Source organism: Eucyclogobius newberryi, unplaced genomic scaffold, assembly GCF_026437365.1.
Source record: "Eucyclogobius newberryi isolate DKJ021-1_F unplaced genomic scaffold, fEucNew1.0.hap1 SCAF_10, whole genome shotgun sequence".
Lineage (NCBI taxonomy): Eukaryota > Metazoa > Chordata > Actinopteri > Gobiiformes > Gobiidae > Eucyclogobius > Eucyclogobius newberryi.
In genome coordinates this window covers 25,438,968-25,509,017 of record NW_027315724.1, presented here as the reverse complement: position 1 = coordinate 25,509,017, position 70,050 = coordinate 25,438,968, and the positions used below count along the sequence as shown (strand labels likewise).

Genomic DNA, 70,050 nt, shown 5'->3' with positions numbered 1-70,050 from the left:
CTCTCTGAGACTGAATGGAAGTGAACAGTGGCTTTGTTTTCATGATGACATAACAATGAAAATCGCACTCCAGAGATAATTGTGGCATTTACTGGAATTAACATCACTAACGTCAACTCATGGGTCCAAAAATACTACAAATTTAAACAGAACATAAAGCTAATGCAACAAACCACCAGTCTTAGTCATATATTAACTATATGAAGAATATGATATTGTTGTGATCATGTATTTTTTTTTGGAACAGAATTGAATTGCATTTTGTAGCTTGTTTTTATGAGGGGAAAAAGATCCCTAAATTGTATATTCAAAGAAAATAATAAAACAAAATATTCCTTTTAAAGCTGGGTATTCGATTTTATTGCATATATATACAACTCACATGCATGGATTTATAGAAATAGATTCAGATACATACTTCCTCAGCTCAGAGTATAGTTCAGTGAACATATAGACATGCCGTACAGTGGTAAATGCTAAGTTAGACCTGTACCATATACATGTTCTTTAATGTTGCTCATGGCCTAACACCAGACACGGAGACCTTTGTCATTTGATCTGTGACGGCAGTGCCACTGAAGGAGATAAAACATGTGCCAAATATAATCAAATAAACAGACCACATTCTCTATTTTTTTTGTTTATGTCATGATTTTGATTGGAATGCTACTGTGAAGCCATTGTTGTCCCTTTTTGCAAATCATTATATAAAATACTTTTAATATGCATTTTTCCAAACAGATTTTTTAGATTGTGTTTTGAGAGTTTAGCTTCATTTACATCTCTAAAAATATTAAATAATAACACCCTACCACATCACATCAATGATGCATGAAACTGTTAGTAATTCAGTATTTCAAGCTGGTCGGTTTATTATAGCATCAGTGAGTCTGGGGTCGGCTGCATCTCGACCAGGGACTCGACACCCACTAAAGTGATGTGTGTATCGTCACTGAGCCAGCCTTCTTCAGGTAACATCAGGGAGTGACTCACATCCAAATGTGCACTGCATTTGTATTATGGTACAATACTGGTCTCCATGGCAACCGAGTCAATGCGGACACAGAATGATGTCAGCTGAAACGTTTAATGAAATACATCCATCAAAAATATAATAAATAAATACACTTTATAATAAATAAATACACAATGATATTATATATTGAACAGTTCATGTCAAATATAGTCTCTTTGATCATTTCAGGACAGCAAGTGTTTTTTTTTTTACTTCAATAATCAATAGTGGACCTATTTTCATTTTTTGTCTTGAAATTAAAAATGTGCAGCTAAGCATAATGTTTTGCAATCGAAAGCGTCCCAACATTTTTCAAATTGGTGTAGTTTCAAAATCGACAGAGCATAAAGCCTGTTGAAAGAAATAATGCAGTATATAATGAATGCTTATGAGCATGAGCACCTGTAAAGGCATATGTTAATATGTCTGATGCAAAATGTGCTTCCTGATTTGTGTATGAAACATCTGGACATCAAGATAATGTCTGGCGAGGTGAACAAGGTGCATTCAGGGGCAATGCATGAATTTGGTCAGGCCGAATGGCTGCTGCTGACAGAGTAATGGATCTGTAAAATGTTGCATGTGGACTATTTGTGATGTATGGGATTCATTTGAAATTCTCTATGTTAAATGAGCCACTCTCTGCTTATAGGAGAATATTATCAGAATGTCAGCGGATGGAGATTTGTATTTGTGGTTAACATAGCAGTCAAATGGCTTCCCTCCTGGTGTTTTGTTTCAGTGTTTTATTTTAATGTGAAACCCACATCATGCACAATAAAAGTGTCATGTGTTTAAGCATTCATAGGCCCAATGCTACACCACAATCACATGGAAAGTTACCATGCGTTTATTTAATTCATTTAGATTAGCACATTACAAAAGAAGACATAATGAGTGCTATTATATTATGGATCAGCTGAGATAAAGTGTAGCAGGTAATGGTGGTAGTCAAGTATCGCCACAGTTGTGTTTTTACACTGAAATACTACCCGGGGTTGAGTAAAATCTGTTTTTATATTAAAAACACAGGTTGATTTGTATTCAATTGATTTTATTGCCAAGTTGATTTTGAATATAGAAATAAACAAAAACATTTCACATTGGCTAATCAACAAAGCCTAATCAACATGATTTTATCAAGACACTGTACTTAAATGAAATTATTATTATTTTAAAAAATACTCAATTGAAAAATGTACACACAAATGAGCTACAAAACAAATTTGACATGCATTAAATACATTCATTTCACCAGAGCAAAAAGGTTAATACTGAAAAATGCAGTGACATTGCAGTGACTTTAAGCATTTGAAGCGAGGCTTTGTAATCCACAAAGTCACGACATCTTTAGTTTTGTCATTTAAACAAACAAAACTCTACGTTCCATTGTAAATCTGTGTTTTTCCATCCTTCACTGCCACCACTGTCTTTTGGCCCTTTCTAAACTTTCTAATCTTTGAACCACAACCATACGACAATAATCCCATCTCTCATCACACTAATCTTTATTACATCATACACATCATAATCAATTGTACAACGGGATCTAATCCAAACCCAAATCAGAGCCTTTAGTTTGCTTGTCTGTCTGTGACAGGTAATGTGTCTTCTGTCAACTTCTCACTGTGTTCTCAACACTATTACATTTCCTGATAAAGAATTTTAAATAATGATAGTATTCTAGACCATGTCTTTCTGATTTTCTTAACCTGAATATCTCTTTTCCCAATATTTTGGATTTTGATACTTTTACATTTTCTGTATGTGTCTCCGGTGATCGAGTTTTTTCCTTCTGTTTTTGAGCTTTTGCTTTTAGATCAGAACAAATACGTAGTTTGAGTTCTGTCTTTTACAGTATATTTTGTATCACTATAATAAAAAGCTTACAGAAAAGAAAAAAACACTCCCTACAAGCATTTAGTCAAGTGTCCTTTTCAGCCTGAAAACCAGCTGAGTGAGAGTGGATCATGACAGAGGGGGGCAGTGTAATGGAGAAGAGCAGGCTGAGGTGAGGAGAGCTGAGTGAGGTAACACTGAACTGGAGAACTGAGAGACTTCTAGTGGAGTGGAACAAAAATACAACATGGATTTCTCCTGAGAATAGTAAAATAGTGAAGCAGCTGCTTGTAGTAAAGATGCAAAGTTTTAATTAATATACATACTTTTAAATATATTGGTTATTTGTTAGAAAGAAAAAAAAGAACTAGGAACTTAAATAAAATTTTATAAAATTGCAAAACTGTAAAAATTGTGAAAAACAAAACCAAAAAACCTTACGTTGGCTTGCCAACCTAGTAAATAGAATGATTTATATTATAAAGAATTATAAAACCTGTATTAAGTGTAACTGGAATACTGCTCAGCAGACTTTGTACATATCCAGACATAATAAACTGTCTTATTACAAAGATTAGCAAAAAAGAAAAAAGCAAACATCCTCTGTGTGACACAGAGAGTCTGAATGGCTTCCTCATAGTGTCAGAGGAGTGTGATCCTGACCAGAGCATACTCCAAAGAGGGCAGAGGGGAAGGAAAAAGAGGAGATATGCCTTGTTTTGTGAATGGACAGTTTTTTGGACAAGCTTTTCATGGTGAGACAATGGCCGTGGTCCACCCTGCTGCGCCTACTCTCCTGCTCCTCTCTCTTCTCTTCTCCTGGTCCGGTATCTAACTGTGAGCACAAACATGCGGCACATCCGCTCAAAGACACACAGCAGCCAGCAGAGCGCTTCCTGCTCTTCTCCTCACCAGCCTCAGTCCCAGAATATTCAGCAACTGCCCCTGAGAATGATTATCTGACTGCGGAACTTTGGCGTTTTTTTAATTGAAAATAACATTTGTTGGACAGACTTGAGATACAGAATGAGCTGAAGTCAGCACTGTGAGATTTACCATGACCAAAAGCCACCATAAATTTAATTTACACATGAAGCAGGATTGCCCGCTGTACAAACCTTTAAAAAGAGTTTGTATGACATATAACAAAAATAATTATTAAAAAATAAAAAGCACTTGGAGAGTATAAACCTCCACAAAGGCAATGGTTGTATTTCTTAATGACCTTGTGTCCCGAATTCAAACTACAAAATGTCAAGTTCTGAATCCAAAATCAAATTCGGAAATTTTCTAATACCTATTGTACTATGTACAATGTACGTGTAAACGTTTAATTGAAATACACTTTCTTTGAAAACATTTGCATGGTTATAAACATCATGCAACATCCTTAGTTGTGGATTAAAAAGTCACGCCAAACACTGCCTGCCAACAACAAACAAACCTCTTGTAGGACAGAAATACAAAAAGAAAGTCATTACATATTGCATACTAATTATGAACACAATCACACATAAAATACACAGGTTTGACCCAGGACAAAGAGCCCTGTAGAGGTGTGTGCAAGGGATTACCGGTACTGTATGTGCTGTGTTTAGTTCTACTTAGCATCATGGTCTGGGTTCAGTCCTGAGGTACGCAAAGCTAACATGTCTAAATGAAAGGCAGAGAGACACAGTACCGTGCAAAAGTCTGCTGGTAAGAATGACGAGTCAATGTACTAAAATCAATCTTTTTCATACAGGGAATTCATTTTATGAATTTCTTATAATTCTATAATTTAAGTCTAAATGCTATCCAAATGATATGCTAAGGGGAAAACACACAAAAACACTTAAAATATTTGATCTTTATTAAGTCACTTTTACATTGGATTTTGCACAGTACTGTATTAAAGTACTAACCTTTTGAATTATTCTTACATAGAAAAGCAAAGCACTTTATTCTTTTGTTTTAAGGCTTTCCAGATATCTTAAAAATATCACAGTGTAAATATGGCTTTATAATCTTCACATTCACCACTGAGGTTGGTAAAGGCAATATAGTGGTCAGACATTTCCAAGCTAAATTAAAAGAAATATATAAAATAATAATAATAATAATAATACAAACTTAAAGGTCACAATGCTCTTTGGAAGAAACATTAAAACACAAAATCACCCCACAATAATTAAGTGCTTTTGTTCAAGGGGACGGCTGGTCAACCAACACAGAAATATGTCATTGTTTGGTACAAGCAGATTGGAAACATTTGTATTTATGGAACATGATGTTAGAGAGTGGTTAGAGGGTTAGAATGACAGGCATAAAATGGGGGCATGAGGCCGAAAAGCTGCACGAATTGTTCTGAAGAAAGTGATACTTCACAGGGATTATTGAAACACAACAGCTGGGACATCCCGTTTGCAGTTGGCTTTTTGGACTTGGACACAAGTGTGTTCGTATCACTGACAGATTAGCAGCCCATTGTTAAGTAGGACAAATCATCCATAAAATTATGACCACCAGCCTAATATGCCCCATTATATGCTGTGATTAACTTTCTAACCAGCAATTTTGATAGACAAATTGTACTCAGGACAACAAGTTTAGAAGATGCTCTGACCCAAATATTTACCATAATCAGAATCTGCACTTACTTGGATCCTTACCCACTTTTTTATCTTCCCACCCACCTAATGATCTGCGTCGCTCATTTACCGGTCAGTGGTCATACTTTAATGCCTAATTGGTGTACTATTGGTGTCCACAACTGCAAAGCCAGTGGCAAGCTGTGGGAGTGCCGGGTCAAATGGTCAGTCAGGCATAGTTCAACACAGGATCTGACACACAAGCACTGATTAACCAATAAACTGCTTCTGTTTTTTAGGCACTGAATTTCCTGGATACAGTTAATGGTGGATATTAACAATGACAGGGGCAACACCCATGCATGGTCTGCAGCCGATGAAGAATCTGCTGTCATCATGCACAGGGATTATATGTCATCAGTTGGCTGTGGGCGATAATGCCACAGTTATTGGATCACTGCTCCGATTTCCACATCACTAACATCTAAACGGGCTGTGGTTGTACAACCAAAAGCCAAAGGAACTTTTACATTAAGGAAGGTTAAACAAAAGTGAGGGGTTGATAAAACTACACAAACATTGTGATAAAAAAAAAAAATTATAATAACAAAAAATAAAATAAATACAAATCTGAGCGTTACAAAAGAAAAGATTATAATACTGCTAATGTGGTTTGGTATTTTACATCAAACTGCCAAAATGAAAGGCTCTACACTCTAGGACTAGGACTAGTACCCACATTTGTACAATGTCATATTAATTAACACATTTTAAGTCCAGATATTTGGAAAATTCGAGACACAAATTCTAATGTGCTTATGTTTTTGCATAGTCTAGACAATGTATTCATGTGTACACATGTTAATGGTCTGTTTGCAACACATTTTTGATCTTTGGATTATACAATCATACAAAAATAAATAGGACAACTTTTTTTTGGTTTTCAACCTGTTGCTTTGGCTCAATTGCTGGAATAGTGGTCTTTGCTGCACACTGTACATAAACATGAAAAATGTTCTTTGGTCATTGAAAGGCACAGTGCTTATTAAGTAAAACTTTAGTTACACTAGATACACAAAAAGGCACCAATGGTGGGGTGTGCATTTGCAGTCTGAGGTGTAGAAGATACTGAGGTGAACAGTGTCACAATACTGCTGTGTATGAAGACTTACTAATGTTGAAGTCCTTTGAGTGAGATCTTAACTGGGGGAGTAGCGGTCGATGGTGCGATTGTCAGAGATGGCCTGAGAGGGAGGGGGCAGTGGTTGTCCCAGGATGTCCATCTTGTCCGGGTGGAGCCCTAGGTGTTCTGAGGCCAGTTTGGACAAGGGGTACAGGCACTCTAAGGCCTTTGCATCAGCCACTAACTGCTGCTGTGCTTGTAAAAGAAGCTCACTGGCTTTCTCCTGCTTCAGCCCCAGGTGCTCGGCTGTGTATTTAGTCAAGGGGTAAATGCCCTCCGGAAAGTCCAGCTTCAGTTTACCATCCACAGTGAGCCCCCCTGCTGACCCCCCACTACTGTGCATCTTCATGTGGCTGATAAGGTTACGCTGTTGGGCGAACTTTCCTCCACAGACCTGGCATTCATAGGGCTTTTCCCCAGAGTGGATCCTCATGTGCTCCGTCAGCCTGTACTGCCTGGTGAACCTCATGCCACAGGAGTCGCAAGCAAAGGGCTTCAGACCCAGGTGGCTGCGCATGTGACGGGTCATGGTGCCACGCTGCGTGAATTTCTTGCCACAAATACTGCATGGGTACGGCCTGGTCAGCCAGTGGGTCTTCTCATGTTGTCTCAAAGTGGCAGGGTCTTTATAGGACTTCTCACATGAGGAGCAACGATAGGGTCGGATCATATCTCCAATGCCCCCTGCTCCTAAACCTTGACTGGACTTAGTCTCCAGGTGGGATAAACTGCTGCTGCTGCCATAGCCATTGCTATTGCCGTTATTGTTTTTGGTGCAGCTGTTATTGCCGTTTCCCATCTCTCCACCAGAGTTGCCGTATAGCTCTTCCTCTGTGTGTGTCTCCACGTGTGCATTGAGCTGCTCTGAGCTGGGAAAGCCTTTATCACAGGGAATGCAAACATACAGATTGTCCCCAAAGCTCTCAGGCTCATACGACATGTGGAACCTGCCTATAGGTCCTGTCGGAGAGGGGCGGCCTTCACTGCTGCCTGTCTCCTCTGTCCCTGAGCCACTCTTGTCCTCCGCTCCTTCACTCTCTTCTCCCACTTTATGATGGTTGTGATGCTGCTCTCCATTTTCACCTGCTTCATCATCATCCTCGTCATCTTCATCTTCCCCTGGATATGAAACAGGCTCATGTTTGACCCAACGGTAGATGTTGCCCATCTCTCTGCCAGTTTCAGCCCCCTCTGTCGGGGTGCCAGGGTTAGATCGACATGGGAAGCGTTCATTGCTTTGTGAAGTGGAGCGGTGCAAGTGGGGCAGGTGGGGGCCCAGAGACTGGTTGAGATGGGGGAAAGGAGGGGGAGAGAGAGCTCCTGTCTGCTCACTGGACTCTAGTTTATCCGATGGGAAGGCTCCATTGATGCCATGCATGGGGCTGGTGTGGCCGCTCAGAGTGCCCTCTCTCTCTTCCTCATGTTGATTACTGGCCAGATGGGATTGAATGGGCGTGTGCTGGGAGTGAGAATTAGGGCTTTTCTTGGTGAGATCAAGGCCGAACATTGGGGAGCATATTGTGTCTGGGTGGGCTGGGCGCAGGCCCAGCTGAGAAGGCAGCCCGGTTGGATGTGAAGGAAACACCTGAGATGCCTGTGTGGAAGTAGGGGCGTACAGTTCTCCTGTGTGGATGCCCAGGCGATGGGGAACGAGCTCCTCTAGTGGTGGTGGCCGAGGGGCAAGGCTGTTTACTATTCCTCCTGGAGTACATGTCTGGATGACAGGAGTTGAAACTCTATACCGACCACTCCCTAAACCCATACTATTATGCCCCATCTTGGGATAAGGCAGAAAGGCTGGACTTGGACGTGGCAGGTACTTGCCATTCCTTTTTAGCTTCTTTTTACAAAGGGCAACTAAGTCAAGCAGCTGCAGATAGCTAGCTGCAGCTAGCACAGCGCCTAGACTTGGTTCAGAGGGAGAAGTGGGGTCCCCCTCACTAAGGCGGCCGGTGTATATGTAGTCCAAAATGACCCTGAAGACCCCTGGACTCACCATCTCATGGTCGAGGTTGATAAGATTGTCATGCACCACTAATGATTTCAAGTAGTGGCTGCTGGCAGCCAAAATGTTCTTGTGAGCTCGGAAGAGCGCGTTCTGCACCACAATGATGACATCGCACAGAAACCCCTTGGTGCGCTGGCTGTTGAGTTGCAGGAGAAGATCCCTCGCATGACTTGGAACTTCCATGGCATCCAGCATCGTCTTCAATCCAGCACCTGTAACAATAGAAATGTGTCAGTGTCACACAGGCCAACACCACAGCGCACAAGAATGTAGTGAAGGCTGTCGTTCTTGAGTGTGCTTGGGAGGAACAAACCAGATTATGATTATGTACATTTTGGTACTAATAATACTAATAAATATTATCAATTTAATCCTGTCATTGATGCATATATTCCTCCTAGAATATAGAATTTGTATTGTGGAAACCGCTCTGTAATGTGAACCTTTATGAAGGGCGAGGGGATTCACTGGTTTTCTCATTATCAGAAAGTTTATCGCATCAATTTCCTCTGTATGAAGAAAGTAGAGGAAAAAAACACAGATTTGTTTATGGTTGGTAAAATATTATGGTGTGTACATTGCTTAAAAAAAAGAAAACATGTTCTCACTGTTGATGTTTCCAGAGTGTGAGGTACAACAGGTAGCCTAACTGTGTGCAGAGGACATTTCCAAAAAAGTAGCCCACAATATTAATCAGAATGTGTGTGTGTGTGTGTGTGTGTGTGTGCGCGCGCGTGTGCGCGTGCGCGTGTGCGTGTGCGTGCGCGTGCGTGTGCGTGTGCGTGTGCGTGTGTGTGTTACTAGTTGGTTATTACTTGTATGTAACTTTTGCACATGCATCAAAACCAGTTTATTCAGAACTAAAATAGACCACATCATACGGCACGGTGTTCACACATACATTACCATCTGAAGACTTTTATTTATGAGATTTAACACATTCAAGATTTTGGTCTCAATTAAAGGGAAACAAGCAACTAAACAAATATCATGTCAGCTGTCTGGTCATGCCTTCCTGAAACCAGACTATCCACTTCTTGTTTACGTGATTCAAATATGTACTCAAAGTTACAGAGTAGATTGGTACACACTGGAAAGTCCTTACCCTTTAAACACGGATAGTGACTAAGAAAAATACCAAGAATTGCATCTTGTTTCTTGCCTCATACTTGCAAATCAAATAATAATGTATTTTATTTAAATTTTTGGCATTGACTCAGGCCATGTCCTGAACATATTGTCAAGAAGAAGAAATATGGCCAGTGATTTATAACATACAACGTGTATGAAGTTGGATAAACAGGCAGCTATGTGGTAGGTTGAGATGAGTTCACGCTTCATCTTGTCTCCACGCATCATGTTAAGTGTTTTAAATTCAGTTATGTGTCTGCATTTGATTACTCCTCTAACATATGTTGCAGTAAATATTAGTGTTAGTCAGACCAAATATGTTTAGGAGGGAGTGTGATATGAAGAGGTCATGAACTCTGGATAAGTCACTGAAAGTCATCGCCGTTTGATGTTGTTTAGTCTGATTAACAGTAACAGTTCATTGCTTGAAAACAGTGATACCGCCTCACTGAAAACATCTATTATTTTTAGTCAGTCACTGCAATTTTAGGAAACTACACAAATTAAAATTAAAGTCAGACTCAGGAATCAGAATTACTTTTATAATCACCAAGGGGAAATTATTTTTGTTACAGACATGCAACTGACCAGTAGAAGAAAATTTAAATTCTAAAAATAAGATAAGATCACATTAGAATAAAATGGATAAAATACAATATATCACAATAAAATAGTATACCATTTTTATTTTTAAAAAGACCATTGAATTCTGCCATTTTTGTTACATTGGCAGATTTTAATCAGTGACCTTGATATAAGATACTACAAAATGTCACCCGGTGTCAATTTGGCTGATTTTGTATCTGCAGGGCATCCTGTTAGGCATCTGCAGGGCATCCTGTTAGTTTAGTCACACAAATTAATTTTTATTATCCTATTTTTGGATCATATTTGGACATGTGGCACTCGTTTTTCTATATTAAGACAATACATCAATTATGTATAAAATAAGTGTCCAATCAAAAGAACTGTGAAGCTTTTTTTTTTTTTTTTAGCTAAGCACACTGTGCATGCTGTGTAATGTTTAGATCTTTCAATTTAGAAGAATGTGTTCATTCGTTGTGTGCTTTATGAATTAGAAAAACACAGTGTTTATTAATACAAAGTATCATATGTGTCCGCGTAAGAATCAATCGACGGGGCTCAACTATTGTCCTTCGTTCATTAGACCATAGGCCTATTTGCATGTTCTCCATTTTTGACTTTCTGAGAAATACAAATATAAAGGGTGTTTTTTTTTTCATGTGACGTGTTTGATATTTCGTATATCGTTTTAATACAACGTTTACTTGATTTGAGCGTGATGTACGTTGATCTGTGAGTAAATATTAGTGCGTATAAATGTGCTAAAATAGATATGTATTTCCCCCCCTCAAAATACCAGGCGTAGATTTTTTTTAAATAGAAATTTACTTTGCGTCTGTCTGTTTTTCCAACCAGTTCATCAAATGCCCAACGTCATGCCTCATCGCAAGAGAAGCGCAAAGCATTGCGAAGTGAGTGTGTCGACCATGACAATACGCCTGGTTTTAATCTATTTTATTCTTCCCATATTGTAGCAGTAAAACGTTCACGAGGGGTTCCATCTTTTCCTAAAACTCCCCTTATCTCTGTCGGAGGGTGAGGTCCTAAATCACATCCAGAAATAATGCGTTAAAACAAGGTGTATCTCACAGATGGTTCCAATACTGTTCTGCCAGCAGCACCAGCGTCTATTTTGATTACGTTTTGAGATGGCCCTTAGGCATTAAGAAAACACATTTAAAAACAAAAGAGTCTATTTAATTTGTAATAGTCGTTGGTCATTTCTCCGATTTATAAAGTTATTTCCCTACAAATGACATTTTCCATATGCCTATTTAACATTAAATATTCTGTGAGTGTGTGTTTTTTTTTTAAGACAGCCTGTTACAGCGTAATTAAAATAAAACTATCACCATGCAATTATTAATTTGTTTGTAGTCAGGAAACATCATTTTATGAATGCCCATTATTTGTTAATATATGTATTTTATTTGTATGAATTAAGTTGACTAAACACGAGATAAATAACGCACAAAATAGTTGAACTATAACTAATAAATAATAAGAGCCCGTTCTTGTAATAGTAAGTGAGAATCCCCAGCACATGTGTGTAGCCCGAGTGCAGCGGACAAGCCCCGCGCGCTGCCCGTGTCCCAGTGCCCGCGTGCCTGCCGTGCGTAAAGCGCGAGAGCCTCTTACCTGCATGCCCGATGTCTTCTGCCATACGCTCCAAGTCTCCCTTAATGATCATCTCAGCACTCTCTAGAATCTCATATCTGACGTTTGAGCTTTAACTGCCAGCCTCCAAAAACCATGCCAGTTTTCCGAGCGCGTCTGCCAGCGCTTTTTTTTTTTTTTACTTTATTAATTGATATGAATTTCTTGTCGCTCTAACGGGCCGTCCTCCCACCCACCTCTCTCCGTGTCACTGCCCCTCCTCTCCACTCTCTTTCTCATCCACTCCTATACAAATACGTACTTTGACCAGCATCAGTTTCCTCCAACTTCTTTTTTTTTTTTTTTTTTAGTTTTTTTCTTCCTCAAGTAATTTCTTTTCTATTTTTGAGGCGAAGCAAAAACGCGCACCGGGATGATAATGGTGCGCCTTAAGTGTTTTAAAGACCCGTGTGATGTCAGTCTATAATAAAACTAAAAGGTAAAATTGAGGGCAGGAACTTCATGTGACCCCAACTCGAACTTCTCGACACATCGTCTTAAAGAGACAGGCACATATTGGACGCATACGTTCACGCGCTTGCATATTCATGATCACTCTTCAGACATTTCAGACGAGTTTGAATAAAGATGGGCACATGTAGGCTCTTATAAAATACCCACAATAAATGCATGTATTTATTTATTTAATTATATCGTTATTATCAACCTTTTATTATCCAAATGTCATGTATTTATTTCTAATTTCAAATTCAACTTCAATTTACCACTCACCGTTGCTACGTTTATGCATCTGAGTCTTTCACGTTCAAACAGCTGATGCACCTGACTTACTGTCCAATGTCAAATAATATCTCGTGAATGCACTTTCTCATTAACCATCACCGGCATGGCTACTCTTAATTGCACATATTGATCAAAAAGCACATGCAACACACGGGTTATAACGCATTTATAGCCGATCGCGCAGAAGACCCGTCTCCTCGTCCCCCGGTCACGTTTGACTTCATCGATTTGGCAACGCGCGGTGTGCGATAACCGCTACTTTCAACGCTACTTCCGTCAGCTTGCAGTAGTTTCTGAAGTGTTCACTCACTCGTTTACCTCGGATTCATGTCTGGTGATCTGGCCGTATCACCGCGGTGCCTCTCGACATTCCCTCTGCAAACGTCCCGCGCGGGTCTCTCTGCGTGGATCCTATTATTCAAACATCGATCTCTCGGTCCCTCGGATGATTCCTCCCGGTAATCTCGGTCTTCCCCTCCAGGATCCCCCCCTTGTCTTCAGCCCGCGTTCATAATCTGGGGGTTTTGCTCACGTGTTGGCGACAATCTGACACTTCGGATTGTTGAGGTCCTGCACGCGGGGAATTTGCGCGCACAGCGACACCCACCGGCGCTCGCGGGCGGGACCCCCCCTGTCCCGAGCCGCTGCCGCGAGTACTGCAGTGGTGTGTCTATTTATTTGGCCGTGCGGTCATTTACAGCATGGCCATCTGCAGGTTATGTTTGAATTACACCGTTAATATCCCCGTTATTCAATTGAAAAAGTAAAAAAGAAAAAGTGCCACATATATATTTTAAAGGAGACATAGTATGCGTTTTGTCTGGCAGTCACTATTGAACTATAACATATGTTTCATCATTGTCGCAGTAACAGTAATATTGATTGAAAAAAAGATTAGTATAGTAATGGGTCCTTTTCAAAACTAAGAAATAAGACCTGCCTCTTCACAGTGACATGTCACAACACGCAGAAAGTCTCTTACATGTTTGTATTTTGTAGGGGGTAGGTGAGAACAGGACCTTTTTGAGCACTCGAGCCTCAGTTACAGGAGAATACAGGATTAGTCAAACATGAATAAATCTAAATTTACCCCTGAGGAAACACAGCTTCAATTTGTTCCCTTTAAGTATCATATTTGTATGTATCAACTAATCAGATACTTTCCCCTTTTGTGACAGCTATGGATGCAGCCCATTATTTTAACATTATTGCTCTGATTAAACATGTGACCTGTTCCTGTTTGTTTTTTTGTCCCAACTGCAGCTGCCAGCGCTCATGGGTCTTATTTTGGAGGTCAAGGTGTGTCTGCCCCGCTGAAGCTGTCCAGGGACACCTTGAAGACCCCAGAGGAAGCTATTGTCTGACTTCCATGTTCCCTGATGAACCAAAGATAACCCTGCAGACTGAGGTGTGCCACAGAATACATATGCTCTATCAAGGATGTCTCTCAATTCATGCTCCAAAATAGTCTTTTCCATTCAGGAAGAGACACAGTGATATCATTAGTGCTTTGCCAGGTGCATGCAGCCAGCATGATGCGTTTTAAATCTGCAATTACTGTGGCATTTTGTGTGCAAATGAGGTACAACAGTCGTGGATGTGTTTGTTCGGCACGGCATCAGCCCTAATGTGTACATAAGTAACAAATCAATCAATTATTATAGATTTATTTATCCCCGAGGGGCAAATTAAGTACATGATAGGCGTGGCAGTGCTAATAAGTCTGGTAGCATGAAGGTTTAAATTGCATATGACAGGTTCTCATGTTTTTCCAGTTATTTGTTTTGTTTGGTGTTATATATGGTAAATATCATAGTTTTACATCAGTCAAGTTGCAGTTTTTTTTACAAAAAAGCAAAGTACCGTAGTTGCTGATACAACTTAATCCTCTGTCTATGTCATCAATAAGCGACATTCACACACAACATACACAACTGTCTGACAATCTAAGCAATAATTTAACAAAGAAAATGTGTTATTGTGCATTATCATTTGACAAATCATTGTGTGGTTTGTATGGATTTTGGCCCTTGTTTACAGTATGGTTGCTAGGTAACAGTTGTGGAATTACGTCGTGGTACAGGGAAAACTGCTTCGTGCATTTGACCCATGCCTTTAAGCAGCTGGGACAACCTGCCAGTGCAGCCCTCGGAGCCCAATCTCCAGATCTTGAGCTAGGTTTTGGTCAGGACAGCCTCGTCAGAGCAGCCCATTGTGCAAGTTTTATAGCTGATTGAGAAATCCAGGGAGATCATGCAAAATCCACACAGAAAAGCCCCACCTGCCCTGGGAACCTAACATGAGATTCTTCTGTCATTGGTAATATTTGAAATGGTATAGTCAAGGGATTGATACAAAAGAAGTTACATTATTTCCTCTACATGAGAAACAAATAGTTCAATTGTTTGGAGTTAGTATTGACTATGTTTTATATTTTGGTTGCAGTGAATGCCTCTGTGCCAGATGGACGTTTATCTCACTAATCAATCAGTCCTCCGAGGCTGGACATTAAACCTCAGCTTGTCCAAACACAATCTAACATACCAAAATCTGGAGCTCAGTAAACCTGAAACTCTGAACTTCTAATGAACTGAGAAAGCATCCAAATTGCCGGTTGTAAGCAATGATTCAATTAAAGCTGCCTGCCACGGGCCCACAAACATGTCAAAGAACCCATCCCGATTTCTAAGTTCTCCATCTTCTGCTTGGGACCAGAGCTGCGGATCAGTCAGGCCCAGTGCAGCACAAACACTGAATATGAGACCAGTCTGTTGCTCTTTAAATCACACATGTCTGCTCATTTATTCAGGATTGAGCTGTAGGATTTGCAGAGTTTACGCGCAAAAAGTTCGTCCAAAATGACTGTGATGGCAAGAAGCAGTAATGTAAAAATTGTTATGTTTCATTCTTCATTATTGTAAAAAAGCACAATATCATTTTGGAAAACTCCATAACTACACATAGATTTTGCTGAATTGTAAACATTTGTATATAATTGTGTTTGAGTGTTTGTTCTTAGCTTTCTCTAAATCACAATACCGTATTTTCCAGACTATAAGTCGCACCTTTTTTCATAGTTTTGCCCGGGGTGCGACTTATACTTATAATTATACTTTTTTTTACTTACACTCCGGAGCGACTTATATGTGATATTATTTGTTATTTTCACATTTGCAACTGCATTTCATACTCCACTGCGACTTATATATGTTTTTTTCTTCTCTGTTATGCATTTTTTGCTGGTGCGACTTCTGAGTCTGAAAATACAATAATATCAGGATGTGAGCTAAGCCTAAAATATCAATCCCAAACCTTCAAGCATTAATTTCTGTAATAAATTTTGTTATCCATTTGTGTGTACTTGTACTTGCAAAGGTTGAACAATAAAAAGTAATGTAACACCTTGATTCCGTCGGGTCCTTGATGCCATCAGTCTGCAGTCTCCTTTGATTTGTCTGTCCAGATGCCGCTGTGGCCGGCTCGTCATACCGGACACGCCCCTGCCAGCTTCAGACTGTCATTGTCACCAAAGATTGAACAGTAGGCTCAACATTTCCACACGCGGCGCTCCTAATTCATCGTAATGACCAGTTTTATAGACAGCTTTGGAGCGCGAGCTTCCACGTCTTATCTTAGAATCAAAATGTAAATCTTATCGAAAATGTAATCAACTGTGACGTGAAAAAAGTGAGTTATGGTGTCACACAAACAGAGGTCGGTAGAGTAGCCGAAATTGTACACGAGTAAGTGTAACGTTACTTCAGAAACGATATGACTGAAATAGAAGGAAAAAGTAGTGGTGGAAACTACTTTGAGTATTGAGTACCTTAAGAGTACCGGTAATTGTCTGGGTGTAGAATCTGGTCATTTTAAGTTTAATAAGGCAAGGCAAGGCAAGGCAAGTTTATTTGTAGAGCACATTTCATACACAAGGCAATTCAAAGTGCTTCACACAGCAGGAAAAATGCATTCAAATCACAAAGAAATTACAGAAACAGAAAAACAATAAAATTAATTAAATTAAAAAATATCAATCCAACTGATTGTCTAAACTAATAAAATCACAAACAAAAGAGAAGAGTGCAAAGAAAAAATCCTTTCAGTCATATGCACAGCTAAACAAAACTGTTTTTAGCTTAGATTTGAACATTGTCAGAGTAGAAGCCTGTCTCACATCTTCAGGAAGACTGTTCCAGATTTTAGCTGCATAAAACTGAAACGCAGATTCCCCATGTTTTGTCCTGACTCTGGCACCAGCAGGAGGCCGGTCCATGTTTAGTCCTGACTCTGGGCACCAGCAGGAGGCCGGTCCCTGAGGTCCTCAGAGTCCGAGATGGTTCATATGGCACTAACATATCCAAGATGTACTTTGGTGCTAGGCCATGGAGAGACTTGTACACAAGCAGATAATAATATAATAATAATAATAATAATAATAATAATAATAATAATAATAATAATAATAATAGGTAAAAAACATAAAACATAGAAACAGAAAAACATAAATAAAGCAAAGTATTTTTCTAACTTGAAGACTTACCGTAAAGAGGAACCAAAACTTTTAATCTAGGATGACTATTGTTACTTTGAACAAAACATCACCCAAGTAGGATTAAAAAAACTACTCTACTACTAAGCCTGAACTCAAAACTTTTATACAGGACATCACCATGAAAGAGCTAAAAATAATCCCTCAAACCAAATGAAAAGTGCTTTCTACTTGCCGGTCCAGTTCAAAAATGTTGTGGAGTAGAAAGTACAGATAACAAATGTGGTGAGGTAAAAGTAAATGTAGTGAAGTAAAAGTAAATGTAGTGAAGCAAAAGTAAATGTAGTGAAGCAAATGTAGTCAAGTAAAAGTAAATGTAGTGAAGCAAAAGTAAAACATGTCCACTGTAAAAGTAAAGTACAGATACCTAAACATTTTACTTAAGTACAGTACTTTTTACTTTTTACTTTGCTACTTTCCACCACTGCTGAATACTGTATGGGTTCGAATTGTAAATAAAGATCTAAACATGCTAAATAACTTTGCTCTCTACCTGTACGCGTTTATTTTCACATTGCCGTGTTCACTTTTGTAAACGTGGGTAACTCCAGTGTTGGACGTCTGCTTAGCACATGGTTTTCTGCTGCCTGGTCTTTGCTCCCTGGTCTCTCCTCATTAGCCTCACACAGTGCAGCCTCTCTCCTTCTCCTCTACTTCAGTCACAGCTCACACTCATGGGGACGAGCCAATCTTTTGTTTTCTGTGTCCAATCCACACTCTCTTCCAGTCCTCCTTTTTTTTTTTCTTTTTTCTCGCTGCTTCTCCCAAATCTCTTTTCCTGCTTGATACTGCTGAAAACCATATGGTGTGTGACATCATCAGGGCAGGAAGCATGGTGAGGGGAGAAGAGGAGAGAGTGGGTTGCCAGGTCTCAGTGCACTGATGTCAGCACAAAAGCACTCTGCATGGGAGGCCCTCGAGGGGGTCAGAGCCGAGCAGGTTGGAAATAGTGTGTGTTTTTCATTTCATTTCACTGGCACTTGTAGAAGCAGTAATAGACAACACTACTTGCTACGCTTTTTTTGTACAGGAGACAATTGGGTTTTCTACCAAAGAGTATCTTGTAAAAGCAAAAATGACAAAAATGAGACCCCTGAGCGCTGTCTGCAGCTAATATTAAAGTTTTTTATATCTCAAACCGGAAGAATGAGCCAAAAGCAGCGTCTGATTGGTTGTGCTTTGTGCGGTCCACCCCAGTTTCGCCCTGAGAAAGGTTTTTCACGTGTCTGAAAATGAATTCTTGTAAATATTAACCATGTACCAAAGGGATAACGAGAGCTATGAATGAGTTACACAGCTTGAAAAACTTCTGGTTTTGCCTGTGAAAACCAGGTACCTCAGCTTGAAATTATATATATTTTTTAATTTTCAACAGTTCAAATGCCTTAACCAACCACCAACGTTTCTCACTCTTTATAAGCAGCTTAAAAGCAAGGAGCTATTGATTTTAGCCTCATATAATTTTAGCTTTATTTTTTCAAGTAGTTGAGTTAATTACTTTTGCTTGTTAGAGTTGGTTTTATCGAAATATACAGTATTTTTAGGTTAGAAAACATGACAAATCCAATGCTAAGATGTAGGTCCTTTGCAAATCTAAACACACATCATAGTTTAATCCCTCTGTCTTCTCTTTTAGTGGCATCCAAAAATTCCATTACATCCAATCTTTGACAGAGCCGAATGTGTGCACCATCAGGGCCTGTGTCTTCTGCACTCCCCTCCCTCTTCTGTTCTCTGTGTGAACCCAGAGCTTTGTTGTGAGGTCCTGGTCTCCATACCATCAGCAACAACACATCAGCCCCGCTTCACAGAGTGGGGATTGGCATAAATACAGTTGACATCTCACATGCAGAAATACCCCAACCCTCTCATCTGATTAATGGCAGCAGTGGGGAGAATGCCAGGGCTCATTCTTGTGGAGGACAGAGGGGAAGACAGAGGAGGCTGATGGAGCTGCAGCTGTGGTTTTTGAGACCCACAATCCAAGGAGTCACAGCACGGGTAAAGAGAGGAAGCGCAACACATACATATGAATGGATTGCGCATAGGCCAAAGAGGATGCGTTAACTTGGTTGGTCCTGTTTTCTTCTGATTTGAGCCGAGTTTGAGCCCAGATGTAGATTTTTATTGGGTCCCGTTCTAGTTTAGTCTTGGTCTTGTCTTGGTTTCGTTCAAATTTAGTCCCATTTGTGACGTGGTGATGTGTGAAAGTGCCCATATACTGCCAAGTGTTCCAAAGCAAAACTGTAAAAGTTGATCTCGATAACTAAAGTCTAAAGTTCGATCAACAAACCAAAAAACAATTACAACCAAAAATAAAACAGAACAACAAACAGAGGTATGATATCATATTATTACATAGGCCACAAAGAGTTGCTATTTATGTTTCTTTTCCTTATCTATAGCCTTTTCGCTCACTTACTTGCCCATTTACCCCAAATCTGATATAATAATCTGCTTGTTTAAACCACTTTTGTAAATCAGTTGCGATAAAAATGAAGTACTTCTTATCATGATGGACATGTACTGTATTTAAAAGGGAGGTTGGAGTAGAGGATGCTAAAAGTAATAACCATTAACCCATAAGTCTTGATCCAGGGCAGGATGTTTGAGTGTCCCAGGCTGCTTTTTTTATTTTTTTTTTTGGGAGGGGCCCTCTTCTGCTCTTCTCCCCCCTCCACTCTTAGTGTTTTATGGGCTGTGTGCTGTGGTGAGGTGACCTCCCTCTCACCCCGGTGCCACCCAGCCTGAGCGTGATTCCAGGGAACACGGCCCCTGCCAAAGCCCCACAGCGCCACATCTGTAACCCATAAACGCCAGCCACTCGCTTCAACTCCCTTTGCCCACACTCTCACACTCCTCCATTTCACCCCTCCATTTCACCCCTCCATGCCTCTCTCACCCACTAACTTTTTAAAATTTTAATTTCCAGATTTTTGACTTTCTTGTGCATTCCACAGTCCCTCCTGCACCACCAATGGCTTGATTCACGCTGACTCTTATCTTTGATTCCCTCTCTGCCCCCTTTTCCTGCCATCGCTTTATTCACATCGAATGGAAACACATAAATAGAATAAATGTCTTACCCATCATATCTTTGGTTGGGAGCCAGCTAACTGTGGAGGCGAAGACTGGAAACCGCAAGACATTCCAGTTCAAAGAGACACAATCAGCATGTCAGCATGTGGCATATAGTGTCACAAATAACAACAGACGTTAGTTTATTTTTATTGTTTTTATTTATGTATTTTGTTGGGGTAGAAAATACTAATCACATAATGTAATTGATAAGATTTCTCTCTTTTCCTTTTCTATACAAACAGAACAGCAGAGCATCACCTGCTGATTACCCTACAGAGAATTTGCAGATTGAGGTTTTAATCATTTCAGCGTTAAACTGTAAAAAAAAAAAAAAGAAGACTAATCTAAAAGGCTACTAAAATTGCATTAAAAGGTAGTTTGTATTTTTCATGTATACTTTTTGGCAGCAGTATTTTTATTTGTAATTTAGTACATTTTTCACCATATAAATGTACTTTTAACCCCTGCTTGTTATCTTGCTGCTAAAACCTACATGCTAAAAAGTCTCCAGTCTCAGTAGTACATTTATCATTAATGAATTATTTTTTCTTGTGTATGTAGATGATTATACTAAATATGGAAGTACCATTCAGTTCATCTAAGTTTACATCTATTTTTTGGTGCCCCTATAAAGGCCACTTCCTTATCACTCCAAGTCATACGGAATCATCATCTAGAACAAGAACACATTCTGGGGAAAGGACTGCCAAGTCAACTATCCAAGTTTATTGTGTTATCAAATTAATTAATTAGTATTTATTGGTTTCATTTTTATTCACTGACAGCATGCCTAAGCAGCCCCATCACTGTCTACGAATCAGAAGTGACGTGTTATGTGTTTCAGATTTATAACTGATTGGTCTGTTTATTTCCTGGCTTTAAGTCAGTGTAAGACCACCAGAGGACCAAAGAAAAGGTCATTCATTAAAGGCCAACCACTCAATAAAACAAGGTATTCAAAATATATGTTGCATCAAATTCACATTAATCCAGCCAATTCATTTTAATGATTATATTGTGCTTTTTATTACTCACTTTTCACACATTCAGAAATGCAACCTATGAATATATTTGACTTGTGAACCTAAAATGATTCTTCACTGCCATCTAGAGTACTCTTGTAACACTGCAACTTGCACTTGGCAGTGAATGCGATTTCTTATGCTGTGTAAAATCAACCAATGATTACAACAGATAGGCTTTGAGTCAAGTTTTAATTAATATAGGCTGTACAAATAGATTGTACATTTTCATTTTGTGTATCATCTTCCATGTACCACTACTCCATATCATCCAAATCCTGCATATCCACTGTGACCTCCCTCTTAACCCAGGGTAAAGGGAATGCCACAAAGGGGTCAAAGGTCCAGCGGGGGTATACTCTCTTATACAAGTTCATTAGGACTGTGTCTTGAGAGCGCAACTGGCTATCGAATACACACTTCATATGCCCGTGAGTTCCTGAAAAAAGAAAAGAAAATTCAGTCTAACAATTACAAACATAATGCAGAATTATATTGGCTCATGTTTGGTTTTTACCCAAGGCTTCTTTAATGTGACCTCTTCGACCCCATTTCGTTCGCAGCTCTACTGGCTTGAACCACAGGATATCGTCTTTAACAGAAAAAAAAAAAGTGATAAGAAATCTAAGATTTGCCAACAAAATGATTCCATTATGAAAATGATGTGGTATTCTAAGCACCTCGGTTAAAGAACATGTATCGAACAACAGCTGATCGTTTATTGATTTTGAAAGGGTGACCGCTGAGGACGAGTCTCTTCAGCATTATACGCTGTGGATCACAACTAAGCAGGCTGCCTGTGGCCACAAGATCATGTGCCCCTACAAGATATGTACGAAATCAATAATCAGTCAAAAAATGTATTAAATCACACAAATAACACGTTGTATAAAACGTTTTTAAAAAGCTCACCATCATCTCTTTGTTTGAACAGCAGGACTCCAGCAGGATTGAAGGTGATGGGGGCATACACTGAAACGACAGTGGGGGCATCTGGCCTGAGAAAACGCTCCATCTTGTGTTTGTCAGCTGGCAACGAGAGACAAATTAATATGACAGATATACAGATAAATAATATTCAAAATTATTTGAGCGGTACCTGAAGTGTGTTGAGAGAAAATAGGAGAGGCCCTGAATCTTCGAAATCCACAATGAAAAATAAGTTCTTCTTTGGATTTGATTGGCTCTGTGTTACTTGGATGCCTCCTTACCAAAAGATGCATCACAGACATCTGTAAAAGATTTAACAGTATTAGAACTGAATGTGCTCTTGCTCAAGAGTTAATTGAAAAATAAATAACAAATATCGTTTGAAACACAGCATATGTGAACAAACCTTCTGTTCATGGGGCAAGAGAGAAACCAGTACAAGAGGTCTGCCTGCCTGGACACTGTCCATCACAGCGGACGGGACATCAATAATGTGCAGAGTAACATACCAGCCCACCTAAAATACAATATGTCAGGTCACAACACAAAGACAAATCATAAGATTAAAAAGGGGCAATGTGTAGTTGCCCATGCACAGACAGACACACATTTATCTCTCTATAGTGATGAGTTAATCTGAGATATGTACTATCCACTATGGCTACCCGTTTGTTTAATAATTGGCTGAGCACAATCACTCTGCTCATCTGTTCAGCCTTTTCATTTACGCAGTTAGTGTACTGCCTCATTGTCCAACCATTTCCCAATAACCACTTCAGCATGTGGTGAAGTGGTGCTTTTTAAGTTGCCCACCTCAACATGCCCCATGTCTATTAAAAAGGCAGTGCATTGAAATATAATTTAATTAAATTGATTACAGTTTTGATTCAGTCTGAGAAAGTGACAAACTGGTGGCAAAATAAGCCAAGAACCTGCACCACAGCAATAATGCATTTTAGGAGAACTGGGAGTTTGTCTTTCTCTATGCATCCACCCACACTCTCTTGCGTTATACACAGAAGTAGAGTAGAGTATAGAACAGTATAGGAGAAGACATGGAGACATGAACACAGGTAAATCAGCTTATAGAAAGATCAAGGACAAAGAGGAAAGTGTTGAATGCTCAGAAGTCTTCTCTGCATGTTTTATTCACGGAGAAACAAGCCCAATAAGTACATTTATTTAGACGGCCAGACTTAATATGCTACACAGCCCATGAAAACAAAGCAGAAAGATAGGACAGGAAGAGTGGGACTGATTGCTCCAGCAGCCGCAGCAGAAGGAGTTGTGCAACGCGACTGTACTGATCCCCAACTTTCCTGTGCCCCTCACACTGTCTCCCACTGACCCCTCTGCTGCCAGCTGGGCAGCATGTGATGTGCAATTCAAAATTCAATGGCGTCGAGTGTCACGCACCTTCGAGCACGCCCGCAGCTGAATAGCATGAATAGGCTTTTAGGTATATAATATATTTGTAATAGGCTGTTGGTTTGTTGTTGTAATGTAATTCTTGTAATCAAACTACACACAGTCCTTTAAAATGCACATATAACGCATATTTACCATGGCCCCCTCATCTTCTGCTGCAGCCTCAGTCAGGATGCGTTTGCGGGTGCGTTCAAAACTCTGGAACTGGAAAATGCGTGAAAAGTCTGGAGGCAGGTTTTCCATGGGGTCCCAAGGAGACGCTCGGAAACTTTTTAAGCCCCTGTATCGCTGAAACCTGACATATAAACAGTTAAAACATTTTATGTTATACTTTTTAATTTATTAAAAGAAAGAAACAATGAATAACCTGTTTTTTGCAGATGTATCTAAGGGCGTGTCCACTTCATCAGGAAACATCTCATTGGCTCGAGCCTCTCGGTAGCGCTGAAGGCCCTCCGCTTCTGCTGCTTTGTCAATTTTTGAATCATAGCGCTGATCTGCCCCACCTCGTTCTGAGGCACAAACCTCCTCCTCCTCATCTTCCTCCTCATCTTCCTCCTCCTCCTCATCAGAGGCACAACTTGAAGTAGGTTCCTGAATAAAAAGATATAAACATTTTTAGTAAGTACAATTTTGAGGTTATAAACTTATAACTTACCATTTCCATTAATACATACAATAACTTAATTACAGGTCTATACAAGGCATGATTTGACATCTCAGACATGTTAAATGAAACATTTAGAACAGCTGGACGAGGTATCGTCACACTGTAATGCCCCCATTGAAATGCAAGTTGCGATACACTGGCCAGTGTCCAACTACCCCAGACAGACATGAGAGGAAGACCTCGGCATGTGGTTGATTCACAACCTTTCAACAATTATCAATTAAAGTACCACTTACATCCTGGCTAACATTTTAAATATGGACTCCTGTGTGGTCTCCTCAACATCAAACACATAAAACAATTCCAATCTCAGTGGTTTCTTGTATAAGAAGAGTTTCCTAGATGTCTTTTAAAGCAAAGTTGCAAATAAATAAATAGACCACCCCTCCCTCTGTCCAGACAGGAAGTTCTGTTCACTGAACAGGAAGACAGGAGGCTTCTCCTGGGACTCCTGCTCCAAACACTATTGTTGTGGCCAGCAGCCTGGCATTGAAGGCAAGAGACAGACACTGGGAAAACAAACAAAGCCTCTCAGACCTGAGGTGCACCGTCTGAAGGTCACGTATACGCCAGTGCCGGAAAATGTGATACTGAGGCTGAGCGGAATCATACAACATTTAATTGCAGCCAAACGATGAACCAAAAGATGAACCGTTTAATGTACTGTACAATGAAAATATATATAAACTCAAAACTATCCCAGAGATTTGAACTAGAAGATATGAAACTTTTTCTATAAACACATCTCTCAAATATTGTTCACAAATTTGTCCCAATCGGACTGACATGAATATTGCACAGTTGTGCCTTAGACTGGCCACAATAAAAGGCCACTCTGAAATGTTTGGTTTTGCTTTATTGAGAAGGTCTGGGGGTCACAAATGTCACACCAAAATGGCCGCCAATATGGACAAGAACTGGAACACACTGTCGTATACCCAATCCAGAGCATCCAAACATGATCAGTGGGTGACATGTCTGGTGAGTGCTGGCCATCCAAGAACTGGAATGTATTCAGCTTTAGGAATTGTACGCAGATTAGGGATGCAACTATACAGTTTTGACACAATTTGTCTATATGTGATGAATCATAAACTTTTAACCTGTGGAACACTTTTTATAATATACTACTCAATACAATGTTAACATTATACTGTCTACTTGATCTGCTTTTAGCTTGTATACTTTGTGTAGGCCTTTTCCATTTACAGTATACAACAAAAATTAACCTCGTAATCAAAACTGCATTACATCTCAGTGAGACAGATCTGGAAAAATTTGTGAACAATATTTGAGAGGAATGGGTCTTTTGTGTTTATAGAGCAAGTTTAATATATTTGAGTGGCAAAAGTGTTGCCTTTGTATTTTTGTTCAGTGTAATTTAATCCATGTTACCTGTGAATGTAGATCCTCATCTCCCTCCATAGCTTCATCCATCATGTCGTCATCATCATCATCTTCATCACTGCTGTCTCCATCGACATCCCCATTCTCCTCATCCTCATCCACAATCCATGAGGCCTGGTAATCAGACGTTCCTTTGGGAACTTTCATCACACGTTTGTTCTTCCTGGCCTCTGCTCATACGGCACAAATATATAAAACATTTGAAAACATACGGTATTAAAACCACCATAACAGGATGGCTCTAAGAATATGAATAGCTTGAGATTTTCCACAGTGCTCAATAATACATAAAAAGTAATGATACCTTCAGCTTCGAGCAGCTCTGCCTCAGTGGGCCATGTTTGTTCTCCGTCCATGGGGTCCACCTCTGCCTCGGCCTGCAAACTCTCCCTGCGAGACGGGTCTGCTCTCATTAGCACACGAGTGGTCTCCTCTGTACCTCCATCCTGGCAGACAAACAATTATAATGTCATTCTACTCTATTTATAAATATGAGCAGTAAAATTATATGTTAACTTTTTTGTCTGTTTTTGTATCGAGTCTAAAATCTTAAGTTAGCAGATTTAAATAGAATTATCATAATGTAAACTTAATTGATAACCTACAGCCATGTCAACATCTCCTTTGCCAGGCTTAGTAACTCGTGGAGCTGAAATGTTCAGAGGAAGTGGATCTGAAGGGGCATCAATTTGGCTGAGCTGAAAGTCCCCATGCCCACTAATGTGAACAAGTCTGTCCACTGATAGAGGACAGCCTCGGATGTATCCAGAAACACAAAGAGTCCCAAGACCAGTGTTGCCTTCTGAATTAGGTGTAAAAGTGACATTCTGGCCTAAAAGGTGGGAACGTCTGGAGCGAAATCCTAATTTTCTCTGCCGTTGACTGCCCAGGTGTCTTAGCAGCAGTGTTGCTTCCTGCTCAGTGTCAAGGGAAAATAGACGTGCATCAGGAAAACGGGCCTCAGTTATTTTTGCCAGTGCCTTTTTTGCTTCAATCCTCTTTTTCATGGGAAGATCTGTCATGCCAAGGCAAACCAGTGCTATGAAACAAAAAAAAATATTCAATGTTAAAGGTGAGTTTATTTAATCTATCCTTAATTTTAACCAAGAAAATGAACATAAACCATGACTTACCATGACTGGGCAAGCCTTGAGCAAAGAGAGATGAAAGACAGTAGTCCCCATAGCTGTCCCAACCTTCAGAAGAGTCCAACACAAACACAAGACTGTCTGCAACCTTTGCAATGTCCAGCAGGGAGTGCATATCAGCTGTTTAAACAAAGAGGAAAACAAGGTGAACTAGAAAGCACTTCATTTTAGCATATTGTAATAAATCCCATACCAGTGTTTTGATTCATGAAAATGAATCTTTGTTTAAATCGAGGCAGAAGTAATCCAAAACTTTCAGGGACCCCACTGATAAACCGTTCTTTGTGTACAATGCCCCCGGCATCTTCCCCACGCAGGAGTTTGGCGACAGAAGAGGCACTGACTTGGGCATGGAGCGTCACAACAGCAACCAAGTGAGGAGCGCCATCCTTACTGCCTATTCTCCTTTTCTCTGTGAGTACCTGGAAATACACAGAAACTTACTACATATATCAATACGTAATTGCGGATAATACATTTTGAACATATAATTACCAGGTCTTTTTTGTTTCGACGTAGCTGTTTTGCATTATGCCTCCTGTCCATCTTCCTTTGCTCTCTCCTCAGTTTTTTGCTGAGGACTGTCACCGATACTCTGCCTAAGTATACAAAATATGACTATTAAATTACAATTTGTATATAGTAATATAAAGAGTTAAATAAATATACACTGGTACTAGCTATTTGATGATCAGATGGAAAAAAAAATAACAATATGAAGATAAAAATATGCTGCCTTGGTAGAGCATATCTTAATCAATACTATGTTTTTATAAACTATATGTATAACCATAGAAATAGAAATTAATATAGTCGTTTTGGCTACTACAAAAATAGATTACATTCAAACACAAAATTACAACTTGGATGCATGCCAACTTTAAGTAACGGGCAAAGGATATTTTACACCGTGAACAAGTTAACTCCAAAATAGTGACACACATTGTATCACCTAGCTACACTTGAAGCCAAAAGACAACATGATTATTTTAAGACATCGAGCACGTGAGTGTCCTCCGCTGTTCTCTCAAGAGGACTCTGCCACTTCACGACGCTTACCACAATCTGACAGCTAAACCTACCTTTATTTTCTCTTTCAAGTTCACCCTTCGTCTTATGCTTGCCATGTTTATGGCCTTTATTTTTCTGCTTATAAACCCCGGGTCTGTGGCCCTGTTGTTTTTCTCCGTTTGCAGCCATTTTTTGCCATGTGAGAAAGAGCCACGGACACTTCCGTAACGTGTTAACGTCATTCCAGAGGCGTGTCGGGATTTTCCGGGTACGACTTCAGAATAAAAGTGGTGAGAACGCCTATGTGTGAAAATAAGATAAAAGCTGATCACATACTAGTTGTATGTGTGTTTTCAAAGACTCTAACGTTGTATTGATCTATCCATAGTCAAGTTTGTTGTGGTTTTCCAAGCAGAGAATAATCTTCAATCTCCTAACATGAAATCCTAACACAAAATACTAACTGCTATTTCATACCTAAATGAACACACTAAGCATAATCATTGTTTCCTTTCTCTTATGAAACAAGTTGTCCTATATTTTGGGAGATGGCGCTAAAGTTTCGCTGCCCCCTGCCTCCTTGTCATAGACTCAAAACTCCCGTCTTTAAACTCATATTTACTTGATTTGTTCTCCTACTTCAAACCTTGTATTATAAAGGAAATGTAGGTGTACAGAAAGCGCAATGAAATTGAGCTGTTTTAATTATAATATAATCATGTTATTATTATTAGAGAGTTTTACTGCCGCAGTCAGGACGGAAGTGCTTGTGCACCCTGCCGCAGGCAGCGCCACAGCAGAGTTTCAACATAACGCGACATCAAGTAGTCCGTTTGTCCTGACTTACGCTGTACGTTTTGTATCATAGGAGCGGATATTAGTGTGGAATTTTTGTGACTTTTTGACGTGTTGGATCGACTCGAGCGGTTTCCTGTCGTATTTTGTCCAAGGGAGGCGGCGGAGAGCTTGGCAGCCATCTTTGGATCAACCTGGGAGTGGGACTCGACAACTTCAGGGTGGGGATTTTAGTCCGCAACATTTAAGGAAATATCTATGCTTAAGTCTACTGACAGTCCCAGCGACCGTACGTTTTTGGCACTTCCAACTCTTTACAGTGGGACCCAAAAGAAAGGAGCTCTGCCATAATCTCTAAGTGTCGTGAATCACACGACTTTGTCCACAGCGCAGAGCCTGGCCTGTCACAAGTGGTGAGTCTGAGGAGGCTAAGCTAACGCAGCTAACAGGAGCGACACTAGTCTGTTTATAAAGTCATTGTTTATGTGGTTATTAGAACACACACAGCTGTAGGTCAGCTATTTATAACATCTAAGTGTACATGGACATAGTGTCAATAATCTACAGACATTGTTAATATCATAACACACAATTTAGCCGTGCTGACTTTGTTGTGTTGCTAACATAACACTAAAGTCTGTGTGAAAGGCTTAACAACATATCAACATTTGTAAAGCTCTAACTTGATTGCCTTTGTGTTGTGGCTTGTGTGTCGAAGTCAAATTGTAGAATTTTTAAAGTGTTTTGTCCTGTGTCATAATTGCTCTACAAAAATATTCATTAAAGTGAAATGGTCACTTTATGAACATTTAATTGAATGTATTTATTGATGGCAAGATAATCGTCTGTGTCACAGCCTTGACAACTCCTTTTAACTATTTGTATTTCATTAAAATGTTTTAGACATCTCATCTATATAGTATTTATTATGATTTTTATGTCAAAGGAAAACTGAAACTTGGCCTGACTCATGTCCTGATATGTCAGTGCAGGGTGGAGCTATCTAAAGGAAAATCAGGACTGTGGTTTCATGAGTATAAATTCATTATGGGTTGTATTTAGTTACAACCAGTGAGTATTCCTGACGAGGAAATGTAAAGATAATATGCCTCACAGTAAGTGCATACATTGGGAATTCCTGCCCTCCAGCTTTGTTGTCCTGTTCTTCTACATTCTTGTGCATGTGTGCTCGGTGGAATGTTAAGGTGTTTTTTGAAGGTATCAGTTATCATCACTGACTTGTGTGTTCGCCACAGCCACAGCTATACATGCCATCATTAAATATGACAACACGGCTCATTCACAAGCTACAATGTTGTACAGAACAATGATCATAAAGAGGCTCAGTCCCACGTGGTAACAGACTTTTATTTCAGAGGGCTGGTTGCATCACTGTCAGATGTGAGCTGTTCAGTCTTGTGGTGGTGAGACAAAAGATGTCTGCATAAACTGAGGGCTTTTTCTTTCCGGCCGGGTAAAGGTCTTGTGACTGTAGCGTCAGCTCTGCATCTATTTACCACTGATCATCTGAGACACATGGACTTGGTAAACTTTCTAAAGCAATTCCTTCCTAGCTCCATCAAAACTGTGTAAGTTGATTTCATTGTTTCTTTATGAATAAATAAATATACTTATATATACATACAGAATAATCAAAAGTCTTATTAAAGATGGAATGTGCGATTTTTTTTTTTTTTCAGCAAATTTTTTATCATATTTCCTCGTGGCTTGGATAAATCATTTGTCCTGCCACGTATCAATCAAAACGCACCTACCGCTCACCTGCAGCCGCGTCAGGCTTGTCCCCACGTTTCCGCGTGTCTAAGCGCATGGATCTATCATAATATAGTTCCCTCAGTGTACGGGGCAAAATGAAGACGGAGAAAGACAGTTCGAGCTGACAGAAATCTACGGGAGACGAGAGATGCGATGCGCTCCGTCGCGCTAATGAACAAACGCACGTGTGTGTTGTATCAGTCCGCACGGGGGAGTGCGCATGCGCACTTCCGCCTGCGTTCTCAAATTGCCGAAAAATTGTCCATTGCGCCTTTAAGTGGCAACATTTAAAAAAAACATTTAATTCTTTATGTCTATAATTTGGAATGGATAACAGTCTTATTACTGCCTTAAGTTCTTCCATTTCCTGAGTTGTTGTAAACTAGAAGAACAAACAAAATCTGCTCAAATGTCAAAGCTAATTTGGTTTCTCTTTGGACCAACCGCCAAATAATACAAATTGATTTTATTTTTGTTTTTAAAAAAAAAAGTTCTATAGTCAACTGGTTGGACTGGTATTTCTCATCATTGGAATGTTTTTGGAAAGTGGGGCAGGCACGAAGCTGCCTATTACTTGTGCTGTGTTAACTTATTCGATTGTTCACTTACATTTTATCTGTCTCTAATCTTGTTTGTCTGATCACACATCTCCGCAGTCAAGATTCAACTCTTTCATTTTTATGTTTTGTTGGTGCGTATGGGAGTCTTAATGTTGTTATGTTTGACATTTTATTTGATACAGGGCTTGTTTTATATGTGGCGGTTCAAGTCATTGATACTAATGAAGGCTTATGTTTTTCTGTTGTAGATCTGAACATATGAGATCATTGTCCTGCAGATGAGCCTTGAGAGGGGGCGGTTAAGTCGCTGTCGCAGAACCAGATAGTTCCGGCGACAGCGGCGTTGCCCCCAATATCCAATTATGCCCAACAGCAGTCGGGCAGGGAGTCTGAAGGATCCCGAAATCGCTGACCTCTTCTTCAAAGAGGACCCAGAAAAGCTTTTTGCTGATCTGCGTGAGATTGGCCATGGCAGCTTTGGCGCCGTATACTTTGTAAGTAACCCATTAAACCAAATTATAATTTTCACATTAGTTACACTTTTTTCAATCAAAATAATAATCAGATATTTCAACTTGGGTGTTATTATTATTGTTGGGTTATTCTAAAGGTATTTTTTGTTCTATTGACTTGAAAAATTGAGACAATTACTGTATTTTCTTACAGGCACGGGATGTGCGGACAAACGATGTGGTTGCCATCAAGAAGATGTCCTACAGTGGGAAGCAGCCAATGGAGGTACTACAAGAAATTTAATAAGAATTGTAATAACAGCAATTGAAATGTTTTCTTGAGAAAGACGTCTGTTTTTCTATTGTTACACTAGAAATGGCAAGACATCATTAAGGAGGTGAAGTTTCTTCAGCAAATACAACATCCAAATAGTATAGAATATAAAGGATGTTATCTCCGGGAGCACACTGCTTGGGTAAGGTGTTTTCTGCAGATAAGTTGTGGTGCTCCACTCACTCTGAAACATAAACGACTCCTTCTAATCACTCATCAATGTATGAGTCTCCTTTTCTTTAGCTGATTTTTTTCTATAGCGAAAGTTTTCTTCCATCATAGTGTAAACGTCACCAATATCAGGTGTTTGAGCCAGCGGATTATGCCTGGTTTAATGGCTGCTAAAGATTTTTTGAAATTCAAAAATTATATTGGCTCACTATATGATTAGATGAGTTGGAGCACCGTTGCTTATTGTGACACAAATACTGACTTATTTGTGATATGTTGTTGAGCAATTAACTAACTATTGTCATGTTGATTTTACACAGCTGGTAATGGAGTATTGTCTTGGTTCTGCTTCAGACTTGTTAGAAGGTAAGACTAAAATACATGTATGTCTTATCTCCTGTAACATTGAGTTCTTTACTTATGCTTCAATTAACCTGTCTTCACTAGTTCACAAAAAACCTCTACAAGAAGTTGAAATTGCTGCAATTACCCATGGTGCTTTGCAAGGCTTGGCCTATCTTCATTCCCACACGATGATTCACAGGTAAGTGGCCATAACTATGTTGGGCCATCTTTTTTATTTTTCTTGAATCTTTAAAATAAATATATAGAATCTTGACTAGTCAGTCTAACTCTTTTTTCTTTTTTATACTCTGATAAATATATATTTCATTCATGTCATCTGTACTCCTTTAACAGAGACATAAAGGCTGGAAATGTCTTACTGACAGAGTATGGACAGGTCAAACTGGCAGACTTTGGTTCCGCGTCTATAGCATGTCCTGCAAACTCTTTTGTTGGAACACCTTATTGGTATGTTGTGCTTTTACTTTGAAATACTGAACACACCCATGAGGTCTCTTAACCTTTGTGCTTTTATCACTACAGGATGGCTCCAGAGGTCATTTTAGCAATGGACGAGGGACAGTATGATGGTAAAATTGACATCTGGTCTTTAGGAATTACCTGCATAGAACTGGGTACGTCAGACTTTTTATGTTGATCGATTAATTTAAATATTTCATGTGCATGCAATATCAAAATGTATCTATTACATTTCATCTTAACAGCGGAGAGAAAACCCCCTTTGTTCAATATGAATGCAATGAGTGCCTTATACCATATTGCACAGAATGAAAGTCCGACACTCCAGTCAAGTGAATGGTAAGTTATGTCATTTAGATTTAGGAAATGTATTTTCTTCTCTTTTATGTACTTTGTTTGATTAAAAAGTGTACTCTTTTGATCTTGATTTATAGGACGGATTACTTCAGAAACTTTGTAGATTCTTGCCTTCAAAAATTTCCACAAGATAGGCCCAACTCAGAAGAGCTTTTAAAGGTAAGGTTAGAAAAGCTAATAATTTTTCAGCTACATCGACAATATATTGTGACACTGTCTTCTTCTTTTCAGCATGCATTTGTTCAGCGAGAAAGACCAGAATCTGTTTTAGTGGACCTAATAAGTCGAACGAAGGATGCAGTGAGAGAATTAGACAATCTGCAGTATCGCAAAATGAAAAAGATCTTGTTTCAGGAAGCCCACAATGGCCCAGCAACTGATGTACAAGATGAAGAGGAGGTAATATGCCATTTGGAAATTACAATTGTACTGTTATTCTGCACATGTAGCTCTGAAACGCATCGTTTCAATTTTTCTTTCTTTTCCTTCTTTTTTTTTTTTTTTTTGAACTGTTGAGCTCTATTCTTATCTATTTTTAGGAACCAGAGAATACGGTTAGCCGCACTGGCACCGTGAACAGTGTGGGGAGCAATCAGTCTATTCCCAGTATGTCAATAAGTGCCAGCTCTCAGAGCAGCTCTGTCAACAGTCTGACAGACGCAGGCGATGACAAGAGCGAGCTGGAAATCGAGGGTGACCACACAGTTATGTCCAATAGCTCTGTCATACACATAACACAGGTACGGAGATTGCAGACATTAAACAAGATGTTATTTGCTAAGTATTGTTGACACGCTTTGCTAAATGTTCATATTTTGATAAAGAATGAAGAACTTGTCAATGAAAAAGCTGAGCCTCAGACTCGACCAACTGAGCCACAGTCCCCAACAGCACAAACTCAAAGACCAAAAAGAAACCGTGAACACTTTGCTACTATACGCACTGTCTCAGCTGTAAGTGTGAATCAATTACACATTCATAAAACCTTGGCATAATAATACGGTCCTAAAATAAAAAGTTTTCCTTCTTTTTTTGCAGCTTACACGCCAAATAAAAGAGCATGAGCAAAATTCCGAGCTAAGGGAGCAAATCTTGGGTTACAAACGAATGAGGAGGCAGCATCAGAAACAGCTGATGGCACTAGAAAACAAGCTAAAGGCCGAGAATGATGAGCACAGACTGCGTCTCGACAAGGAACTTGAGAACCAGAGGAACAGCTTTGCTCAGGAGATGGAGAAACTAATCAAGAAACACACAGCATCCATAGATAAAGATGTAAGACTACAGCTTTGTAATGGTTCAAATGTTTGTCAGAAGATGTGCACTAAAATGTCAAACATTTCACAGGCAAAAACCTTTAGCAGTGATGAGAAGAAGTTTCAACAGCACATACAAAACCAGCAGAAGAAAGAACTTAATAGCTTTTTAGAATCTCAAAAACGGGAATACAAATTGCGCAAAGAACAACTTAAGGAGGTATGAACTAACTAGTTCATTATAATCTAAGCATAAGAAAGTGTGTATTTATTACTAATGTGTTGCAATATTTTTGTAGGAATTGAATGAAAATCAATCAACACCAAAGAAAGAAAAACAAGATTGGCTGTCCAAGCAGAAAGAAAATTTCCAACATTTCCAGGCTGAGGAAGAGGCAAACTTACAGCGGCGACAGAGGCAGTACTTAGAACTGGAGTGTCGCAGGTTCAAGCGGAGAATCTTAATCGCCCGTCACAACGTTGAACAGGATTTAGTGCGCGAAGTGAGCATTTTAACATATAATCATTGGAATACTATAGTCATGTTGTTTGACCTTTTGTTTTAAATCGTCTGAATTAGGAGCTAAACAAGCGACAGACACAAAAAGACTTGGAACATGCTATGCTCCTTCGGCATCATGAATCCATGCAAGAACTGGAGTTTCGTCAGCTCGGTAACATCCAAAAGACCCGAGCTGACCTCATTTACATGCAACACCAGACTGAGCTCACCAATCAGCAGGAGTACAACAAAAGGAGAGAGCGAGAACTGCGACGGAAACATGCCATGGAAGTGCGGCAGCAGCCCAAGAGTCTTAAGGTGAACTTCCTTTCACATATTTTATTGCTCTAACTCTTTATAAAATATGTTAAATATATTTTCTATGTAACAACAGTCCAAAGAGTTGCAAATCAAGAAACAATTTCAGGACACATGTAAGATACAGACGAGACAGTATAAGGCTTTGAGGAATCATCTGCTGGAGACCACACCAAAGTCCGAGCACAAAGCTGTCCTCAAGCGTCTTAAACAAGAACAGCACCGCAAACTGGCCATCTTGGCCGAGCAGTACGATCACTCAATCAACGAGATGCTTTCAACTCAAGCTGTGAGTGCGAAATCCTGAAAAATAAAATAATGCTGTGAGACATTTGTGAATGAATGTCGTAGTAACAGCCTCTGTCCCAGTTGAAGTGATGTTGAAGTGATGTTGATTCTGAGCCTTGATTTGTTTTCAGCTTCGTCTGGATGAAACTCAGGAGGCTCAGTGCCAAGCTTTAAGAATTCAGCTGCAGCAGGAGCTGGAGCTGCTCAATGCCTACCAGAGCAAAATTAAGATGCAGACAGATTCTCAGCACGAGCGAGAGAAGAAGGACCTGGAGCAGAGAGTATCCCTGCGCAGAGCGCTGCTGGAGCAGAAGGTTAGCATTAACATCAGTAAAAGAAAAACTCCTTAAAGTAGAATTACGTTTTTTAACCCCACTGTTTTTTTGTTTTTGTTAAGATTGAGGAAGAGATGTTGTCCTTAAGAAATGAGCGCTTGGAACGAATTCGGAGTCTTCTTGAGCGCCAAGCCCGTGAAGTGGAAGCTTTTGACTCTGAGAGTATGCGCCTTGGCTTCAGCAACATGGTGCTAGCTAACATCTCCCCAGAGGCCCTCAGCAATAGTTTTCCTGGAGCTCCAGGGAACTGGGGTCATCAGCACCAATCTGGGAGTTCCCATGGACAACACTGGGGCAGTGGCAGTTCAGGCCACACAGCCAGCCAATACCACTATCACTCCAGTCCAGGAGGGGCGTCGGGACAGCAGGCATGGGGGCAGAGTATGCAGGGCGCTGGGGGGCAACAACCATGGGGACACTCGTCTGCTGGTTCTCTGGTCTCTCGTAGTAGTGGGGCAGTACAAAACAGTCCCCAGGGAATGGGCAGGACATCATCAGGAGGACGCAGTGATCCAGCCATGAGCCGGAGTGCCAGTGTAGCCTCACAGATCTCAAATGGCTCACACCTTTCCTACACTTAGATCCATAGTTTTCTGAGTTAGTCTGGGGATGGAAATATGGAGTTTGTTAGACACAGCAAGCCAGAAAAATGACGGTCCTGCCGCTCTACACTCACAGTACACCTCAGTTCTCTTCTCTGTACAAATGTGGATGGACAAGTAAATACATGTTGCTCAGGTTAAAAGGGCTTTATAAGGCAGACGACGGGCACTCATTAAAATCCTTTCTTTGTTTGACACTTCGAGTATTCACACAATATTCCCATTCTGACCGATTTCTAGCCACAGCAATCACTTTGCACACTGTTAAAGTTAGGTATGCACAATCTAGGATTTAACATCACTTAAAGTGCTTTTTATTAATTCTTCTGGTTCATTTTCATTTATACACTGGCTGATTCTCTATTATTGGTCTAAACACACCACTTAATTGCTTTGCTGCCCTTATACAAGCCTGCTGTAATGGTCTATCGGGTTCATTTAATATCCATTCAGTAACTTGACTTGCAATATGTGTTTTAGACTTGGAACACTACTACTGTGCCTTTTATACCTTTTTGTTTAGGTCAATTTTATTGTTTTTTTATCCAGTGGATTGAGAGACATGCAAATGAATGTTCACACACAGATTTTATTGTTTTTACCACATCTTTAGCAGCCCAATGTACAACAATAATCTAAATAGATTTGTAAAAGTAATGTCTTAAATGTCTTGAGAAATGTATTCTTCATATTAACTATATTGTATATATGCCTTTTAGATTAGTGGTACTGGAAGGTAACACCACAAACCCTTTCATCTTTCAAAGGTCTGCAGTTTGTTTGCCTTTAGACACATTTATAATTAAAATAATTTTATTGGTGCCTTTTAAAACTGCTGCCTATTTCACAGCACTTTACGCAGCGCTTTATTTGTAGGGTAAATGTTTAGATGGATGCTTTGGTGGTATGCTTTTAGTTCCCAAATGCAGGAAGGGACTGTGACAATATACTGAGATTGTTAGACTTTCAGAAATACTATGCTTAAAGTAGTTTAGAAATATTGTCCTGGCCATAACAGCAGGCTTGGCACTACTAATAGTTAATAAGCTACAAAACTAGAGGCCCAGCTAAGCAACACTAATGATATAAAAAGGTGCTTGGTCACACATACTTCTAATGCCACAACATGTGACTGAGTGACTGAACTTTAAGCACACGCTCTACTAACGTAATTGTAGCACATTTTCTTTTACACACTGTAAAAATGGCCAAATACAATTGAATAAATGTGGCAAAGCACTTGTTATCTTGGGTGCCCTCATTTCCTAACCGCTTGTATTTTCCTGTTGATTTAAGCATATTTGTCATAAATGAAAGATTATCCTTCAAGTTTAATTTAGAGTTGTATGTTTACGTGTACATTTTACTCAAATAATTTCTATGATGAACTATTTAACAAGCAGACCGCACTATTAGTTAATTCTCAAGTGAAATGTGTTATTTTCCAGAAATTGCTCTCTTAAAAAACAATCTTGGTTTTGTTTCATCTATTTTAGCTTTCTTTTCTTTAAAAAAAAAAAAAAAAAAAATATATATATATATATATATATATATATATATATATATATATATATATATATATATATATATATCAGAATTTCCCTTCAAACTTCAGTTGAGTCATATATGCTATGCTGTCGTCGTGCTCCTCACTGGATCTTACACATACAAACAGCTTCTTGTAGTATTTCCCTCTTTGAACTGACACTGCGCTAAAAGGCATGTGTGTTCAACTTGTCTATGCGTGTCAAGAGCAGCCAAAAACAGCCATGAGTTTGAATGTTCGGCCAATCCAACCTCATCATACAAGCCAACCAAGACGTTTTATGCACACAATCTGCTCACTGTCTGAATGCTTTGTGTGAGAGGCGTTTCCATGCTTATTCAACAATGATTATGTGTTATACTTGTCAAAATGTGTCCTACTGACTGAATGAGACTTGGTAAAATTGGCATTTGTCAAACACTGTGCCATACTGACGTCTAAAACCCTGGCAGCCCTAAGTCCTTGCTTCGATCTATTTCCTAAAAAACGATGTGATTGAAATGTGAGCGTGTGGCGTCTAAAGGATGTTGTGACAGACAATTTATGAAAAGAGATTGCCTTTCTTTGAAGATGACAGTATTCTTCAGGCTCATTACCACTACAACTCATAACTTGTATTAAAGTGTATAGATGGTGGAACATGCTATTGAATGTCAAAGATTATGCTACATAAAAGATGGTAAAGTACTAAATGTGGGTTAAAATGTGTAAAACATTATAAAACACAATAAAGAGATACAACTATTCAGTTTGTTTGATTATTTAAAGGGGAGATATGTAAAATATGTGTTTAACCATGCTATAACGTCACCAATAGCTCATTCAAATTTGTATTTTGATTGATATATGCATTTTTGAGTAATCCCTCACTGTCCCACATTTGAGGCTTAAAAATGAATCTCAGTTTTCAACTCAAATGTCTGTATTTACCAAATAATACATCCATGGTATTTACTCACAATTATTCAAAAAATTCACACTCTGGATTATACATGCATATTTTTTCAACATTAAAACCATGCCTAAATGAAAACACTGCTCGACACAGAGAAATACCACTGTCATTTCCATTTATATTATTAAACCGTTCGTTTTAGCTAAATATTGCAGTTTACAGTGAACAAAATGTATAATAAAAAGTTGTAGTTCTACTGAATACTCAAAACAGAAAAGGACACTACATCTTCTGGCAAATGCAAATATTGAAAACAAATCTCAAATTTTAAGTTTAACCTGGCGTTCTGGGTTTTCTTGTAATGAGCCAACTTTGTCCGAGGTCCACAGTTTGAAACTCGCTCCCAAACCCGGAAGTGGCGCGCCGTGATGAGGACCATAACAAATGTACAGCTAACTCTAAAAGAAGTAGAAATTATATCCTCAAGTCAAACTCTAACACGAGTCAGTGCTGCAAGATTACAAGCGAGCGCACTTTTTATTGGTTTAGTTTGAGTAATGACGACTTTTAGCATAAGTAAGAAGCTCTGGACAGCGATTTCTAGCATGCTAATAGTTGCTAGCTCATCGTTTCCATTAAGACAAGTGATTCGGTGATTAAAAGTAAAGGTAATGCACTGATTCTCAATGTTGAACCCCGCTGTATACGTCCTGCTACAAACTAAATGTCTAATCACAAACTTTAAAGATGATTTATAATGTCCACATGAATAAAAACGTCTTTCTTTTTGCCCTGGTTTACTGACAGAGCTGAAGATGATGTTGTGTGAGGTGGTGCTCTCATCTCTCTGGTTTCTCTTTGTTATATTTTGGGTGGAGACTGTGAGTGTGTGGCTGTTCCTCTCCATGTTCCACCAGGACATGACATTTTACCAGTGGGGAGGAGGAGATGGGTAAGAAAAAAAACACCTTTCATCACCTTCCACCATTACTAAGTACAATTTATCTAAACAATTACTCAACTACACTGTGGATTGTTTGTTTTTTTTAGACAGTGTTCTTTTACTCTTACTTGAGTAAAATGTTTGTCAGTGTACTGTACTTGAGTAAATGTTTTGCTTCCTCATCCCACTGCGAGTAAGTCTAGCCTACAAGTGTCAAAAGCTTTATGTTGACAATATTAAAAGATTTCAGTTTGTGTTTCTTGCACTGCTCCTTTGTTACGATTTAATTGTTCTCATTTTAGTTTTGATAGAACTCTTACATTTACAGTGGCTATACTTCTATTTTTGAAACAATGTTACTCTGTAATACAAATTTTGACTACTCTTCTGATTAAGTCAACTCCTTTTTGTCTACAGGATGTTAAGTAATGACCCAGGGAACTCAACTGGCATATTCCGCAGGTGATCATGAAATGTCACTGTAAAATAAAACTGATTGTACTACTATCTCGTACTACTACTACCTCAAAAATATATTATATTAAACACACATTTGAAACATTACCAGTTCATTTTATTGTTAAGTATTTTGCGCGATTAATGATAATGTCACAATCATTATTTTTAGTTTAAACTTTGAATTTTAACCTAGCATCCTGAATAAATTGCGTTTTATAGAATGCATAATCTGTTATAATGGTGCTCAATCAGTGATCAGTAATCAGGACCCTAATCAATGCTTTAATTTATTAATTGATTTATTTTGTATGCATCAGTGATTCAAATGTTCCATCGTTCACAAGCTTCATTTCTTTCTCCACAGAGATAATCACATTTATGTAAGGATGCAGACCTGACTGAGGAAATGCAATGCTGGAGTGTCGTGCTGAAGGACTGAAGTTGGCATTCACCTTTGCTTGGCGCGATAAAGATAAATAAAGGCACTGTCCTTTAAATAGATTAAGATGGAATCAGAATCAGAAAAGGTTTATTGCCATTGTCAATGAACAAGATTTACAGGCTAGGAACTTGCTTTGGTGATTCGGTGCAACATACAACAATGAACAATAATAAAACCAGGATACAGCAAATCAAATAAGGCATGTATTAAAGAAAAACTACACAATCTATGTAAAGGTGACGACAGCCTTAAGGGGCCACAGTGGAGTTACCTGCCTAAGAAAAGACATTAATGCTCAGGGGACGCTTTGATAAAGGCAGAGAGACTATATATATATATTGACTATGAGCGCTATGTGGGTGCATGAAGTTGTTCAAAATACACGAAAGTCCATTATCAAACTTACACAATGGTGGGAATCTGAAGTATACATTTGGGACGCATAGTTTCCAGTATATAGTTCCTCCAACCTCCCGAAATACATGCTGCATTGATTGCTATAATTACATAGTCTTTCTAGTAAGGTTGTGCATTTGATATTATTAACATTAAGTTTTAAGTGCGATCAATGTGCACATACGAGTTTCCTTGATTGGAAAAGTTTCTCACAGATTCCAGTGAGATGTACGTATGTCTGTCAGCTCATTTCATTTCATCTCTTGGCTTTCTAATGATTTTATTTTTCCATTACTGAGCAATCCTAGGTTCTGGATGGCGTAATAACATAAGCTTCTGTACATAAGAAGGCATGTATTTTTATGTGTCTCTGGTCATATTTGAAATTATCTTTTGTAAGTTTGTAAGTAGGATTGTTCATTAACGATATATGCCATTTAAAATCAGACATCTGTATTTTATGCACAAAATTATAGATTTTTAAAAGATATTAATAAAAGCTTAACTTAACCCTTTTTGTGTGTCTACAAAACAATCTTTAAAGTCTTTATGACTGTTTCTCCTGTTTTTCTAATTATGACTTAGGTTGGTGGGATAGCACCTGTGGTAAATATTGATCATAGTCTCATAGGAAGCAGTGCTGAGGTCATCAATATGTGACGGGCCCTTGAAAACATTTCACACAACTTGAACTGACAACTGACAGTTTAAACAATCATTAAAAAAAGGTGTTATTGAGTAATATTCATGTTGTGTATGGATTTTGGCTCTTGTTTTTGGTTGCTACGTAAGAGTGCAATTATAAACTTCACCAAAATGGTCAAACTGGAGTCGGGACAACATGGCAAAATCTTTTATACAATCTGAAATATAATCATGTACAATCTGAAGTTTAACCTGTCATATAGACTAAAGCGGCCCATTACCCCGTTACTCTTGTTTATATTTGCCTGGAATGGAGACGAGCAGGTGATGCCACTTAGGACAAGTTACAGGTAGGATCTGTGAAAGGGCGAGTTCACTCACACTATGAATGTTACTGCAAGTATAATGTCATGCTTTGGATCATTCCTGGCAAAGCAATAATATCTCAGTGTAGACAACAAACTTCAGGAATGCGGATCATCTATTCCAGAGCTTCTCAAACTTTTTGGATAGGAAAAGACGAAAATTCTCGTCACTGTGGAAGTTTACCACCGCCTTATTACGTCACAAAGCGGTCAGTAGCCGAGCAAGTTAATTTGGCGGCAATCTAACACTTGGATACCAACGATATTATAATAGATCCATGATACCAACCGCCATAAAATACCAAAGAAGAAGAAGAAGAAGGTAGATTCCAAACACGTCTGTCACGTGTAATCGTGGATCTATTATATTATCGGGGCGCATAAATGTCCACTTGGAGAAGCTTGTAACATTGCGCTAACCCTCCACACCAACAGGGGGCGTTTATCTTCAGAGTTCGCCTACATTTGAGCGCCCACCACGGGTGCCTGCGCTTTCCGGTCCTCCATCGGAACAAAAATAAAGACACAACATTTATGCTTTTCGGATTTAGGGCTAAAGGATTTCTTCACATCCGCACAACACGGTGTGAGTTTGTGCGGCCTCCAACATGGCGCCGACCATTCAGAGTCAGGCTCAGCGGGAAGACGGACACAGGTAAAGGAAGGAGAAGGATCACTACAGTAACCATGGAGCTATTAGTAACCCGTAACGTAGCACTTCTGCATGTAGCTGCCTTCATCATTCCTCATATAAAAACAGAAGGCAATTTGGAACTAGCTTTACATTAGTACATTATAGCAGTTGTAACGTCTATTCTGTGGGAAATCTATAATCACAACGAGAGCTTAATCACATTTTAATGAATGCTAAACTAACTGTAAACATTACATTATTCCCTTTTGCCATTTTCTTAATTAAATATATTGTTGTTTCAGTCGGCCATCTTCTCACAGAACTGTCCCTGAGAGGTAAGACAGTTGGTTTACTCTAAAACTCATCGGTTAATCGGTAACAATAAATGAACTGTACCCATGTGTTTTATTCAGATCAGGGGTTGTTTGTCGTGTGAAATACTGCAACAGTCTTCCTGACATCCCCTTTGACCCCAAGTTCATCACATACCCGTTTGACCAGCACAGGTGACGTTTTACAGTTTCTCATCTTAACACTGATACTGACACAAATGTACCCAGTGATGTAAACATGCGTTACCACTGTGACTCTGGTCTCTTTTGTAATAGTTGTTAATGCTTTAGATTTGTACAGTACAAAGCGACATCTCTGGAGAAGCAGCATAAACATGAGCTACTGACCGAACCAGACCTGGGAGTCACCATTGACCTCATAAACCCTGATACTTATCGTATTGACCCCAACAGTAAGACCTGCGTTTTAAAATCTGTAGCATATTGTAAATGTGTGAGGTTTTACATGTTTGGTTTGATGGTTGTATTCTCATTGCCAGTATTGTTGGATCCAGCTGATGAGAAACTGCTAGAAGAAGACATCCAGGCTCCATCCAGTTCAAAGCGGTATGTACAACTGTTACAATAATATGGCTTTAAATATGATTGATTTTTGAAGGTGATATTTAATATTACTGTTATTTTTTATATTGACGTAATAAGATTATAATTAAGAACGATAATTCCAGTAAATCCTTTTCTAAATTATCCTTTTTTAAGTTGGAATCAATGCAAAAAATGGCACAATCAAGGCTTTAGTTGGTAGTTAGAATCTGTAATGAGTAATTTCCCCCCAATACAGTTTAAATTTCCAGACCATAAGTAGAGTTGAATATTTTTTAGAAAAAAATCTCTCCCTGCATTTAGATTTGCAATTCATGTTTAGGGTGCATGTTTTAAACATGTGTAGGAGCAAAACATATTAATAAAATAATGCTGTGCATTACAATGTTTTCAAACATCAAGATTTGCAGGTTTTCTGCTACATAAAAATTATGTTACTTAAAGAATTGCTTTGTTTGCGATTTTCCCATTGCAACCACTTAAGTTGTGATTTTGGTTTGATTATTAATCTTGCAGCCTTCATCTAGAAATACAATTATGTATATCTGTAATTTATTGAAATATGACTCAATATATAGTTATAATTATTGTCACGGTATACATGGCTAACTATTTGAATTGTGTGATCAGACATTTTTCAAATCTTATTTTTGCCCATAAGGTCACAGCAGCATGCGAAAGTTGTTCCATGGATGAGAAAAACGGAGTACATTTCCACAGAGTTTAACAGATATGGTGTCTCTAATGAGAAAGTGGAAGTCAAGTAAGTGTGTCCAAGTGTTTGTTTTTCTTCATCTGTAAGTCTACATGTAGCCCATAACTTATGTGGTTTTAGGATTGGAGTTTCTGTCAAACAACAATTCACAGAAGAAGAGATTTACAAAGACCGAGACAGTCAGATTTCGGCTATTGAGAAGACATTTGATGATGCACAGAAACCTGTAAGTAATCTTTTTTTTAATTTATTTTTTTTATACGAATTACTGTATACAAGCTCTTTGTATGTTTGAGTATTGAACTCTGCATGTTTTTCTTTGCAGATTGCTCAGCACTACAGTAAACCCAGAGTTACTCCTGTGGAGGTATTGCCCGCATTCCCAGACTTTAAGGTGAGTACACATTGTGATAATACACATACAAATTGTATCTATCATTTCATATATAATTTTTTTATTTTTTATTCCTTAGATGTGGATCAACCCATGTGCTCAAGTCATTTTTGATTCGGATCCTGCTCCTAAAGACATATCGGGACCTGCAGGAGTGGAAATGATGTCTCAAGCCATGATTAGGTACAACATTGGTTTAGTTTGTTGTTGTTGACGACCCGTTACATTACCTTCCCTAACACTTTTTATAATACAGGGGAATGATGGATGAAGAAGGTAATCAGTTTGTGGCTTACTTCCTGCCCAATGAAGAAACTATTCGGAAACGCAAAAGAGATTCTGATGAGGGTGTGGATTATATGGCTGAGGACCTGTAAGTAAAATCACTGTTCAAATTATTCTGACTTTTGAAGGTTTTTAAAAAAAACAACGTTTATTTTGTTTGCTTTTTGAAGGTATGATTACAAGATTGCCAGAGAGTACAACTGGAACGTTAAGAACAAAGCCAGCAAAGGTTATGAAGAAAACTACTTCTTCATCTTCCGTGATGGCGATGGTGTTTATTACAATGAACTTGAAACTAGGTAACATCTAAATGACAAAATGCTTTGGCTTGTCTCATCTGTTTGAATATACATAGTTGGACCAGATGCTGTTTTATTGAATACTTGTTTCTCTTCCCTTGTAGAGTGCGTCTAAGTAAGAGAAGAGCTAAAGCTGGAGCACAGTCCACCACAAATGCTGTGCTGGTTTGTAAGCACAGAGATATGAATGAGAAAGAGCTTGAAGCACAGGTAAATAATGTTATAATACTAATAGAATCTTTGACCATTGGTTACTAAGCTTTTTTGTCTTTAGTAGTGTTGTCTCACACTCTAAATGCACTAAATAGCCAAATATATATTTTTATGTTTTAATGCTGTATATTCCAAAATTAACCTGCAGAAATTTTGAGTTTGAGAAAAGTACTACAGAGAATTATTTTTTTTCCAAATACTATTTAATTCACACTTCATTTTAAATCTGAAGTCATTCCACCTTGGCAAGTGCTCTCATCCCCCCAGGGGTCCTTATTCCCCTTGGTTGTGAAACGCTGTTTTGACTACCTAACTGCCTTTATAATGGCCATTCACTGAACAAGTTGTAACCTTTACAATTTGGTTTACTTTTAATTTCTAGGAGGCTCGTAAAGCTCAGTTGGAGAATCATGAACCAGAGGATGAGGAGGAAGACATGGATAAAGATTTGCGGGACTCTGGTCAGTATTTAGAAACCAGCCACTTTTTTGTTCATGTACATTTTCTTTCCTGTGTTGACCTAAAAATGTCTTTTTACAGGTGATGACAAAGGGAAGGGGAGTGGCAGTGAAGGAGAGAACTTTGGCAGTGACTCAGAAGAAGATGAAGAGCCGGAGCAAAGGGAAGAGGAAGAGGAGGATGAGAGCCGAGAGAAGCGGAAGAGGAAGACCAGTGGCAGTGGCAGTGAGAGCGGAGAAGACCGCACCAGAGAATTGCGTGATGAAGAGGAGATCTTTGGCAGTGACGACGACAGTGAGGAAAATGAGCCCAAGAACTCTGTGCGGAGCAGTGGAGATGAAGGCAGTGAGGACGAGGAGGCAAACAGAGGAGGCAGCAGAAGTCGCAGTGCCTCTCCAGCTCACAGTGATCACAGCAGCGCCCATTCAGAGGCACGTGCTCAGAGCGCCAGCGGCAGCGAGCGGGCCTCAGACTCTAGTGATGCCAGTGACAGTGAATAGTCTGTATGCCGTACAGCTTTGTGAAGAGCAACTGCCATTGCACTGCTCCTTACACCAAGTTGACTTCATTAATAGCTGCGACATTAGTCCAATCTTGGGGTGTATACTCTTAATTACCAGCTAATCATTTTGGAAACATTTAATCATTTGATTCAATTTTATTTGTAGATTTCAACATTTTGAATGATGATAAAGTGGATGTCTATACCCTCCCCCTGTGGTAGAAAGCCATTGTGCTACAACTTTGTAATAAAATCCAGGTGACATTTTATACATGTTTGATCATTGCTGCTGAATTATTTTTTAGTCACTGGAGAATTGAAAGAATGTTTTAAATCTTAAGCATACAAAGTGGGCCAAGTTTAATGAATATAGTTTCAGAACCTGATAAAATATATAAAGCCGTATCTTAATATTTGTATTAAACACATAAACGTCTATAATTACACATGAGGTGAAGGACATGGAAAAAAGCTATGGGCGTGGCTACATTACGCACTATCCAGACGTGTGACGTTCCGTCAGCGTCTTACGTGAACTAAAAATCGAAGTAGATTTCTCCAGGCGTACTCTTTTATTCTCTGTATATGCAATAAACAATTTAGTACATATGTAATGTGACATGGTATTAGAAGGACCGGAACTCGCTTCTGTAAGGGAATAACGTTAGGAAACACAGCGTATGGGACCGAAATCTGCGCTTCTTCAGCTAAGCTCACGTTATTGTATCCATTAGCAAAAGTGCTATCGCCAAAGCTACACTTAGCTTTTCCTCCCCTATCGTCGAGCTAAGCTAAGTAGTAGCACTTAGCCAGGGTCGCTAACCACTGACAACTGACAAAGGTAAACACCCAACTCTCCATGAATATTGGTTGCGTGTTTATGCACATACAACTTGTTTTAGTTTCTGAAAGCTTCTGGATGTGCACATTGAAGCGGCGCAGTGTGAGCAGAGGTTTTGTGCCCAGGCAAAGTAATGAGCCTAAAAGCGGCAGCAGCAACAGCGTCAACGATAAACAATACAAATCTTCTATCTCCTCTTGACTAGGCCGATCCAGCCAACACTTGCTAAGAACCTCTTTGATATACACTTTTCGTGGCATTTTTGCACTGTTTCAGTACCATTATGCTGTATTTGAAACGAAGGGCCCTTTGACAGAGTTTCAGCCAGTCATTTGGGTGTGTTCGGGTAAATGTTGGCCCAATGTTACAGGTGTTACTGGTGCTGTCTGCAGTTTGACTGCTCCTTGTTTCACGACCCATGCGCCCGCATAACTGTGATGCTTATTTTAGCATCTCACAGAAAGGGTTGTTAAGTGCGTTCACATAAACAACACAAAATGTATTCATATATTGCTTATTTTTTCTGCTAAAAGATATTCAGTGTATTAGTTGGAAATTGCGACTGTCTTACTAACACAATTTGAAGACTGAAGAAAATGTGAATTGTTCTTTTATTTTGTACACTGATGTTTTTGATTTTTCCAAAATTGTTATTAACAGTAATTCGTTAATTGACCAGGGCTTAAAATTAACCTTTTTTATTAATTTAGATCTTGTTTAACCATGTTTCTTTTATAGGTAATGGAGGATGCAACTTTGGATATGATAAAGTAAGGAGCGCTAACAGTGAGCCAAACCTACCATCAGCATCAATCCTTTCATGCCACAGCCTGTATTGAACCTGTAGCTAAACCATGTGAGGGCTCCTTCTCTGGTCTGGGGGCATCTCAGGACTTTACATTCATCCCCGCTGTGCGGGGAGGACTTTTTCTATCTGTGTGTAACTGAGTAGTCATTAGGTAGACTGTACCTGTCTCCTACCTAAGGAGGCACGCCATGATGTTCCGAGACCAGGTAGGAATACTCACAGACTGGTTCAAAGGCTGGAATGAGTGTGAACAGACGGTAGCACTGTTGTCCCTCCTAAAGAGGATTTCCCGCACCCAAGCTCGCTTCTTGCACATCTGCCTTGAGCACTGGCTGGCAGACTGCACAGAGATTCACATACTAGAAGCAGAGGCCAACAATGCAGGTAAGAGAAAACTGCAGTTGATTTAATACTGTTCCATTGTTTTCTTTGTTATTTTAGAATGTAACTCGCAAAACCATTTCTAAATGACTAATTAGGTTCTCTTAAACTGTGCCCCCATCCTCAGCTATTGTTAGCCAGTGGCACCAGGAGTCAAAGGAGAAAGTGGTGTCCTTGCTGCTGTCTCATTTGCCGCTCTTGCAGCCACGCAACAGTGAAGCCAAATGTGAATATATGAAGCTGCTGCAGAAAGTATTGAGTCACACTATTGAAAGCAGCTTGTTTGTGGAGGAGAGCAGACAGCTGTTGTCTTACGCGCTCATCCACCCGGCCACCACACTGGAGGACCGCACATCTCTTGCCATGTGGCTAAACCACCTGGAGGAGCACTTATCCAGTGGTTATGCACCCACTCGAGCCCCCTCCAGCCCTTACCACCCTCACCATGGCTCAGACGAATGGCAAAGTTCTGCTGAGGTCCTGGATCCAGGCCTCATTTGGCAAGACAAGTCCGGCTCCTCTAGTACCTCTCCAGCTGGCCAAAATGGACACATGCCTTTCCCAGGCGGAATGTCCTCACCCATCAACAGCAATAATGCAGGTAGGGTTTCCAGAGTAATTTCACTTGCCCCAAGAATCATTTTTTACTAACTAACAAAACAAATACATTTTTACAGGCATGGGTGATCAAATGCAGCCAAGTCCTTTGAAAAAATCAATGTCCATCATTCCCTCTAGTCCCCAAGCATGTGGCTCTGAGTGGTTATGCCAGGATGAACAAGGAGGTCGACAGGCTTACATCTCAACAGATCATGCCCCTCTGTCACCCCAGAGCAGTGTTGCATCCTCAGGCAGTGAGCAGACAGATGATCAGGGCTGTATGCGCAACACTTTCCAAGAGGACGGCAGTGGCATGAAAGGTACTGAGGCAATTATGTTTCAACGGCTTTGTGTGCTATTTAATCATAACATTTATTTTGTGTGTTTTTTACTTGCGTTTTAAGATGTTCCTGCATGGCTGAAGAGTCTCCGGCTTCATAAATATGCATCACTTTTCTCTCAGATGACCTATGAGGAGATGATGATTCTTACAGAGCAGCATCTGGAGTCACAGGTTTGTGAGAATACATTTTACAATTTAAGTTTGGACCAGATTTTTATCATCCAATCCTTTTTATAATATAATTTATAATTTCCAAGCTATACTATGAATAAAGCATTACATGGACTTCTAATATGTGAAATAGAAAGCTATCCTCATCACGTCTTCTCTATGTATTTAGTGAAAGATTATTTATCATGTAAATAATGCATATATGTATACATAACATTTGTGCTTAACTGTTTACTGATTATTTTTGTTTATTGCTGTCTTTAGAATGTTACTAAAGGAGCTAGACATAAAATTGCCTTAAGTATCCAGAAGCTGCGAGAAAGACCAAGTGTGCTACGATCCTTAGAAAAGGTATAGAACTATTTCTGCCTCATAAAACTCACCAAGTCACACCAGATAATAAATTGCAAATTGTATCAATTCTACAGGATATTTTGGAAGGTGGAAATTTGCGTAATGCGCTCCAAGAATTGCAGCAGATCCTCATGACGCCTATCAAAACCTATAGTCCTCCCAGTATTTCGCAAATCACCCAAGACTCACCGCCTTCAGACTCTGCTAAGGCCACAGTGGATAAAGAGTCTGTGCTAGAGGGGTTCACGCCCCACAACCCTCCGCCCTGTGACGGGGACTCCTCTAGCACGCCCATCTCTGACAGTGATATTCCTGGACAGTTCACTCGGGTGATGGGAAAAGGTAAGATAAATTTTATCAGGTGTTTGTACAACCATCCAAGCTTTTACAATATTACACTGTGCCGTCAGTGAGTGCTATTAAATCAGCTGTTCTAGTCAGTTGTATTGGCACAATGTTTCATTAAACAGAAAAAAGTAGAATTTTACATTTAATACTTCAACTGTTTTTCTTCTTTTTTTCTTGCAGTGTGCACGCAGTTGCTTGTTTCAAGGCCAGATGAGGAGAATATTAGCTGTTACCTTCAACTTATTGAAAAATGTCTCACACATGAGGTAAAAGATTCAACCCTAACCCTACTGACATTGATGCATCAATTTCCTTTTTGTCTTATGTCAATGATATCAATGAATCAATTGTCCATTTTCCTACTTCTATTTTTAGGCATTCACTGAAACTCAAAAAAAAAGGCTTGTGTCCTGGAAGCAGCAGGTCCTCAAACTGCTCCGCCTGTTCCCTCGGAAAGCTATGCTGGACATGCCTGTGTATCGACAGAAAGGGTGAGGCCTTTTTCTTTTCTATCTTTGTTTGTAAAAGCTTTGGTTTGTAAAATGACCCACTTTCTGCAGCTGGACATATGGGTCAAACTCGCTCCCCACAGCTGGATCTGTGAGTGCGGGAGTTGGACGAAGGGGTCAGAGGCAGTTCCAGATGACACCTCGAGGTCTCACCGCAGGACGCCTGGGTCTTCTGAGTCCCAGTGGAATGAGTGGGGCATCTCCACGGCACTCACTCACTAATCCTGCTTTAGCCGGCCAGGGTCGCCAGGTAAAACTGCTGTTTATGGATGACTGTTTATCTGTCATTGGCTTTGAACAAATAAGACATCATTTATAAATGATTCTAGAATTTTAACTTGTTTTCCAACGAACAGAGCCTGTGGTTCGCTAACCCTGGAGGAAGCAACAGCATGCCAAGTCAGAGTCGCAGTTCTGTTCAGCGAACACACTCGCTCCCTGTCCACACTTCTCCACAAACAATGCTCATGTTCCAGCAACAAGGTACTTTTATTACTCTCACTTTGAGCACTTTTCCCTATTCAACATTTTTCCCCATTTAATTGCTATGGCAGCGTCCCTTATGTTTCATCATTCTGAAACTCATGGATAGCTAATATTTTGAGGGCGTTTGGCTGCTCAAAATGCAGACATATGTTTTCGCTGTTAGCCTTCAACAAAATCACATATTATGAATAATCCAGAAGGTTTGGTTTATATTTATTTTTTGATGTGCTTCTAGTAATAATCCACAGACAATTCGGTAATTTACATGTTACTGATGAAGGGAGCGGATAAATTACATAAATATCTTGAAATGAACATCTTATATACTTTTATGGGGATTGGCCTCCGGGTTAGTGATGGAACTTATGACTCTTCAAAGGATTCAAATCGTCAGGATTCATTCAATTTAAAGAGCTGTTCAAAAGACATTATTTTATAAATTTGCGTCAATCACTGTAATAAGAAGAGCTTGCAGGATTTTTTGTGAGGGAACAGATGTCACCAAAGTGAGAGAAATAGGCCTCCTCGGTTTCCGTGCCCGTAGTTGTCTCCTCTCCAATGAACAAATTAAAAGAACAACTCACGCACCACCGTGACTCGATTCCCGACCGTTCAAAAGAATCGGATTGTTCTCCAGGTAGCATGGGCTAAAGCAGGGTCAGCTAACGTTTTGGCTTTGGGGGCCATCTTTAGAAGCTCATGCCCCCGAGTGTGCAACCATAGATGCTGTCACATATTTTACTTTTAGAGAAGCTCATTTGTTCACAATTCTATTTGAAATGTTATCCAACACAAACATTCCCACTTGGTTCAGGCAAAAAAAATACAATTGTGAAATTACAAGCGGGTACAAGTAATTTGGAAGTACACTCAAGTAAATTCCGGCATTCTGGCTGTCCGATGCTATTTTGCTAATATTTAGTTTTCTCCGCTACTGTCTTACTGTCCATAATTTCATAATTTATTCCGTGCCTGGATTTCCCGACCCAGGGGTAAGTGAATAGCATGGAAGACATGTTATTAATGCCCGACAGATTATTTGTAAAGTCACTTATCAAGCATTAACAGGTCAGAGTTTCCATGCCAAGTTTGATTTGACAGATTCATTAATATTTGACAATATCCACTGTTCACCTCAGAGGAATGCAATACATTTATTAACTGTTGAATATATCTTTTAGCACTTCAAATAATGAACTGTCATTGAAGACATCTCCCATATTTCCACAGAATGCCAACTTCCAGGGGCTGACCTAGAGATCAACCCTACGCTGGAGTCACTGTGCCTGAGTATGACGGAGCATGCCTTGGGGGGTAGGTGTCCTCCACAGCATGACCCTCATGGGCTATTAGGAAGCCTTGTGCCTCATTTCTTTCAGTGGGAGGGTGCAGATGGGTCTAAAACGGCTTGGTTTGCTTCAGGCAGACCCTTCCACTGCTCTATTGTGCAGGAAAGCAACAGTTCAGTAAACTCACTGTACGCAATTTCTGAAAATGTATTTTGATATACAAATTATATTCATCAAGGACAAGTTCAGTATGTTCAGTTAACAGCTATAATACACAAAGTCTTTTCCCCCCATGGATGCTAGGATACTCACAATCCTACAATATAGAGCGACAAGAGATGCTCGATTATGGAAAAATACAATCCAGGTTATTGATTCAAACAATCATTCACAATTCAATTAAAAAAACAAACTGAAGGAGGACAAGGAGAACTATCTAGAAGAAAAGAGTCTGTTATGAAGGTATTCTAAATGTGAGAAGCTCTAACCAGCTTTTTCACTCACAGAAACATGTTTGAACGCATCGATCGATTGTACCACATCAGTTGCGACAGATACAATTGCCGTACAACTGGTGTCACTTGTTAGATGATATGATGCATTACAGAAATTATGTATTTCTTATATCTAGTTTTTGTATTTTGTTTATATTTTTTAAAGTTTCATGCCAACCCTTTCTGTAGAGAAATGATCTGCATGTGTCCTAGTAAATGATGATAATTTTGGCATACTTTTTTAAAAGCTTAATTTTGAATGAACTATTATATCTTGATTATCTGCTTCCTTCCTTTAAAAATCTCCTTTTGTCTTTCCAGATGGAATTGACCGTACATCAACAATATAAAAAAGAAAAGAGAGAGAAACACTCTTCAGTGGGGGGCTGTTTGGTTCCTCGTCATCCAGCACAAAGTATATGTTTGCTTAAGAAAAAAGGCAAAGCAGTCACTACAAAATGACAAAACTGTGTATATGTTCTCTAATATTTTTGTACTTTATTATATACAACTAAGTTTATTAAAATGGAATACAGATGATTATTATATGACAGGACAGAGAAGGGGTTAACTGTGCCGCCTGCCTCATGTCACCTGCAGGACTGTGACATGCTGTGCAGCGTCGCAGTTTACCAGAACTGGACGGAAATACAGGAAAATGGTGCTGTTTTCAACAAGTTACTCTACTCCTCTTTTCCACTGGTCCTAGTGCAAGTCTGCGGTCAGGAAGAGACTGATAGCCCAGGCCCTTAGACAATAGTATATAGATAGACATTTTCCAGCCAGAAGTAAGGCACTTTTTAAATAAGGCACTACATATTAAACCCCAACAATTAATTTACCAAATGGCATCACTTAAAACATTGCCTTGGTATATTTCAATACATATTCTAGCCTTGGTAATTGCTGTGTATCCAGTGCCATTGATAGGCTTTGTATTGATTAGAGCTTTCCCAAGTCCTTTGTATTTTGAAAAACAAGTTTGTATGAACAAATGGCTTGTTATTTCAACAGTAATCCTTTATCTAGCTTGTGGCCCTATACTTATTCTTTTCTTTTACAACGCCAAAGAGAGGTTCTGCATTTGTCGATTTGAGGAGTGAAAGGAAACAAAGGCTGTCTTTTCCCCCAGAGAACAGCAATTTGAAGAATTGATGCCAGCTGCAATTTGTTTCGTTATTTTCTGTCCGACTACATACATGATGATGAATCTCATTTTGTGCTGAGGAATGTCCAGAGTGAATAAGGGCTGGGGCAGTCTGTGGTGGAGGGAGAGCTAGTCATATTGAATAATAAAAGCGGGAAGTGTAGAGGTTTTTCAATTTGCACTCTTAATGCTGGGTGAGAAAACTAAATGAAAGCCTTCTCGACCCCGTGCCACCCGTGTGATTGGATCTGGGAAACAGAACTTGATCTGGTTAATAACCTCTGGTGAGCAGCGTGTCATCTCACTGCCCGTTTCCTCAATGGCCAAGGTGATGATTTGATGAATCATACTTTTCAAGGTGCTTGACGATGTTGATGTTTCTGTTTGTGTCTCCGTGTGTTTCACTTTCAGATCCTAACATTATCATGTGGTATCAGTGTTGAATCAAAATCTGTCTTATAAAGCCTCTGTCTTTGAATGTGGCAGAGCGGAGGTGCATGTATGTGTTATATGGTCTTAACTATTGGATCACTTTTGGTTGTATCAAAAGGCAGGGATAACCATATTTTATTTCAGCAGAGCCATAGGAGGTCTGTGTAGTAAAGTGGTTATTTACAGATATTTTTTTCCAGTTGTATTTTTTACCCTTCATGTGATACTGTTAACTTATGCTTATTTTCTATATTAGCATGTTTTGCCACACTAATACAGCATTGTTGTAGATAAAGGACATGGTGGTTGACGGATAACAATAGTCGCCAAAAACTCAAAAGAAATCCTAACTAATGTTGTATGTTGCATTTAAATGTCACTGTTTACATCTGTGGGATAACACCCATCTCATGATATGTGACATCAATATATTATTTTTTGTATCAATATAAAAACTGAAGCTTTCTTACATAGTAGGCACTTAGGTGGAGCCCGAAAGACACATTTTATACTTATTCATTGTTTTATTTTTGAAATGTACAAGAGATACCACCTGTTTCTGATCATGCAGTGACAAGAGGAATGCCGTTCATGGCCTTGTGATCAGTGGCCCAAATGTCCAGAGAAACTGTGGTGGGACATGTCGAATGCACAGCTCCAATGTAAACTTTGTGTTGCTCCAATGGTCCTGAGCAGTAGTGTAGTCGTTGATTTCTTCAGAGCAGGCTCTTGGATAGATCTGACTAGCTAATGCGTCATACTCATGTCCACAAATAACTTCTGTGAATTAACAATGTTTATCAATTTAAAACTGTTTTTAACAATTCACTTTACTGTAAAATCAACTGTTTTGTTACTTAAAGCTCAGATAGTCCTTTTCATAACCTTTGCCAACTGAACATTTCTGCTTACAGAGACAGGTACTGTTTGTCAAAGGTTCCAGCAGGGCATGGAAGTTTATTTGAGCCTTTATTTTGTAATTTTCAAACACCTATAGGTGGCCAAGGAACATGTGTACTCAATGTTTACATTCCACTGATGAGTGAAATGATTTGGAAAATTCATTCACAAATTTAACATTTTGTATTCTTCCTGCTGCATCCGCTGGGGGGGGTCCAGAATTATCAGTGGAGACGTGTACCAAATGGTCCTGAGGTCATATTAATGTCCCTGCCAGGTTTAATAGCTCTAGTCATCTGAATGCTACGCTGTATCATTCATTGTCTTGTACAATTTATATTTAAGTATAAATACCCCAAGATTTTCTAATATTTTGTGAACCCTTTGCATCTGTTGCTAATACTTTTTACTGTCACTTGTGTTTATGGTCTGAGGTGCAGCATCCATCGGGTCACTGACAGTTTAAATAAAGAGTTCACTTCTTTTGCATCTTCATTTGTAGGTTGTCACTTTGTCTTGGGCACGTTTTGAGATCCCGAAATGGTTAACAATCCCAGTTCCCCTCAACTTCCGGGTTATTCGATTCGGCAGAAGAATTCGCTCGACAGAGCCTCTTTTCCTTAGCTATTGGCTTGATTTTAAACCGAGATTTTTTTATATTTACATAAGTATACTGAAGAAGACATCTGGAAATTCAATTGTTACTCCTTGGGTAAGCTGCCTATCATGATGTCCTTCAAATGAGGCAAATTATTGAGCATTTCTGTATGGACAAACAGGTTAGCACAATGCTATATGCTGAATGTTGTACACAAACTGCTGTCGTCAGCATCGCGACGGTATAAACTGTAGATTATCGGCCAGATATGCATCATTTACAAATGTTTAACGTGACTAATTGATGAACTTGGTATTATGTTTACATGGGACGTAGTGTTGTTACTTCTGAAGCTAACGCAGCTAACTTTCTTTCGCTTCCCTAGCATAGCTGCCTCCTATTTGATCATAGTTATTTGATTTGCTTGCGTGGCTCTATTAAAATATCGTTTGTTGGATACGCGACAGTTAAACGTGAATATTGGGTTAAACCATTGAAGCATATAAATGTTATTAATTTACAGATATTTAATTATAGCTCGTGTTATTGATATGATTGATATGTTATGGGTTTAACCAGACTGCATCAAGCTAACACGTGAGTTTTTCAAGTTTTCAGATTTATTCTCTGTTTTGCAGATTTACCATTGGCCAAAGAAATTCACTGTTGTCATGAACAGAAGAACCTTTTGTTGGACATTGCATTGTTCTTACTGACCATTCTACCAACTCTCTGATCAACTTGATTCATAGCACAAAATCATGTCATTGCCAAAGGATCCAGGCAATCGGGGTAAAGAGAGAGAGCGGGGAGCACGGCCTAAAGTGAGACAAAGCCGTTCAGAGGAGAGGCGGGACACCGGTGCTGGGAGGAAATCTGGAAAAGCAAAGAAAAAAGGCCTTACTGCTCATGATCCCACCACAGAGCGCCCAGTGAGTGATGGCTTTGAGTATGGGGAGCTCCTAAATGACCTCGAAACCAGGGACAATTTGTCATTTTTCCCCCTGAAGGAGAACTGGAGGCGGCAGGGATCAGAAGGCACTGGTTCTGTATCGGGACAGGAGAGGGCAGTAACGAGGCCTGGGCTGGGGACACTAAACTCTGCAACAGAATTGCTTGCTTCTGGTGATGCTGAGGGCAGAGGATCAAACAACAGCCGCACCTTAAGGCAAAAGATTCAAGACGCTATGGGGCAGTGTTTTCCAATAAAGTCACACAGTGCAGCTGCCACACCAGTGCCTCCGCAGGCTGTGTCACCATCCACGGCCTGTCCATCCTCAAGGCGTAAGATCCATCTCAGTGAGTTGATGCTGGATGACTGCCCTTTTCCCGTAGGATCAGAGTTGGCTCAGAAGTGGTACCTCATTAAGCAGCACACAGCCCCCATCACACAGCCACCCATACTTGATTCTGCTGTTGTCTGCAATGCTCCGCCTGCAGCGATGGCCCCGGTGGTGGAGGATGTCGATGACAAGTTGCGAGAACGCCGTCGAATCAGCATTGAACAAGGTGTTGAGCCTCCACCCAATGCAGAGATCCACACATTTGAAGTCACTGCTCAACTGAACCAGCATTACAAACATGGTCCTAAACTGGCACATGGCATGAATGATTTAGCAGGAAGTGACCGAGCCAGTGTCATCCAGCAGCAGCTGCTCCTGCAGAGGCAGCAGCAGCACCAACTCCTCCTCCAGAGCTGCCTCGATACTCTGGACGAGGTGGTGGCATCTGCCTCAGCCGCAGCCCATGCCTCTGACTCCGACTCAAGTGAGACCTCCGAAATTCAAGCCCCCGACCTGCCGTCTCAAGCCATACTGCCTCAGACTGAGCCAAATGACAAACCCAATGATGGCTACCGCATTCACACTCAAATCGACTATATTCACTGTTTGGTTCCAGACTTGCTCCAAATAACCAATCTGCCGTGTTACTGGGGGGTGATGGACCGCTACGAGGCAGAGACACTGCTGGAGGGAAAACCTGAAGGAACATTCCTACTGCGTGACTCCGCTCAGGAGGACTACCTCTTCTCTGTGAGCTTTCGACGCTACGGCCGCTCGTTGCATGCACGAATCGAACAGTGGAATCATAACTTTAGTTTTGACGTTCATGACCCCAGTGTGTTCCATGCCCCCACTGTCACCGGTTTGTTGGAACACTACAAGGACCCAAACTCTTGCATGTTCTTCGAGCCTCTTCTGTCCAACCCCATCTCCCGTACACAGCCCTTTAGTTTACAACACGTTTGCCGAGCCGTTATCAGCAGCTGTACAACATATGATGGTATTAATATGCTTCCCATTCCGAATTCTTTGAAAAAACACTTGAAAGAGTATCACTACAAGCAGAGGGTGCGTGTACGAAGAATGGATACCTGGTGGGAATAAAAACAATACAATGTTGATTGAAATATTTACAGTTGAACCCAAAATTATTCCGTGAACTCTATTGAATTTTATTTATCTTCATAATTTAAGCTCGTGGGTCTGAGTTTAGACACTTGAATCATGCTTTTCCCCTTTGGTTATGGGCTTTAAATGCCATGCAGAGCAGAAGTAGAAATAAAAGTATGACCTAGCCTGGTATTCAATCACTTGTATGCCATAACCCACTGTAATGGACCTACTTTTTCCTGCTGTATGTGTTTGTCTTCTTACTAAACTGCACTGATGGGAACAATGTAATCCGACTAATATTGCACTTTCTTATTCTTTTATCATTTAATTAAATTTAGTTCCATCATGTTCAAGTGCTCTGTACATAGTTTTTTTCTTCAAGTGTGACTAAATCAGCTTAATTATCTGTCGCTGAGAGTTCAAAGTATCCTATTGTGAATGGAGTTGATTATAATGGATTTGTTCATCACTCGCGTGCTGGGAATGTGGATCACACGCTGACAAGGTTTTCAACTACTTGTAACTGAGGTATAGAAGTGCAGGATGTTTCTAGTATTATTCATAATCTTCCATATCGAGCTGGGTGCTGATTATAATGGGTAAGAGGATGACATATGCTACCTGCTCCTAGTCGGAGCTAGCTGAATATAATTGTATTCATGCTAAGGCACAATGGGGAACATTCATTCATTTAGAGCAGCATAGCAAACTGGAATCTTTATCGTTCTCCAATACTATTCTTTTTATTTTTTACTGTCTTAAGAATCTCTTCTTTCTTCTGCTGTGTTACTAGTTGGTAATAGCAGTGTCATTAACGAAGTAAATTGTGTGGATTAGTTATAATGGCAGATGGAGATCATTACAATCCAAACACATTGCATTGATAAGTGTTTGGTAAGACTGCGACGAGCGGGCCCCTGTCCCAGAAGTACCCCGCTTAAGGCCCAAAGTCACGGGGATAGGATCCAGTCACCCGCGACGACTAATAAGAACAAGCTGTAGAAAATTAATGTTTGGTAAGAGCAGAATGTCATTACTATAGCACAAATGAACACGAATGGTAGCTTATGTTTAGTGGTTTGAAGTGACGAATCAAACAAATTCCTTGGTGAACGGCCGGCCTTAGTTTGACTGCAACACAGATTTGTGCTGTGAGACCCAATAAACTGTTAAACCACCAACATTTTAAAATGTCCGACAAACATTTACAGACGTACTGGAGTACTGTTTTCCTCTATTGAAGCTTTAAACGTCTGTATTATAAGAATGTTCCAAATTCCGGAATGGAGGTTAAATGATGGTGCACTGTAGCTTTTCTTGTCTCCGTGAACATTGCTTTGCCTGGAATGTTCTACAGTAAGGCATTGCACTGGTATATTTCCATGGCTGTAAGCACCTGGCAAGGCAGCTTTATTTGTTGAGCACATTTCATACACAAGGCAATTCAAAGTGCTTCACATGATGCATTAAATGCATTAAAAAATGCATTAAAATCACAAAGAAATCACAAAGAAATTACAGACCACATACATAGCATTCCAGACACTCTTACCCATATTTTTTTGACATCGACAGCAAAGTGTCTCCGGGATGGACACGTCACCTTTAGATTGATTCTTTCCCATATCAGCGCAGCTAAGTTACTGGTCAGATATTGCTATAAAACTCTCCATAGAAACGAGCTGGTGACATGCTGTTCTCACCAGAAGAAAAGTTGCATAAAAAGCTCTCACATTTCAGGTTTTTATAACAAAAAATAGAATAAGCAACAATTTAGTCAGTTAAGAGAAAGGATTGACAAAATACAATTTTACAGCCTCAAACTTGTATTTGAGCTTCACAAAAAGTAGAACTAGTTGTAAACTGTAACATATTTGTAGATACAATTAAAAATCTGGATTTTTTTCTTCATCAGAAATGCTCTTTACAATCTCCTATTAAATAAACTGAATCCAAATAGTCTAATGTGCCATAAAAAAATTGCATGTGCATAATTATTATGTAACCTGTATTTAAAGATTAATGTTATTATCAAACAAAAAGTAGTGTTTGATTTTTACAAACCTCATGCCTGAATATGTCTACTAGGTAAGGTTTAGGCATTTGATGAATATCTGGATGAATGATTATGCTGAAGAACAATTAAAAAATCTCTATTTCATGGTTAAGTGAAAATACGAAGCACAATTTACAAATAAAACAAAATAATTAGTGACTTATCATATAGCCACCTTTGTGTTCAATAACAGGTCTTTGATTAAATAATCGGAAACTCAAATTATAAGGCTATATCAATACCACGTCACTTCCAAGTGCATGGATTATTCAAATATACATAATCAAATAGGTCACAATCGAGAACTTTTTCTGACGTCCTCGTTATACTGCGAGAAGCTGACTGCTGTGTTACACTGAGCTCAGCAGGTGGCTCTAAAGAGCTTTGGTGCTTCCCATTGGCTGCTTTGTGGAGCTTGACTCTCCTGTGTGCTGTGCTCAGAGATAGTGAAAGAGGCTGGATGTGGCTCCTGCAGCTGGGGCCACTGTGGCTCTCATCATGCAGGTATTACAGACCCTGGGGGGAGAGGAGGACGTTGCCTTTTATTTGCCTGGATCAACAAGCCTCGAGGGACAACCTGCTCGTGCAAAAGCAGAAAGCTCATTGGCTACACATACTTAGAGTGGTCGTGCCTGTTAGGTGCCCATTTTGCCCCTCAGAAGGAGGAGATTGTGCTATATATGTCTAATCCCCATGCAGTTGAGGTGGAGAATAAGCTTGCAATGATCTTAACACCAAGGGACATTTACAATCCCATAATCTGTATGTTATAATCCAATATGTGCCACGCAGTACATGACTACCGCAGTACTTTTATGCATATAGATGATCCATAAAGACTTTACTACCATGGGGCATTGGTGTATCTAGGACATTAATTCAAGGGAGGGGTACCCCACTGATTTCAGATACTTTGGAGTAGACACAAGCCCTGTTCTGTGCTCGGAGAGGAAGAGCGGAGGAATACATTTCACTGCCAGAGGAACCACTGCAACTGAGAACCGAGTTATTTTGGGTCAATCGTATGACTTTTGCTTTCAACACAACTCAGAACGGTCTTGCCTTTTGAGAGTAATTCTGAACTGGTAAAGACACGTTTTCAATGTCAAAATGCAAGGACATAAAGTCATTAAAAGGCCCCTTCCTTCACAATCCCATCTGCATTGACTGATCAGTTAAGGAGAGTGTGTAACAAGCGGCAGAAATGCTGCTTTATCAATTCTAATTCACTAATCAACACCAGGGTAATTTTTATGGGGTCGTTTTCGAGTAAATTACTGTTCCCAAGTGACTAATGTACATGTTCCGCTTGCTGTAGCCAAGTTCTGTTTAGGATTATTACTGTGTAATGATTTTAGCAAATGCAAACAATTGAATTATGTCAACTGGACAAAAGTTTTATGAGTGAACAGGTTTCTTCACACATCCCAAAATCTTCTTCAGATCCTTGTTTTAATTTTGCAAAGATAGGACAGGAATAGGTCCACACTAAATCCACTACACGCTGTACAAACACTTTACAAACTGTCAAATAAAAAGGCAGATTTATAAAGGATGTTTGTGAAGATGACCCATTTAACACAGATGTATTGGACTTTATAACTCAGAGAGGAGGTCTGACCCTCTCAACCCGCAGACAGTGAGATAAGTCGTTTAATAAACCCTGTTGTGATTTCCTTATCCTTTTGTTAGTATATTCTTTTCTTTAACTAATGTGCAATTGATCAAGGCAAAATATGTATGGTTTAGACAGAAAAGTAACTTAACTGTAAAGGAAATGCAATGGGGATTCTTCTTTGAAAGTGTTTTGAAAGCGCTATCCCAGAAGCACTAACAACATGTTCTTGTGCTGTGGACAGGACAGGCCAAATGAAAGAACAGGACAAGCTCCACTCAAGGGAAGAGAAAGACAACATTGGTGAGGCTGGCAGCATGAGGCGGCGAGTACTACTACCTACCTGAGTAAAATAACAAATAACATAAAATGTGTGTTGATTCTAATTCGATCAAGAAAATGCAATGATTTAATGTCAGTTTTTGTACTTGCCCTGGGGGAGAAAGTGTGAAATCTTTGCTCACCGCATTTGTTGTTGTTAATGGCACATTTGTATTGGCCACACCTCAGCAGTTTGTATATTTAATCAATTCTATCATTTCTTGTCAAAATCTGTCATCCGTATAGTCTAACTAAATGATACACATTTCATAATTTACTGGAACCTGGCGTGAACTATAGGCGCGATTACATTTGCAAGCATCATTACGTGTAGGCTAGAGTACAACATTTAGCAATTTAGCATGTTTAGGTCTACTAATCTACAGTACATGAAATACAGCACCTTGGACAGCTCATGCGTTCTGGTCTTACAATAGTGAAAAGCCTTGCCAAGTCAATGCAGCACAAAACTAGCCCCCAATCCCCCAAAACGCCTCTAAACCTCTACATTTGTACATGTTTGGTCCTGGTTTGAGGCAGTTTAATGTGATATAGACTTGATTTGGTGCTGTTTTAGTCCTGGTTTCGCCTTGGCCTTTTCTAGTTGTTTAGTTACAGGTTTAGTCCTAATTTAGTCCCAATTTTAATGTGGTGTTTGAACACAGTTTTAGTGGTTGTAGTCATGGTAGTAATGTGTAAGTAGACTTTATTTTTATAGCGACATGGCGTCATTGTATTAAAAACATTAAAATAGCTCAGTGTTTCTTTCATGTTACAACACCTGCTGGATGTGCCATAATATCAATGTGTATATATATATATATATATATATATATATATATATATATATATATATATATATATATATATATATATATATATATATATATATAAAGGTATTGCTCATCTACCATCAAAAACATCACTTTTAGTAGTCTTGATAATGTAACAGGACCTAGCCTTTGCCAAAAATCTTATTTGAGCTTATGAATCCCAACACCATAAAAGACTTCCAAATGTCACGGTCTGTGGAACATTTATTATTGACCCATTTGAATCCACCTTTATTACATATCCGGGCTCACGACTATGGTTCTCATAAGCGTTCAGCGATGTGTTCACCTCTGGCTGCAGTAGCTGAAGGGTTCCCAGGTAATAATGAGTGAAAGACTAAATTAAGCTGTGGTCCATCTCATGTATAATGCTACGTTTTAATGAGCTTATATAAAAATTAGGCCAGGGTTCACTTCATTAGCTGTGATTGTGAGAGAGATTTAAACACTGTTAATCATTATATTCTCATGTTCTGAACAGTCGATAAATAAGTGCATGGTGTGAAGCCTACTTTTGGCATTTAGCGCAAGGTGAGGCAATGGCAGTAATTTGAATGTGATATGATGTATTATATGTTAACCTAAAAAAAATCAAGAACATAATTAGAGTTGCATTAATGAGATATTTTACTGCTACCACTGCTAATTGCTACCTCACTTATAATTCAAGTCAACGTACTTGAAAAATGCACATAAAACAACATTGATTTTTGGTGCATCAGTGTCAAGATTATTAATTTCATCACAAGTCACAATATAATTGTAATAACGAAACAAAACCAATGACTGCCAAATAAGTCATTTCAATTTAATCAAATGGAGTGCAACTGGCAACTAACACATTTCACTAAAGTAGTGAACATGATTATGTTTTTTCAGATTTTATTACAAGTGTTAAAACTGTCAGAAAAATGTGTCAGTTGCATTTAATATTGTTGTGTTACTTTTTGGCAGCCAACTGAAAAGGTGCATTTACTGCATGTTCTGATCACTTTTTGTTGACATAGAAAGATATTTATTTTTAGAATGTTAGTGCTAGACTGTCGGGTTCGGAGGGACAGAAGTGATCTGGTTGCCGTGGTAATGAGTGTAAAATCTGTTGTTAAACTGGCCTAAACTGATATATTTTTGACTGGTTTATGTTTTATTTTTATATATGATAAAGATAAGGCTATAATACATTCATTGCTGCATACATGGACTTTTTCAACTTTTATGTTTAAATTTTTTGTCACAAAATGTCGTCGCTGAACTGTAGTAAATATTTACCACAGGGATCCACTAAATGAAAAAATGTAAAAAAAACTTATGAGAACCTGTGTTTTATCTGGCCATGTCACAATAACTTATTTTACTTACTTAAAATATCATTCAGAAAGTTTGATTTCAAATTGTTGAAGAATGGTCTGTTGTGAATTAAAGTTTTGTTTTTGGTCATGATGCCAATAAATGTGATTATAAATACATTTCACAATAAAAATGTATAATGCAACACCCCTCCTCACAGCTCCTACTGCAATTTCAAACAAAACTACATCAATATGACCAGCTTTGTAGTTGAGAAGAAAGTGTTCGCCCTGGAAATACAGCGATGTGTCTATTGTGATAAATGTGCAAATGTCTCAAAGTGCAAATGAAGACATTACTTTCCACCTGGGCGTTTTACAGCTTTGAAATGAAGCAACGATAAATATATTCAGTGGCCAGACTCCTGCAGAGAGAAAAGTTACCAAGTCTTCTTAAAAAAATAATAATCCGCATTCATTGATGGAAAAAGCTTCACTGGAAATGCTTAATATGTAGAATGCATTTGCATGCTCTGGCCGACCATAACGGGAGCTGATTGTAGAAGACTGACAGAGCTGTGGGAGTGTGTTGCCCGGAGCCATCCACAAACGCACCGTCAGCAGATTCTCAGGCTTCCTCTCATCTACATATCTACATCCAAGTGCCAAGAAATGAGACGATGAATGTGTTTTTCCTCTGTTGGACAAGGCCATCCTAACGATCCTCTGAGCGCTGTGCATAAAAGACACGGAGACTTGAGCATTGGACACGGCGCTAACGGTCAGGGGGAGTGTGACTTTGAGAAAGAGTTTGTGCGGAAATCTGCACCTTTTCTAGTGCACTCTAAAAACAACTAGAGGATGTTATATCATTCTGCCAGATAAAGTTACAATGACGACTTAAGATATACCGTATTTTGGCGCCTTTTTTCATAGTTTTGGCCGGGGTGCAACTTCTATTTATACTTCTATTCTTATACTTATACTCCGGAGCAACTTATATCTGATACTTGCAACCACATTTCATACTCCAGTGTGACTTGTATGTTTTTTGTATGTCTCTATTTTGCATTTTTTGGCTGGTGCGACTTATACTCCGGTGCAACTTATAGTCCAGAAAATACAGTAATCATTTCTATCACTTAAAGGTGGAATGGACGATTTTTTTCAGCATTTTTTATCATATTTCCTCGTGGCGTGGATAAATCATTTGTCCTGCCATGTATCAATCATAAAACGCACCTATCGCTCACCTGCAGCCGCGTGCGGTTCGTCCCCACGTTTCCGCGTGCCTAAGCGCATGGATCTTGTAAAGGTCAATTTGACACATTTATGTTTTATGGTAAGGTTTTGCTTTATTTTGGTAACTTCCTGTGTAACCAGAAGTGATGGTAAAACGGAAGTCTACTTGACATACTGGAAAAGACGGAAAGTAAATTGAACAACGGAAAACGGACAAAACACGGACAAAACACGGACAAACTCAAGGATCTAGCTACAGTCGACAGGGGAACAAGGTCTGTAGTGGAAAACGATTGTATTTATGATATATTTGAAATGTTTTATGGATGTATATGTTGTGAAAATATAGTACCAATGTAATGAGTTAGAAATACGGGGATTTACGTCCAAAATGTAATTGTCTTTTTTATTTTATTCTGTCTAGCTCTTACGTTGGTTGAATGACACGGAAAGGATCATTAAAAGACATTTAACCATCAGTTCTGGCCTTCTCAATTCGACTGGACGCTACAGTAAGAGCTTGACCGCCGCCATTTTGCTGCACCACGAGGGCTCACGGTTTCAAGGCAACACCCACAACGTCCAGCAGATGGCAGAAGCTGGTCAGGAAGTACAAAGCTAAAAGGTGAAAGAAGAATAAATCCAAAATGGAGGAATACGAAGCTGAAAATCCAGAAGACAGTAACAATCAGATTACAAATTTACAAGAAGAAATAAATGACTTAAAGGACTCGCTTCAAAGTGAAAGTGAGAATAGACAAGACATTAAAGATGCAATCTCAAGTAAACAGAAAACATTGAGGGAGCTGCAAGACGAAGTCCAAAGCACATCAGCAATACCACGACGTTCTGAAAGAGTCAAAGTACCAACTGAAAAAATGTTAACTTATCAGAAAGAAGAAACAAGCAAAAAGGAAAAAAGACTTTTGACTCTATACGAACAGTGGAAAATGCAGGTGCGTGAAACACGAGAAAAACTAAAGTCAGACATTTCAGAAAAGGAAATGGCTGATCTAGCAGACATACTAGAACAAAAGAGAGATGATCTGTTAAAACTGTACAATGACATGAGAAGTTCCATGGCACCTTCATCAGACATAAGGAGAAAAACTGATCCATGTGAAGCAGTGACACATGCCGTCGTAAGAATAATTCTGGAAAGAATAAGTGTAGTAGATGGAGATTTTGATGTAGAACGTGAAAGAAAACGTTTACGTGGACTGTTAGAGTACGATTACGGCCAGTCCATATATGGCTCAACCGCAGCATCAAACCACAGTCAACACTCCTCAGCTTCACTCCTAACATCAAGACGAGCAGACGCAGCGGCCGAACTCGCAGCAAAGGAAGCAGAGTATAAGATTGTACAAGAGGAGCAAAGACAAAAGGAAAAGAATGCAATTCAAACATCAGAGTTGGAACGTTTGAGAGCTGAGAAGGACGTGGAGGCAGCTCGTGCCAGGTGGGAAGCCTATAACAGAGAATTGTCTCAACTAGACGACGCGCAGTCAGTTAAAGGTGAACAGGTGAGCCCAGAGCACACACCCAAACAAACTGTATCGACTTATACCATACCTGTGCCAACAGCTCCCCCTAGTGTTAGCCAGCTTGCACAGGCCCTACAAGACAGTATAAGAATGAACAGACTCCCCACACCAGAGCCAACAATGTTTAGTGGTGAGCCTATAAAGTTTATTGAATGGAAATCCACCTTTATATCACTCATTGAACAAAATGGCATCTCAGCAGCGGATAAACTGTATTATCTAAAAAGATATGTGACTGGCCCAGCTCGCAAATGTCTTGAAGGGACTTTCTTTAGAAATGATGAAGAAGCATATAAAGACGCCTGGGAGAAACTAAACCAAAGGTATGGCCAGCCATTTGTGATACAAAGAGCATTTAGAGAGAAGTTGTCTAACTGGCCAAAAATACAATCTAAAGATGCCGATGGACTAAGGAACTTTGCAGACTTTGTAAATGCATGTACGCTTGCTATGCCGCATGTAAAGGGGTTGCAAATACTCAACGACTGCGAAGAAAATCAGAAATTGTTGCATAAACTACCAGACTGGATAAATGCGAGATGGAACAGACATGTGACAAAGACACTTATGAACGGTGGTGAGTTTCCTAGCTATAATGATTTTGCTTCCTTCCTCTCACTTGAGGCTGAAGTTGCATGTAATCCAGTCACCTCCATTCATGCGCTACGGTCCACTGAAACAAATGATGATAAAAGGAATACAAAGGAAATCAAAAGGAACAAAGCAGGTGTATTTAACACAAACGCAATTGAACATGGCGACAATCAAACAAAATCTAAAATGCTCAGTGGCTCTTCATGCATGTTGTGCCAAGAGACACATCCACTTATTAAGTGCCAAGACTTTCTGAAAATGACCCTAGAAAACAGAAAGAAATATATAAAGGACAACAAACTTTGTTATGGTTGCTTAAAACAAGGGCACAACGCTAAGGACTGCAGACGCCGCCTCACTTGTGAGACTTGCTCTAAGAGACACCCAATCTGTCTTCATGATGAAAACTACAGCTACCGTCTGCAAAGAAGCACACAAGGTCACGTGAGTACAGACAACGCAATTCAAGGTAACACACTGGAAGCTGCAACAGCCATGTCACTAAATGTCGCTAGAGCAGAACACGCTGTCAGCACCTCAATGATAGTTCCAGTTTGGGTGTCAACTGCCACAAACCCACAAAAGGAAAAACTAGTCTATGCATTATTAGACACTCAGAGCGACACGGTCTTTATTGATCAAGATATAACATGTGAACTGCAAGCAGATGTGTGCCCAGTAAAACTCAAACTGACTACAATGATGGGTAAAAATGCAGTTGTAAGCAGCGGAAAAGTGTGTGATCTTCTGGTGAGAGGTTACAATTCAGCAACAGTGATAAGGCTCCCCACTGCTTACACAAAGGACTACATACCTGCAAACAGAGAACACATACCAACATGTGAAACAGCCAAATTGTGGAGTCATCTGTTACCCATTGCGGATTATGTCCCGTCGCTCCTCAATTGTGAAGTAAGTCTTCTCATTGGTTACACTTGTCCCAGAGCTTTAGCACCCAGACAAGTACTCCTTGGCAAAGACAATGAGCCATATGCCATTCACACTGATTTAGGATGGAGCATAGTTGGTAATTCAGTGCCTTGCAACGAAACATGCACAACGAACAGTGTCTGTCACAGAATAACCGTCAAGGAAATCCCTCCTTCCACTCCTGCAGACGCAATGCGTGCTTTAGAAAAGGACTTCAAAGCTGGTGAAAGAAACGAGAAAGCTGTGTCACAGGAGGATCTCACGTTCCTCGAGAAACTTGAACAAGGCATAATACAAACTGAGAATGGACATTACAAGATGCCATTACCCTTCAAGAAAAGGCCGCAATTGCAAGATAACAGAAAACTTGTTGAAAGCAGACTCAATCAGCTCAAGAGGAAACTTATGCGTGATAAAAAATACAGAAAGGACTACGTCACATACATGAATAACATCATCAAAAGAGGTGATGCAGAAGAGACAGATGATAATGGCCCAGAAGGTGAGACATGATACATACCGCACCACGGCATATATCATCCAAAGAAACCAGAAAGGCTGCGCGTGGTGTTTGATTGCTCAGCGAAGCACAAAGGTACCTGTCTTAATGAACATTTACTTACCGGCCCTGACATGATTAACAACTTAACTGGTGTACTTGTACGTTTTCGACAACATCAAGTTGCTCTAATGTGTGACATAGAAAAGATGTTCCACCAGTTCAAAGTCAACACAAACGATCGCAACTACTTACGGTTCTTATGGTGGAAAGACGGTGACATGAGTAAACCCCCCCAAGCATACAGGATGACGGTACACCTCTTTGGCGCAGTTTCGTCACCTGGTTGTGCGAATTATGGACTCAAACATATGGCCAAAGAGAACAACCATGA

At 39.5% G+C, this 70,050-nt stretch overlaps 6 protein-coding genes and 1 long non-coding RNA gene across 10 annotated transcripts; 5 read left to right on the top strand and 2 right to left on the bottom strand.

Annotated features, from left to right (window-relative positions):
* Positions 1–2,052: 2,052 nt before the first annotated feature.
* hic1 (hypermethylated in cancer 1) lies at positions 2,053–13,185 on the bottom strand. Of its 3 annotated transcripts, none has more exons than XM_072464327.1 (2): positions 13,050–13,185; positions 2,053–8,827 (listed from the first exon to the last, which is right to left on the bottom strand). In XM_072464327.1, exon 2 carries the CDS (start codon positions 8,808–8,810, stop codon positions 6,624–6,626), a length of 2,187 nt encoding a protein of 728 aa, XP_072320428.1. In that variant the 5' UTR covers positions 8,811–8,827; positions 13,050–13,185; the 3' UTR covers positions 2,053–6,623. The 3 variants fall into 3 exon arrangements, with proteins under 3 accessions (XP_072320428.1, XP_072320429.1, XP_072320427.1); XM_072464328.1 differs by having other exon boundaries at positions 13,042–13,150; XM_072464326.1 differs by lacking the exon at positions 13,050–13,185 and adding an exon at positions 11,970–12,144.
* Positions 13,186–21,559: 8,374 nt separating this feature from the next.
* Positions 21,560–28,213, bottom strand: tsr1 (TSR1 ribosome maturation factor). Its single transcript, XM_072464325.1, has 15 exons — positions 28,049–28,213; positions 27,462–27,565; positions 27,160–27,388; positions 26,952–27,086; positions 26,424–26,857; positions 26,123–26,264; positions 25,807–25,988; positions 24,109–24,335; positions 23,877–24,036; positions 22,720–22,830; positions 22,483–22,615; positions 22,296–22,412; positions 22,064–22,204; positions 21,901–21,975; positions 21,560–21,822 (listed from the first exon to the last, which is right to left on the bottom strand). The coding sequence occupies exons 1-15, from the start codon at positions 28,164–28,166 to the stop codon at positions 21,641–21,643; spliced, it is 2,490 nt and encodes an 829-aa protein (XP_072320426.1). The 5' UTR covers positions 28,167–28,213; the 3' UTR covers positions 21,560–21,640.
* Positions 28,214–28,755: 542 nt separating this feature from the next.
* On the top strand, positions 28,756–37,790 carry taok1a (TAO kinase 1a). Of its 2 annotated transcripts, none has more exons than XM_072464324.1 (20): positions 28,756–28,993; positions 31,357–31,602; positions 31,775–31,846; positions 31,935–32,036; positions 32,386–32,431; positions 32,513–32,609; positions 32,765–32,878; positions 32,954–33,045; positions 33,136–33,229; positions 33,325–33,406; positions 33,479–33,646; positions 33,787–33,987; positions 34,072–34,200; positions 34,286–34,522; positions 34,595–34,723; positions 34,803–35,006; positions 35,084–35,323; positions 35,400–35,612; positions 35,743–35,925; positions 36,009–37,790. In XM_072464324.1, exons 2-20 carry the CDS (start codon positions 31,471–31,473, stop codon positions 36,525–36,527), a joined length of 3,054 nt encoding a protein of 1,017 aa, XP_072320425.1. In that variant the 5' UTR covers positions 28,756–28,993; positions 31,357–31,470; the 3' UTR covers positions 36,528–37,790. The 2 variants fall into 2 exon arrangements, with proteins under 2 accessions (XP_072320425.1, XP_072320424.1); XM_072464323.1 differs by having other exon boundaries at positions 28,758–29,185.
* A 1,613-nt stretch (positions 37,791–39,403) lies between these two features.
* On the top strand, positions 39,404–41,700 carry LOC140371355 (uncharacterized). The gene is made up of 4 exons (XR_011928456.1): positions 39,404–39,657; positions 39,797–39,941; positions 40,350–40,394; positions 40,756–41,700. It is a non-coding gene; the product is annotated as an uncharacterized lncRNA (long non-coding RNA).
* A 1,018-nt stretch (positions 41,701–42,718) lies between these two features.
* paf1 (PAF1 homolog, Paf1/RNA polymerase II complex component) lies at positions 42,719–46,645 on the top strand. The gene is made up of 14 exons (XM_072464322.1): positions 42,719–42,894; positions 43,176–43,208; positions 43,287–43,379; positions 43,497–43,618; positions 43,706–43,772; positions 44,431–44,532; positions 44,605–44,710; positions 44,810–44,878; positions 44,958–45,061; positions 45,135–45,251; positions 45,334–45,462; positions 45,567–45,672; positions 46,058–46,136; positions 46,216–46,645. Exons 1-14 carry the CDS (start codon positions 42,848–42,850, stop codon positions 46,632–46,634), a joined length of 1,593 nt encoding a protein of 530 aa, XP_072320423.1. The 5' UTR covers positions 42,719–42,847; the 3' UTR covers positions 46,635–46,645.
* Positions 46,646–47,156: 511 nt separating this feature from the next.
* Positions 47,157–56,234, top strand: samd4b (sterile alpha motif domain containing 4B). The gene is made up of 13 exons (XM_072464321.1): positions 47,157–47,477; positions 48,216–48,669; positions 48,794–49,267; positions 49,344–49,586; positions 49,671–49,780; positions 50,045–50,131; positions 50,209–50,476; positions 50,663–50,748; positions 50,858–50,973; positions 51,043–51,241; positions 51,348–51,474; positions 52,708–52,791; positions 53,582–56,234. The coding sequence occupies exons 2-13, from the start codon at positions 48,474–48,476 to the stop codon at positions 53,608–53,610; spliced, it is 2,019 nt and encodes a 672-aa protein (XP_072320422.1). The 5' UTR covers positions 47,157–47,477; positions 48,216–48,473; the 3' UTR covers positions 53,611–56,234.
* Positions 56,235–56,386: 152 nt separating this feature from the next.
* Positions 56,387–59,077, top strand: socs9 (suppressor of cytokine signaling 9). Its single transcript, XM_072464320.1, has 2 exons — positions 56,387–56,451; positions 56,976–59,077. Exon 2 carries the CDS (start codon positions 57,099–57,101, stop codon positions 58,722–58,724), a length of 1,626 nt encoding a protein of 541 aa, XP_072320421.1. The 5' UTR covers positions 56,387–56,451; positions 56,976–57,098; the 3' UTR covers positions 58,725–59,077.
* The last annotated feature ends 10,973 nt before the right edge of the window (positions 59,078–70,050 follow it).

Excerpts from the sequence above, each read along its gene's own strand:
- taok1a (XM_072464324.1), top strand. The coding sequence starts at position 31,471 with ATGCCCAACAGCAGTCGGGCAGGGAGTCTGAAGGATCCCGAAATCGCT. Across the intron at positions 31,847-31,934 it reads GTGGGAAGCAGCCAATGGAG|AAATGGCAAGACATCATTAA; the intron begins GTACTACAAGAA and ends TTGTTACACTAG. Across the intron at positions 34,201-34,285 it reads CTATACGCACTGTCTCAGCT|CTTACACGCCAAATAAAAGA; the intron begins GTAAGTGTGAAT and ends CTTTTTTTGCAG.
- samd4b (XM_072464321.1), top strand. The coding sequence starts at position 48,474 with ATGATGTTCCGAGACCAGGTAGGAATACTCACAGACTGGTTCAAAGGC. Across the intron at positions 50,974-51,042 it reads CCTGTGTATCGACAGAAAGG|CTGGACATATGGGTCAAACT; the intron begins GTGAGGCCTTTT and ends CACTTTCTGCAG. Across the intron at positions 51,242-51,347 it reads TAGCCGGCCAGGGTCGCCAG|AGCCTGTGGTTCGCTAACCC; the intron begins GTAAAACTGCTG and ends TCCAACGAACAG.
- tsr1 (XM_072464325.1), bottom strand. The coding sequence starts at position 28,166 with ATGGCTGCAAACGGAGAAAAACAACAGGGCCACAGACCCGGGGTTTAT. Across the intron at positions 26,265-26,423 it reads AAGGAGATGTTGACATGGCT|GATGGAGGTACAGAGGAGAC; the intron begins GTAGGTTATCAA and ends TTTGTCTGCCAG. Across the intron at positions 25,989-26,122 it reads AGAGCTGCTCGAAGCTGAAG|AGGCCAGGAAGAACAAACGT; the intron begins GTATCATTACTT and ends CCGTATGAGCAG.
- socs9 (XM_072464320.1), top strand. The coding sequence starts at position 57,099 with ATGTCATTGCCAAAGGATCCAGGCAATCGGGGTAAAGAGAGAGAGCGG.
- hic1 (XM_072464326.1), bottom strand. The coding sequence starts at position 12,021 with ATGATCATTAAGGGAGACTTGGAGCGTATGGCAGAAGACATCGGGCAT. Across the intron at positions 8,828-11,969 it reads AGAAGACATCGGGCATGCAG|GTGCTGGATTGAAGACGATG; the intron begins GTAAGAGGCTCT and ends CTATTGTTACAG.
- paf1 (XM_072464322.1), top strand. The coding sequence starts at position 42,848 with ATGGCGCCGACCATTCAGAGTCAGGCTCAGCGGGAAGACGGACACAG. Across the intron at positions 43,209-43,286 it reads CACAGAACTGTCCCTGAGAG|ATCAGGGGTTGTTTGTCGTG; the intron begins GTAAGACAGTTG and ends TGTTTTATTCAG. Across the intron at positions 45,062-45,134 it reads ATGTCTCAAGCCATGATTAG|GGGAATGATGGATGAAGAAG; the intron begins GTACAACATTGG and ends TTTATAATACAG.